General features: G+C 55.5%; 1 protein-coding gene across 2 annotated transcripts; it reads left to right on the forward strand.

Moving 5' to 3' along the window:
* Positions 1–665: 665 nt before the first annotated feature.
* Positions 666–33780, forward strand: MAP2K3 (mitogen-activated protein kinase kinase 3). Of its 2 annotated transcripts, none has more exons than XM_045569415.1 (12): positions 666–746; positions 19680–19746; positions 20132–20180; positions 21186–21299; positions 21568–21687; positions 22845–22961; positions 23776–23827; positions 24921–25048; positions 25571–25648; positions 30910–31049; positions 32078–32123; positions 32709–33780. In XM_045569415.1, the coding sequence occupies exons 1-12, from the start codon at positions 677–679 to the stop codon at positions 32790–32792; spliced, it is 1065 nt and encodes a 354-aa protein (XP_045425371.1). In that variant the 5' UTR covers positions 666–676; the 3' UTR covers positions 32793–33780. The 2 variants fall into 2 exon arrangements, with proteins under 2 accessions (XP_045425371.1, XP_045425373.1); XM_045569417.1 differs by lacking the exon at positions 666–746 and adding an exon at positions 8302–8560.
* The last annotated feature ends 35490 nt before the right edge of the window (positions 33781–69270 follow it).

The following is a 69270-nucleotide window of genomic DNA, read 5'->3' on the forward strand; positions in this document are numbered from 1 at the left end:
GAAATCTCAGTGTCTCACTAGTCACCATGACTGCTGATGCTGGTGCATTTCCTACATTTACACCAAGAAACTCAGACCAGGCTGTGGCCTCTGGCAAACTTTCCTGACAGCCCAGGTAGGGCAGAGACCAGCTGGCAGATGGGAGATCCCACATCCAGCACAAGAGCCCACATTTGGGGCATGGGGCCCCTAAGGAGGGTGCCAACTCAGCACCCTCCATGCCCAGTGAGAGACCCAGAGTCCCCAGCCCCAGGCTGCTTCTTTCCTGCCCCGCATGTCCTCCACTGACAGGGTTCTCACAGCAGCTCCTGCTGCCCTACTGGCCCACCTCTAAGCCATTCACTTTGAAGCCAGGTTGTGTAAGGTGGACTGTGCCCTGCTGGGTAGGGGCAGACTTGCAGATGGCGCATCCTTCCTGCCACAGACTGTTCTTGGCTCTCAAGTCTCCAAGCACAAAAAATAACCTGCAGACTCAGGACAGTATAAATCTATCCTCAGGAAGGCAAAGGAAGCCACTTCCCTAAGCACACAGGGCATCCTGGCTGCCCGCCCAACGGATGTCTGAATCAGTCTGAATCCTGGGCACCAGGGAGAGGAAATGAATTCCCTTCATCAGCGGCCTCAAGAGCTCCCAGCAGCCCTCCTCCACCCAGGGGCAAATTCTCTCCACCCAGGAATGTTTGCAACCCGCGGAATGGCAGTTTCCCAAGATCAACCACTTGACTGTGCTTTCTCCCCTTACACAAGTAAGACCTGTTCCTTGCGGGAAAGGCTGGGGTGGGTGAGCACTGGCGGGTGGCAGGCGAGGGCCCTTCCCGGGGCACCCTGTCCTGAGTCCAGCAACGGGCTGGACCAGAGCTGTGCATCCCAGGGGCACAGCGGATCCGAGGTTTCCCCTGACCAGACGCAGCCTCTTCCCTCCATGGGGATGTGGGGAGCTGCTCGGGGGCGGGGGGGTGGGGGAAATCAGCATTTTCTAGCACTCCTTGTTTAAAAGATTTTGCCGGGGAGCTCTGAAGCTTGACTTCGGGTCCAGCGGGCCCCACGGCCCGATAGTCCCACGGTCCTCTAGGGGCCTGGCCAGCGAGGCTGCCGCTGCGATCTCGGCCCCGCGGCCAGCGGCGGCCCGAGCACCGACCGAGAGCCCGGGGCCGGGGGGCCCAGTCCCGCCCGCCCCAGCAGACCCCGACCTCGGTCCTGCCCGCCCCCGCAGACCCCCACCCGCGGTCCCCCAGCCTGCCTTGCGGCCAGCGCGGCCACGTGAGCGCGCGCGGCCAACCGGACGCTCGCCCGGGCCGCCGGGGGCGTGGCCGGGGCGGCGGGCGGCCGCGTCTGCGGGGGCACTGGTGGGTCGAGAGTTCCCGAATAGTTGAAGGTTCTCTAAAAATATGCCATGTTTGGCCTGGGCTGACCTCGGAACCTCATCTCCTTCGCTCACGCCTCCCCCGTGCCTGTACTGTGACCTGGGCACATCTCCTTTTGAGTTTTCCTTACGATTGATTTACTGTATGTTTTTATTAAAGCAGTGCACGCACATAGTGCTGAATGCCAAACAGCACTGCAAGACTTGTAGCGATGCCACCAAAACAGAGCAGCAGCGCCGCCCCCTGGGCCTGCGCCCGCCCCCCGCAAGCAGAACTGAGCACCTACCCTGTGCGGGCCTGGGCCCAGCCCCGATGACAGGGGCGACCTGAGCAGACCGAGCCCCACAGCTGACATCCTAGTGTCACCTCCTCAGCCCTTTGAACCCGTGCCTCCTTATTTCTCGGTCACATGCCATACTGCTATTTCTTTTTACTTTCTTTTCAACTGTAGACGGTATCCGATGGCTTCCTGCCATAGAAGATGAATGAGGAATAGTTCTCTTAGGAAACCCTATACTTTGTGTCCTGCCAGCTCCCAATCGCATTTCATCACAACTTTTGGATACATCAGTATTCGGTGTTTACAGTATTGTTGTTCCCAGCTGAGCTTGCAGTACATTATGACAACATTTTCTATTTCAGGTTATTTGTTTTCCTGGGAGTTCATAATTACCTGTTCTGTTCTTGCATCAAGCTGGGCACTCGGTAGATCCTTTCAATCTGGAGACTGAGTATCTTCGGCTCTGGGAAGCTGCAAGGCACAGGTGCTCTTCCTACAAACTCCCAACTTACTTTGTTTCCATCCCCCCCTTCTCATCCACCTCCAGATGGACTCGGTGGCCTCCCAGGCTGTGTTTCTGGGGGTCTGTCATGTTGGTGTTCTGGCCTTGGATTGGCCCCTCTTCCTGGAGAATTTAGTTCCAGCTTCCTCCACTTTGACTAGTTGGTTACTTACTATTCATTTTCCAGCTTCAACAATTTTGTAGACTCCTCTTGTCCCTGTCATTGACTTGCCTGTTCACTTTGTCTTTGTGGGTTTGTGACTTATAAATTTTTCATTTTACTGTCATCTTAGTGGGGTTTTGGCACGGATGGGAGAAAAATGTCTCTGTTTAGTCCATGGTTCACTAGAAGTCCCTCTCACCTTCTGTCTCTGGGCACCTACTATGTGCGACAGTCTATTTTAAGCCAGTCCCACCCCTAGTTTCATTTGGCTCTTTCTTGTCACCCCAGTCTGAGTACACCTCCTCTAGGAGGGCCTTCCTGACCACCCATGTGCTTCTCTGCTACATCACCCTGCTTTACTTTTGTTCATAGCTTTTACTGCTATTTGCAGTTATTTTATATATTTATGCTTTCTCAATCTCCCCCAGAAGGTTGCTCCGTGAAGACAGGGACCTGTCTTGCGCCTCGCTGTGTCCTTTGTGCTTCCCACAGTGTCAGGCAAGAACAGATGCTCAGGAAGTATGTGCTGAATGAATGGGTGGGTTTGAGCACAGGGTTTCCATGAGATAAACTTCAGCATTGCTCAAGAAGTAACTGGTAATGTGGTCTGTACTTCCTGGGAATGAAAGACCCTGCCGTGAGAGGGTGAGAGTCCCGTCATAGGATGGATATAAGCCCAGGCTTGGGATAGCTGAAAAGGGACAGAAGCATTGACAGGATGGCCTACATGGTCTGGCTGAGACAAGTCACTGCCTCAAGGTCACTCAACTACTTCCTGGCTGAGATTAGAAAACAGCCCTTTGCAGGCAGATGTACTTTGCAGGGATATGCCCATGTTGTGGTGTCGGCCCCATCCGGAGGTGCTTCTGCCTCTCTTCTCCCCGGTGGTGTGATCTCTTGGGCATGGTGCTTCATCTCTTCATGTTTGCAGTACTTCTCACCTGTAATGTGGTGATAAGACCACCCCTGCAATCTTGGGTTCTAGATAACAAGCACAAGCCTTCTAGTGAAAAGTCCCGGTGCACAGGAAGCTGCTATAATCATGCTCTTGGTTAAAAATTAGGTTTTATCCTTCCTGGCAGTGGGAGCTTGTCATGCTGCTTGAAGCCCAGGGCCTCAGTTTCCTGACCTGTAAAATGAAGGTCTAATCACACCAGCTTCACCCGGCTGCATGTCAAGTCACCAGGGCTGGTGTGAAATAGGTGCCAATAAGTGCCTGGGCAGGAAGTGTCACACCTGAGGACCCCAGGGTCAGAGAAGCACCATGCTGAGACTCCTGGGACCCCTGGACTGGTGCTCGGGGCAGCCACAGGGCTATTGTGCAACCACACAGGGAATCAGGGAGGCCAGACCTGAGGAATCTGTTAGAAGCAAAGAGCTGGCATCTTTCCAGAAAGCAGCGGAGAGAGCTCAAGGGCAGCTTGTTTTGCACAGAAGCAGGGTGCTGCAAACCATTTTAGTGGAAGTGTGAGCAGGAAAACGCAGGGGAAACTGTCTCCATCTGACAGACTGGAGTTCAAACAATAGCTCCGCCCCCAGCAGCCTTGGACATGTTCAGGCTCCTCTCTCAGCATTGGTTTTCTCACCTGTTAAATGGAGATGATAAGAATATGCACCTTGCTGGGGTGTTGTGAGCTTTCCTCCATTCCATGAGTGTTTCCTGAGCACTACTGTGTGCCAGGGACACTGCAGTGATTAAAGCAAGGGCAGTGTTGCCATGCAGCTTGCATCATAGTGAGTCCACATGGGAGCTGTGAAAATGGGTCTTGCTGTTTTGCTAGTGGAGCCATGCCACTTGTGTGAATTCATCCTTTGATACTCAAGAGTGATGAAAGTCTCTTACACATAAAGCAGTTGAGCCTCTCTCAAGGTTTCCTGCTCTGTATATCATGGCTTCAGAACCTGACCCCGCCTGAGGGAAGCTCAGGAAGTACCTGTTGCCTGCGGCCTGGCTTTCCAAGCGCAAATTCTCACTTTTACTGAGTGCCACCTCCAGCCCCTGCTTTGTAGCAGCCTGTGTCCCCAGGGAGAGGCAGACAGGGTCTCAGCCACTGGCAGAGCCAGTGATCTGTGACAGAGCAGCAGGCAGAGGCACTGGGCAGGGGCAGTGTCAGAGGGACTCCCATCTTAGTTTCAGAGCTGGGCCTTGAAGGAGGCGGGGAAGGCGTCAGGTGGGAAGCCAGGGAAGGACCTTCCTGGCTGAGGGAACAGCCTTTACAAAGAAAGGTCTCAGGAGGAAAGCTTGGGCTGGGAGCGGCTGGACTGGGGGATGTCTGGAGCAGCCGCAAGGACCAGGGTGTTGGAAGTTCCCCGCCTAGGGGGCCGTGGCAAGGTGTGGCGTGGCCAGCCCTGTTTTGGAAGTCTCTCTCTGGCTGCAGTGTGAAGGCCTGGGGGCAGGAAGCACAGAGAGGAGGAGGCCAGACCGCTGTCAAAGCAGAGATGGCAGCGGATCCTGCGCTCGCCCGGCACCGCCGTGCCCGGCTTGGTCGCCAGAGGGCGCTGTGGGCTAGCAGGCGGTGGTGCGCACCTGTGGGCACAGATGCGCGTGTGGCTGTGCATGTGAATGTGCCCGTTAGGCCACTCCGCGTGCATGTACACACTTATGCACCCAGTTGTGTTCGTGTGTGCGTGTGTGTTTGGGGTGTGTGGACTTGAACAGATGTGAAGGGGAAACACGGGGTTGAGACTGTGCAAGGATGTGTGAGCAAGCATGTCCGAGAGGTACACAAAGGTGAGAAGAGGCCCCTCACCTCCCACCACTCAGCCACATTGGTTTCCCGGTTACTGCCCTACAAGCTATCTACTTCAGGGCCTTTGCTCATGCTGTTCCCTCTGCCTGGAATGCTCTTCCCCCAGGTACCTCTGCGGCTCCCTCCCTCACCTCCTCCGGTCTCTGTGTACATGACACCTTCCAGGGAGGCTGTTCCTGGCCTTCTCTTTAATATTACAGCTCTCACCTCCAGAACCATTCCTCCCCCCCTCTAACTTTTCCCCACAGCACGTGTCATAATTTAACTTGGGCATTTTGCTTGTCTGGCTTGCCCCCTGGGTCATCACCTCCCCAAGGGCAGGGAGCTGTGTCTGTTGTTCAATGTTTTGCCATCAGTGTTAGGTACACAGTAAGTACTCAAATGAGTATTTGTTGAATGGATGGCTGAATGAACGAACTGCCCCATTCTGGCTTTGGATCATCCCCTCTCTCCAGCCCGCTGTCACCCCAGGTCCTGCCCAGCTCAGCTCACATTCACATCTTGCCTTTGGCTGCACTCCTTCCTGGCCTGAGCCTCAGTTTCCCTGTGTCTGAAGAGAGGGGGATTTGGACTTTTCTCCTAGGAGTCAGGGTAAGAGGCAGCCTCCTGTGACCCATGCCAAATGCCCTTACTGGTTTTCAAGGGGTTATGGAGTTTCCGAGCCAGACTATGCTGCTTAGAGAAGTTGCTCCAACAAGCCAGCAAGAGACAAGGATCTCACGGCTCCCCGGTGGGGCTCATATGCTGTGCCCTCGCCTGGCCCTCATGCCTGGCCCTTTTTATACTCCTAACCCTTTGCCCCTGCTGCTCCTTTCCCAGGATGCTCTTCTTGCTTCTCTGCTTGGCAAGCTGCTATTGGTCCTTAAAGCTCCCGGTCTCAAAGTCTCCTCCTCTGAGAAGCCTTCCCTGATCAACCCAGGTGGAGTCCAGCACACTCCTGAGACTCTTGCTCATGCATCTATTTATAGCAGCCGCATGGCTCGTGTGATTCTTGGGCTGTTTATCAGGCTCCCTGACTAACCCATAAACTCCTCGTATGCGAGGGCCTGACTGAGTCATCTGGCTGCCTAGGGGGCTGGCACGGGACTGGAGTCACTTCACCTATGTCCCAGGCATGCTTTCCTCCTTCCTTCGCTCATTCCTCAAACACTTATTAGGCACCTACTGTGTGCCTGACTCTGGGCTAAGCATTGGGAACGCAGCAGGGAATGAGATGGGCAGGATTCAGCAGGGAATGAGGGATGGAGAGCTGTGTTAAAAACAGTCAGTACCAAAGGCCTCAGTGGCATAAGTGCTGCGCCAAGAATTAAGGCTGTTTGGGGGCTGTGATGGAGAAGGCCTCTGAGGGAAATGCATTTAGGAGGAGTCTGAGGCATGAGAAGGAACCAGCCCCAGAAGGCTTGGCGGGGAGACAGGGCTGTGGGGAAAGATGTTCCAGGCAGAGGGAGCAGCAAGCTGAAGGCTCTGAGGCAGGACCAGTGCCGCCATAGTCAAAGGACAGCACTAAGACCCTTGAGCATACCAATGAGCAGAGTGGGCAAGGGGGATTGTGGGAGTGGTCAGAGTGGTCAGCTGGGGCCAGAACCCAGAAAGCCTGCGGGACCAGGCCTGTGGTTCTGGTAGAGAGGCAGCTGCTGCTGGGGACCCACTTTACAAATGGATAAGTGCAGGTCACCAGGGGTGGTATGGGCGGGATGGAGGTGGTCCACAGTGTTTACAAACTCACATTTCCTCCGCTAGGCACTTCCAAACCTAAGCTCCTGAAACACTGAGGCCTCTTTGTCCCCACTGTAGGTAAGTAAACTGAGGCACAGAGCTGCTCGCTGACTTCTCTGAGGTCATCCAGCTAGTAAGTGGCAGAGTTGGCATTCGAAGCCATACCCGTCTGAGCCCATAACTCATGATTTTCCTTCCCACTGCCTGGAAAGGGTGAGCAAGGACCCAGGAAGAGAATAATGATAATTACAAGGTCTTCCCCTCTTATCTCTTGGGCCCTCCCGTCCACTGTGTGGGTGGGGCCCTGCGGGGATCAGGCCCATTTTACACCCCAGCAAGCAGAGGTCAGCCCTGAGCTCCAAGCGTTTCTAGCAGGTGCTGGAATCTGCTTCCCTCACGTGAGGTCCCTGACGGGGCACACACTCATGCTGCCTGGAGGACAGGGGCTGACCCCTTGACCTCTGCCGGGTGCCTCCTGTCCTCACTAGCCCTGGCTTTCCACTCAGGGTCACCTGATCCCAGCGCCAGACTGGTCAGAGGTTCCTGAAATCTCCCGTGGCTCCTTGTGGGAGCCCGGCAGCACGCGCCTATCCAGCCATTGTGCAGACGGGCTGACTGAGGCACCAGGAAGAGAAGCGAGAACCGAGGCCCAGGAGAGAGCCAGGAGGGGACCTCGGGGCTTGTGGGAGGGAGGAAAATGCAGCGGGATGCCACCTCACTCCCTCGGAGACTCAGTTTCTCCCTGTGCAGGACAGGGGCGGTAACGACCCAGCATGCTTGCTACTTGTCCTGACTTGTTCCCAGACACCGCCAGGTTCACCGCCGAATCCGCCGCGCCCTGGCCCCGTGCCCGGCCCGGGCGGGCGCCCCGCGGGTGCTCGCTGACGCAGGGCACAAATGTGCACACGCCGGGCACGGCGCTGGGCCCTTTACCACACTCAGTGGACACACGCTTACCGAGCGTCCGCCGACGCCCTGTCCCGTCCACACAGCAGGGCTGCCATCGCCGCTCTTTAACAGAGGCGGAAACTGAGGCCCCGGGTGTCACCCATGTGCCCAAGGTCACCCACTACAAAGCTGCCGAGTCCGATCCGAACCCGGTCTCACCGCGGGGGCGCACCTTTAACCCCGCCGCGGCACTCGGCCTGCCCGCCCAGCGAGGCCCCAGCCGGGCCACCGGGGACCTCGGCGGGACTTTTCCAGATGACGCACCGGGACTAGCCCACGCAGCGCACCCGCGGGGGCTGCGGGGCCGGGGACGCGCGCGGCCCGCCCCAGGGCCCGATGGGAGGGGCGGGGCTTGCGTGTTGACAGGCAGCGGGAGGGACGCGGCTGTAGCCGAGGAGGGGCGGAGCCTGGCTGAGCCTGGGTTTCCCGGGCGGCGGACGGGCTTGACAGACCGCGGGCGGGGCCGCATCCTGGGCCAACAGAGGGCGAGGCTTTCGCTTGACAGACAGGGCCAGACCGGCGTCTGATAGGTAGGGGACGGGCCCTGGAGATGGGCGGACCAATCGGCATGCGGGGCGGGGTCGGCGCCGAGCGGCCGGGGCCCCTGCAGCGCTGCCCAGTCTAGCTCCGGCGCCGCCTGTCGCGGGCGCGTCCTGGTCTCTGCACCCGCCGCCGCCTCTGCTCGGTCGCCGTACTCTGGCCGTCTGCCCGCAGCCATGAGCTCGCTCGGCCCCGGTGGAGCCCGCCGTCCTCTAGATTAGTCCCCGCCGCCGCCCCGGACCTGCAGCATGGAATCTCCTGCCTCGAGCCAGCCCGCCGGCATGCCCCAGTCCAAAGGTAGGTGCGCCCGGCCGGAACCTCGGCCTGACCCCCACGCCCAGTCTGGGTCGTGGCTGCGAACCCCGACCTCTGTGTGATTCCACCCCATCCTGTTCCGACCTGGGCAGCTGCTCCCGGTCCCAGAACCTCTCCCTGTTCGGGTCCTGTGTGTGAGCCCAGCCTTTGGGACTGCACCCAGGCCGGGATCTCCCAGGCTGGACCCAGGCTAGGACCTCGTTCTGCTCAGCCCGCTCCAGGTCAAGAACCTCACTCTGACCTCATTTACGTCTTAGGGCTGCAGGCTGGACAGGAACTCTCCCAGTGTTCGGCCCTCGGCTGGCCCCAGGTGGGATTCATGCTCATCCCCACATGGGTCCTTGGGCTGCACCCTTCCAGTCCTGGGCCCCAAGGCTGTATCCAGGCTGGCATATGACTCTGACTCTGTATCTGGGCCCCAGAGGTGCCTCTGTTGGGGACCTTACTGTACCCCATGCGGGTGCCTTGGCTACAGCCCTCTTCACAACTCCCCGTTCTCCTATCCCCCAACTCTCTCCATTCCTGTAGGCCCTACATTGCTCTTTCCCTGGTTGGGCTGCACCCCATCCTACAGCCCTGTCCTCTGGGAACCTCTCTAGGCCTCCCACCCTTCTCTAATGCACAGCCCCCTCTCTACCGGCTCCTCCTTGTCTTGTGTTGCAAGCTTTTCTGTGCACTTGGGGAGCTCACCCCATCTTGTGTCTCAGTGTCTTCAGGGCTGATTGCTCCCAGGCCTGTCCCTGCTGCTTGGGATCTGGGCCAGCCGCCAGGCCACGGTGCTGGCTGTGCAAGGGGCTTGCCTTCATCTTCCCCAAGTTACGGGCCTTCCTGGAAATTTCTGTGAGGTGGCGGAGGCGGCAGCAGGATTTGTCATGCGGAGGGGGGAGGATGAGACTTGGAGGGCAAAGGGGGATTTTTTTTTTTTTTTTTTTTCAGGAAGAGGAAAGGATGTTTTTGTTGTATCGGAGTCTCAGTAGGCTGGGTTGTGTGAGAGATTTCCAAACTGGACATAGCTGTAATGAATGGGCTGCCCCTGGCTCTCTGAACCTGCTGCTGCCTCACCCAGCAAGCCCCTTGATGTTTGTGGTTTCTGCACCTCAGTTTCCTTATTTGTAAAATGAGAGTAATCACACCTACTTCTATGGACATCGAGAGTGTGACATGAGATAGTGAATACTAAAGAGCTTTAAGCAAGTGTGGGTGAGGTGGTGAAGAGCTCAGCATGGCACCTGGCACACAGTAGGTGCTCAGGAAGAGACACTGTATATCCTGTTGTTACCATTTTTCTTGCTGGAAAGGCCTCTGCAGTGCAGGGTCAGGGTCTTGCTTCTGTTGGGACTGCAGCTGCAGAGGGAGCAGGAGAAAGCTAGCAGTGGGCACCTAGCAGGCCCCTAATCAGGCATCAGCCTCCTCCTTCCCTGGAAGGGTGCAGGCAGTGGAAGCCCTTGTAGGGGGCCTGGGGAGGGCATCAGTCCTTTCTGGCCCCTGCTGCTGGTGGCTGCAGTGGCTGGTGGCTGTGGGCTGGAGCCGGGTGGGCAGGGTAATTATGTCTTACATAAGTGGGAGGCCGGATCCCTGACCATTGCCCAACCACTGTGAGTAACTCAGGAGGCACTTGCTGGGGGAGGTGGCTGGGGAGGGACTTGCACTTCGCAGACCTCGTGGAGCTTGGGAACCGGGAAATTGGATACTTCTCCACTCTGGAGAGCTTGGGGAAGGGGTTGGAAGCAATGTCTGGTTTTGGAGGCATTTCAGGGCAATGCCTCATCAAAATAAAAGGTTCAGTTGCAGACTTGTGAAGGGAGGGGGGTCATGGATGTGGTAGGGAAGCGCAGTGGGGTGCTCTGTGGCGCGAGGCCTGCTGTTGTCCTCCTCAGAGAGGGCCAGGGTGAATTTCCAGCTTGCAGATCCAGGTCCCAGATGATGTTGGGTGGGTTGGATGGAGGTTCAGTGGCCTCCTCAAGACCCAGGGACCCTGTAGCTTCTTTGGGGTCTGGGAAGGATGTGGTGGGATCCCCACAGTGCCCCTCCTCAGAATTCCCACTTACCAAGCTTTTCCCCACCTGCCATGCACTCTCTTATTTATTCCTCATAGCCGCATTTGCAGATGAGGAGACTGGGGTTCAGTGGCATTAGGTGCCTTGTGTGAGGCTGCACAGCTGTGACACATGGAGCCAGGGTCGCACCCAGGACTGTGTGTCCCCACAGTGGTCTCCCCAGTGCTCCCCTGTGTCCTACTCCTGTGCTGGATGCTTGAGCTGAGCTGGTGGCATTCCCTCCACCCACCGCCACCCTAGAGGATGGACTGAGGCCTTGTGTGCACAGCCCTTTACAGTTGGCACATTGCATACTCATTGCAGTGTGACCCATTTGACAGATGCAAAAGTGAGGTCAGACAGGGGAGTGACTGGACTGAATCCAGAGGTGGGGATCCTCACCCGTGCCCTCCCATCCTGGGTGCTGGGCACCCAGCATTGAGCTCTTCTCTACCTTCTCCAAGGAATTCGAACAAAGCAGGGAGTGGCTGGCACTTGACCTTACTGGAGCTTTACCTTTGAGCTTCCTGCCTTGCCGCGGGTGCCCTGCCCTGTCCTCTGTGCCACTGGCCTGGGGAATTCTCTGTGGGTACATGAGGCCCCAGGCTCACAACCCTGCTGCTTCCCCCCAGCCTTCCCACCCACATGCCATCTCTGGCTGGGGTCAGAGGTTAAGGGCAGGGGCACGTGTGGTCAGCATGGTCCAGGTCTGAAAGCCACATGTATCCTGTTGCTATTCACAGCGTGGCCCCTGACCCTGCTGCCCTGGGAGTGCTACCTGTGGGGGCATTTCATGGTTAATCTTCACACAGCTCAGACAGTGGTTGGATGGCTCCTGACTGCCCAGGGGGGACCCTGAGGCTGCTGGAATCACAGTTGTGTCCTGGCCCTGCCTGTTGTGGCCACTTCCCCCCACCCCCGACCCCAGCGGCTGTCGGAAAGACTGGAGGGTGACACCTCAGGGACTTCCCCCACCCTGGCGTGACGCACAGGAAACTCTCTATCAGCCAACCCGTGGCTCAGGGCCCGAAGGGAGCAAAGTTCTCAGTTGGCCTGTGCGAGGAGAGGACGGGGCAGTGGAGGCTTCCGGCGGGTGAGTCAGCGGGCACTGGGCGCTGACTCACCCACTGGGCATGCCAGCCGGCTGCTCGCAGCTTAAAGGGGCAATGCCCGTGGGCCTGGTGAGTGGGAGGGGGCTACGTGCACTGGCCCCGCAGGTGGCGCCTGGCCCTGAGCTGGGGCACTGGAGGTGGCTCCTTCCTGGACCTCAGGCCGGGCTGGGACCCCCTGGGCAGGCTCTCCTGGCCTTCCGCACCCCACCTAGGAACTTCCTCTATTAGGCAAGGGGCTCTGCTTCCTCTTACTCACGGAGCAGGAGCAGGTGGCAGTGGCTGTTTACTGCCCTTGGCCCAGGGGACTCCTCAGGCTCAGATGTGTAGCTAGGGACTCCGGGAGGGCAAGGAGCAGAGACAGTGCAAGGTCAGCCTGGGTGGGACTGGCCCAGGCTCCTGGAAGGCAGTGGTGTGCAGGAGTTAAGGGCTCAGGTTCTGCAGCCTAACTGCCTGGGTTCAAATCTCAGCTTAGTCTCTCTCTTTTTTTTTTTTTTGAGAGAGTCTGTCTCACTCTGTTGCCTGGGTAGAGTGCAGTGGTGTCATTGTAGCTCACAGCAACCTCAAACTTCTGGGCTCAAGCAATCCTCCTGCCTCAGCCTCCTGAGTAGATGGGTTGGTCCCATTTTTTGAAGTCACATCAGACAAGTTGCGTCTGGTCCATTCTCTGCACTGTGTAAATGATTTCAGTCCCTTGGGCATGTCCTAGCTTTCAGAAGAGAAGCCTTAGTTTCCTGACCTGCCAAATGGGAATGGGGACCCTGCCTGTCTAGATGCAGACACGCTCATTCCACACTTGCTAAGTGTTGGGTACTGGTCCCAGCAGACTATCCTCTGTCCAAAAGAACCCAACCAGCAAACACCTTGGCAAGGGTGAATGGAACCTGGGCTCTAGTGGGATGGGCCTCGGTTTGAATTCTGGCTCCAGTGTTTTCTTACCTGGGCAAGTCACATGCCCTCTCTGACCCTCAGTCTCCTCTTCTGTAAGTGGCAGTAAACATCCCTCCCTTGCAGGGTAGTGGTAAAGATTGGAGATAGTGGTTGTCAAAGGAATGGCATCTGTTATTATTTTATCATTGTTATGGTTGTGGCTGTTATTTGTTGGTAGGTGAACAAACAGGTCCTCAACTTGTAGGCTCTGTGACGTGAGGCTGTAGGGTCCTTTAATGCTGGCCAGAATTTACCAGGCATTAGGACCCCTTACGCTTCTGGTCCCCAGACTGGAGCTGGGGGCCACCCGTTGCCTCCTGGGTCTTCCTGCATAGGGTGAGTAGGGAACTGAGAACTGGGGTGCCTGACTTTGCAGGTCTGCTCCGCCCCCCAGCCTGGACACACAGCCTGACTTGGATGAACGAGGAGAAGCGTGGGACAGGGAATCAGGGCCAGCCTCCCAGGCCAGCCCCTCACCTGGTAGAACCTTGTCAGTGCCAGGCAGGGCGCTGGCTGTGGGGAGCGAGGTATGCAGCGGCCTCTCATGTGGAGCTTCACCCAGGGAGCAGGAAGAGGGCCTGGGGTCATGGTTCTGGGGCTCGGGCCTGAGTCAGGGGCGTCAGTGGGTGGCAGGGCCGAGCTGAGGGGCGCTGCTGGGTGCAGGGCAAGGCTGGACACAGGGCCTTGGGGCCAGTGTCTCGGGAGGGCCCCAAGGAAGAACCTGGGTCGCAGCGTGCAGGATGTGGCAGAGAGCCCCACCAGCCACAAGGGGGTAGAAAGGCCCACCCAGGCCCACCGCGCCCCCTTGCCCGGGGCTCCCAGTGTTGCCCACATAAGTCAGGCCTGCTTGCCCAGCCTCCTCTGTAGATGCCACCTCCCAGCAGTGGCCCTGGAAACCCCAGAAAGCTTCACGTCAAGGGCGTGAGGTCCCGACAGGGCCAGACAGAGGCAGCAGCAGCTTTCTGGGCCCTCTGCGGCTCACAGACAGCAAGCTGGGCCACAGCTGACTCCAGAGAGGATCACCAGGCTTTCCGCCCTCAGCCCTAGCCCCAGGCACAGCTCCCTATCACCCTTTCCCTGCCTTGGGGCTCCTCTCTGGGGGTCATGGCTCAGCTGGCATTGCAGGGGCCGCCGTGGCTTCTCTGGGGAGGCTGTGTCCAGCTGACCCTCTCCCAGCCAGTCCCTGTCCCGGGCATTGCCCTCTGCCGTCTGGGCCCATGGCCGGGCCCGTATCCGGCTCTGCTGACACCTCCTGGCCAAGCCCCATCTGGGCAGGTGGGCCTTCCATCTCCTTCCTTTTTAAAAAAAATTGTAAATATATCCACAGACCCCAAAAGGATATGTAGAATGTACTTCCATATTTTAAAAAACAGAAGCAAAATAAGTTCAGGGTGGCGCAGTCAGACCCACAGAAATCAAACATTACTGTGGCCCCAAAGCCCCTGGGATTGCATCTCCCTCTTTTCTCCTGCAACAAAATCATTCTTGTGTTTTGTAATTTTTACAAATTGAGCTTTAATGGACACGAGGTATATTTAACTCACTGTTCTGCGGAATCCCTAGGCCGGCATCCACATCGTGGTCCACGTGGCAGCCCTGGCATGTGGTGGGGCTGAGGCTGGAGCCAGCCAGCAAAGTTCAGGCACATCTGTTCCACCCATAAGCTGTGTGGCCTCAGTTTCCTCACCTGTGTGGGAGGGAGGTACTAGGATTTACACTGCAGGGTTGTCACAAAGATTCAATTCGTTAATATATGGAAGTGCTAGTGTAGGGCTGGCTCAGAATTGGTGCGTGGCACTGTTTGCTGCGGCTGTGTTAAGTGCATGTGCCCCCCTGCCCCTGAGCTGTGCAGTGCTCAGCCTGTGTGGCTGTACCGACAGCCCGGACTTTCCTCGTCTGCATCACTGTGCTAATGCACCAGCTTTGAAGACTTGTCCTAAGGTTCGCATGCGCCCGTGGGTGTGAACTGGCAGGCCAGGCTCCTTGGGGCAGGGCTGCAAAGGGCCTTGGATGTCAGCGGAGGGGTTTGGGCGTGATCAGGAGGCATGAAGGGAGCCGAGGAGCACACTGCCCAGCTGGTGAGGAGGGCTGCCTTGGTGCTGGGGGTCGGCTGCTGCCGAAGCGTGCACAGGAGGCTGTCTGGGTTAGCTTTGGGGGTGGGGCTGAAGACTGTCCCCTGCCCCATTGTCTTTTTGTGTGTCTGAGACCTGGCTTGGCCTTCTGGTCAACCCACAGCTTTCTGCTGCTGGCACAGCCCACCGCATCCCAGGTGGTCTGGGGCAGACCCCTAAGTGGTTCTGTCAGACCCTTTTTGGACAAGCCTGCAGGGACTGCCAGACCCAGCTCTGCCCTGCCCCGTGTGACCTCCCTAGCCTCAGTGTCCTCTGAAGGAAGGGATGGATTGCTCCCACCCCTCAGGGCTGCTGTTGAGGGTGAGAAGCAGTGAGACTGGGCAGTGCTGAACTTGAACCTGAGCTGTGCACTAGCATTTGTATCACCAAGAACCCCTTTGAGATATCTCTCCTTGACCTCATGCTTTGTGAGACTGTTTAATAGTAATGATGATACTAAAAGCAGAAATGGAATCTGTTAAGCAGAGGTGCTCTCTCGTTGTGCTCGGGCAGCAGTGTGGGCTGCCCGCAGGGCTGGGTGACCTGGGATGGCCTGGCTGGCCTCCTGCTGGCCCCAGGTAGGGAGCTGTGGGAGCCCTGCCCGCCAGCCCAGCACGAGGAGTGTCCCACTCTCCTGAGGCTCTGGGAAGGCTGAGCATCGCTCGTGGGCCCCGGCCCTGTCATGGGGGCCAACCCACAGAGGGACCTTGGTCGTGGCACACAGTTCCTTACCTGATGGGTCCAGGACTTCTCCAGGAGAAGCACCTGAAATACCCAAAAGTTGGAGTGGGGACAGTAAACTAGGAGCAGGCATCGATTTTGTCATGGGAAGCCATGTGATGCCCCTGAGTGGGTTGGAGCTTGGGGGCTCCCTTTGTGAGCAGAGGCTTGGCCGGGGCTGCAGGGAGGGGTCTTCCCCAGCCCCCGTGGGCAGCCCTGAGGGGAAGCACAGTCCAGTCTGTTTGGAGTCTCCCTAGGCCCGGGGTGGATGGCCCTGCCTTAAGGCTGTGTCTGTCGCCATTTGTACATCGAAGCCAGACAGACCTGCCTTCACGTCTGCTCCCCTCCAGGCGCTCACTGTACGACCTCCGCAAGTCACCCTCCTCCGACCTGTGTGATGCAACAGACCCTGCCCTGAAAACCCTTCCCAGGTGGAGCTGTGGAGAGGGTGGGCAGAGGGGTCATCTGCAGGCGGCCTGGCCTTATCTCTGGAGCTGCAGGCTGCAGGCCAGTCTAGTCTCCGGTGTCAGGCACTGCTGAGGTGTGGCACTGATAAGCAGAGGTCATCTGTTATCCCCATTTCAGTGGGGCCCTGACACCCGGAGGTTAGGTCACTTGCCCGAGGGTCTGCAGCCAGGAAGAGGCAGGTTGTAGCTGAGCCAGGCCTTTGGCTCTGGCTGTGGAGTGAGACTGCAGATGCGCCACTCTTGATATGGACAGCAGGGAAGCCAGCAGGCCACACGGAGAGCCGGTCACCAGGGGCCTGGCTGTGTGGTCAGGGGGCCTCTGAATGGGCAAAAGGCAGGGCTGGTCCCAGCGGGGAAGAGTGTCCTAGGCAGAGGGAACGGCACGTGCCGAGGCCCTGAGGTGGGAAGGAGGCTCACCGAAGCAGTGGTGGGGGCGAGTGGGAGGAGATGGGTGCAGGGCCACTGCCCCTGGCAGGAGCTGTGTCCCTGTCCGGGCGTGCCTCTCCTCGTCAGCCTGTTTCCTCATTCCCTGCCTGGGGGCTACTGTGAGGCCGGAGCAGGCCCGCGGGCTCACCGTGGCACTGGGAGCCGAGGTGGCAGGCTTTTTGTAGGTTGCCTGTGGTGGCCCGAGAGCCTCTGTTTGTTGTGGTGACAGGCAGGCTGCACCTGGGCAGCCCTGGGCTGCCTGGCCATCTGGGCTGAGCCCTGGCGTCTGTGGTGGCCAGTGACAGCACAGGCAGCCTGAGGCCTGTTTCTGGGCTGTCTTCGTGGCGGCCTTGCCCGCCCTCTCTGGCAGCTGGTGTGGCTGCCCCACAGAGCTCGTGTCCCTCCTGACACAGGCCTGGAGTCCCCGACAGGCAGGTGGGTATGGAGGCCAGGCCACCTGCTCCCCAGGCCTGGAGGAGGACAGTCCTCACCCCCCAGCCCAGCGCAGGCACAAAAGTGCCCTTGACAGATGGGGAAACTGAGGCCTGGTGACGGGGGGAGGAGCATCATTTCATGTCCCCAAATCCCAGGGCATGAGACAGGTGGCAGGCTGGAGCCAGAGGAAGGTGAGGGTGGGTCACGAGCAGAGATGGGGGTGCTGCTGTGAACCCCCAGCAGGAAAGGGCCGGGTCTGCACGGGCTGAGAGCAAGGACCCAGGACTCCACAGTTTCAATTTTTGACATAAAACATTTTATGTTCTGGTTACAAAAAGCCCCAAGTCAAGAGTAAAAGATACCTGCATTTCTCATTACTTAGGATGGATTTTTTCGCCCCTGCGGAGAGGCAGGTGATAACCCTGGTGTCCATTTATGGGCCACAATAGGGCCACCACCTGCTCGCGAAGCCCTGTGTACCTGGGGGCCACGGCCCTGGGTTCAGGCCAATCTAGCCCCTCACCTGGCTGGATCCCTGACATCTCTGATCCTTGCTTTTCCCGCCTGTAAGATGATGGCTGCGCATTCTTCAGAGGGCAGCTCTGAAGTACTGAGTGCTGGGCATCTGGCCATACTCCCTCAGCTGGCCTGAAAGGTGTGGACACTGGGGCCCCTGGCCTATCTGAGGGGTGGGGTTGAGGGAGGGACTGCCTCAGGACGATGGCCTGCCCAGTGCTGTGGGGAGGGGAGAGGGCAAGACCTCCGCAGAGGAGGAGAGAAACGGGCACCAGGCATCAGCCTCCAGGGACAGCAGATCACGCCAGAGCTGGCCTGGAGGGCAGCCTGGGGCAGAATCCCGGCCTGCTCCACCTCAGGGCCTGGGTGTCTTCATCTTCAGTGTGGTGTGAGCCCCATCCCCCTGCACACAGCCATGCGGCCCCTGGATGGTGCCTGCTGCAGGTGCCGGCTGCAGGTGCATGTTGCGGGTGCCAGCTGCAGATGCCAGCTGCAGGTGCTGGCTGGCCCCTGCTGGACTCTTTCTCACTTCTCACTCCTGTTGGCCAGGTAGGCAGGGCTGGGGGGGACACTTCACAGATGGGGAAATTGGGGCCCAGGGAGGTACTGAGATGTACCCAGTAGGCAGGGTTGAGTGAGACAATGCCCCAGGGGCCAGCTCTGGGCCTGGCTCTGTCCTGCTGTGCCCCCTGCAGGGCTGTGGGCTACCTCTCCCTTCCCTATGAGGTGGATCCCTCAAGTACCCCCACCTCTTACAGCCTGGCCTGGAGGGGGTGAGCTCGCAGCACAGGCATGACAGAGGCTAGTGCCCTTGGTGGTGGAATTGTCAAGGGGATGCTGACAGTGTTGGGTGTGGCTGTGGGCGTGGGGTGCCTCAGTTTCCCCATCTGCACCATGTGGATGGAACAGCTCTGCCCTCAGGGCCCATGCTGAGGGTTGAGCAAGCTGACCCTGAGCAAGGCTGGACATGGTGGCAACGTGGGAGCACCGTGGGGCCATGAGCTCGCTGCTGTTGCCCGCACTTTGACCACAGCGAGCGGCTGCCCAGTGCCCTCACCTCACAGACGGGGATGCCATCCTATGTGTCCCAGAAAGTAGGTGGGCCGTGGGAGCAGCATGCCTGGGTTCACATGCCAGCCCTGCTTCCTGCTCACTGTGGGGCCTTGGCCCTGATTGCTTCTCTTTGGGCTCAATTTCGTAATCTGAGCAATGGGGCACTAGGGGCCTCTGGAGCAGGCAGGATGGTGGAGGAGGGAAGGAAGTTGCCCACCCTGTCCTGGGCCCCAGGCTTCATGCCTTACTCTCTTCATCATATTTTTCCTGTACTTTTCTTCCCATAAGAGCCCTTTTTGGGGTCGGTGCCCCTGTTGCGCAGATAGGGAAGCTGAGGCCGAGGGGGTAGGGGCTTGCCTGCACGGACACAGTGGCCCATGCAGGCCTGTGGGAGCCGTGCCGGGGGCATGGCCTGGGACCTGGGCAGTGGAGACCCCAGGCCAGGCTGGCACAACGCCCCCCAAGGCCCAGCCAGGGCCCCCGCCCACAACGCTGCAAGCGTGGGCATCTGTGCTGCAGGGTGACAGACAGGGAAATTCAGGCTCAGAGAGGGATGGGCCACAAAGCTGGGACCTGGAGGGAACTCGTCTGCCTCAGGCGCCCGGCCAGGTCAGCACAGCAGGTTGGGGCAGGGACCAGCAGTACCCACAGCTGGGCTCCAGCACGGGCAGTCGCCGTCCCGCAGCCCGGGGTCTAGGTGTCGGCGGGCGAGCTCCTTCCGAGGGCTGTGTGGGGAGGTGCGTCCCGGGCCTCCCCCCGGCGTGTCGGCGGCCGTCTTCTCCCTGCGTCTCGGCACCTCCTCTTCCCTCTCAGCGTGTCTCTGTGTTCCAGTTTCTCCTTTTCTAAGGACACCAGTCATACTGGATTAGAGCTCACCCTACTGACTTCATTTTAATTTAACTACTCCTGTAAAGACCCCATCTCCAAGTAAGGTCACACTCTGAGGTAACGGGGTCTACATAGGAATTTTGGGGAGACACATTTCAGCCCATAACAGAAACTTAGGGCACAGGACTTCTGCATGGGTTAGGCGTGCCAGGGCCTGGTGCCCACCTCAGCCGCCCAGCCCTGGCCCTGCCTCCAAGGCTGTGCTGCCCGGGCCGCCATCCCCATCTGCGGATGACCCGGCCTCCCCTGACGGGGCTGGGGCATGTGTGGTGACAGGCACACGGAGGGGTCAGGCGACTCGAGGGTGAAGGCCAGCTGGCAGGGGTGCTCGGCTCTCCAGGTGTGGGGACGGTGCTGTTCCGGGACCAGCCTGAGCGCAGGGCTGACGCCTTGCCTTCTCTCCCCTTTAGGAAAATCCAAGAGGAAGAAGGACTTACGCATATCTTGCGTGTCCAAGCCACCTGTGCCCAACCCCACGTGAGTGTGCCTCAGTTTCTCCCCCAGCACAGCGTGGAAAAGCTTCCTGAATGGTGGGTGGTGGGGGAGACAGCAGGGGAGCAAGAGGAAGGTGGGGCTGGTCTGCTCTGCCCCTCGTCTTGCCCCGGGCAGCACCCTCTGGGAGCCAGGCTGGGCGGCTGGCCCTGGGGCATGCAAGTGTCGCCCGACTGCTGTGTGACCCCGTGCCCGCCTCTGCCCACGGCCACCCAGCAGCGAGCCTCGCCTGGCTCCCGGCAGATGCTTGGGCACCTGACGAGCCTCCCCCGGCCAGGACGCACCTGGTGCCCGTGCAGGCCCGCCTGCTCCTTCTGGGGGGGGGGTTGTGTGGCTCTCTCTGAGGCTCATGGGTCTGCTTCCTCCACAGACCCCCCCGGAACCTGGACTCCCGGACTTTCATCACCATCGGAGACAGAGTAGGTGCCAGCCATCCCCCGGCGGGGCCTCTCGCTGCGTCTGACAATGGGATGAGCTGACCCCGCGGGGCGTTGTGGGGACGTGACTGTGGGTGCAGAGAGGGTGGGCCTCTGCAGAAGAGCTTCGCGCTCCGCGTTGCTGCCGCAGTGGCCACGGGCCGTCTGCGCTTGTACCCTCCTGCCTAGACAGGCCAGTTGGCCTGCCTCACGGGGCCGTGGTGAGCTCTGAGCCAGCCCAGAGGTTTCTGACCTCAGCTAGGGCCACGGGCCCTGCACTTGTCCCCTGTGGGATAGTGTGTTGAACATGCAGACTCCTGGGCCCACTTAGACCCCAGGACCAGACCCTCAGGGCCAGCGCCTGGGGCTCTGCATTTCACACACACCTGTGCCTTGGGAGGGCCCCAGCCATCCAGAATCCTGGCTCGGGGCATCCCGAGGCCCTCCCGGCAGAGACCCCAGCTCCCAAGGTCTGGCTTTGAGCCTCTCCATCCCAGGCTCGTGTCCCTCCGGGCACTCTTACCGCCTGCCACCCAGTTCATCTGCTTAGTTCTTTTCTGTGTCTCTCAGAGCAGAGGGAAACCCCTGAGGGCAAGACTTTGTTTTCTTGATGTGTCGCCAGTGCCTGAAACATATAGTAGGTGCTCAGTAAGCAGCAGTTGAAAAAAACGACTCCGTTTAACCAGCTGGTGGTGGGGAGGGAAGAGGGTGCCTCTTGAGCGCCCCATGCTGGAAGGGGCATTTCACAGGCCATCTCATTTACATCTCACAATAGCCCTTGGGTGTTGGTGCTGTGCCTGTTTTAGAGAGAGCATCGTGAGGCTCAGAGAGGTTAATGACTTGCCCAGGGTCACACAGCAGTGAGTGGCTGGTACGAGTTTTGAGCCCAGATATGACCAACTTCATCCTCTTCTCCTTCTCCTGCGCTAGCTGTCTCCACTAGACGAGGGCTGGCGACCTGTTCCTGGCTTGGCAGCCACTGACTGTCTGTCTTTTCTGTCCCCCAAGAACTTTGAGGTGGAGGCCGATGACCTGGTGACCATCTCGGAATTGGGCCGGGGAGCCTATGGGGTGGTGGAGAAGGTGCGGCACGCCCAGAGCGGCACCATCATGGCCGTGAAGGTGAGCAGGGCCTGCCCTGCCCCCCCCACCCTGCCAGGGAGCACCTAGGGCCTGGAGGCAGCTGGGAGGGCTGCCTGGAGGCAGTGTGGGGCTGAGCCTACAGGTCGACTTCCTGGCGGGTGGGCCCTGTCCCTCTGTGTGTCTGGTGGCAAGGCCAAGCTTTTCAGGGCAGGCTGGGCTGTGGGCTCCTGAGCTCCAGGCCCTCGTGTCACCGTGAGGGGTGCTCGCCACTGCCACGGTGGCCCTGAACCACAGCCCTTGCCTGCAGCGGATCCGGGCCACTGTGAACTCGCAGGAGCAGAAGCGGCTGCTCATGGACCTGGACATCAACATGCGCACGGTTGACTGCTTCTACACCGTCACCTTCTATGGGGCTCTCTTCAGAGAGGTGCGGCCGGCAGGGGGGTGTGCGGGGCTGGTAGGCTGGGAGCTCCCCGCAACCTGTCTGTCAGCCGGCAGCCCACCGTCATTCAGCCCCTCCTGTTGCCAGGTGCTGGGGACATGGAGGAGTGAGACGAAGCCCCTCCCTGCTGCCCGAGGGCAGCACAGCCAGGCTCCTGGGAGCACCCCTGCGTCCTGGCTGTTGCCACCCTGCTCCGGGCCTTGGTTTCCTTGTGTATAAAACGGGGCCAGTGATTGTATGTGCCTCCTGCAGTTGATGAGGTTAAATGATGTGGCCTGGGGCCTGGTGTTCAGCCAGGGCTGCACTCGGTCCTGCCCGAGTGAGCATCTGTCCCTTGGCAGCCAGCCAGGCAGGGGAGTGGGGGCTCCAAGCAGGAGTGGCCATGGAGGTGTGAGATTCTGGATCTCTGGGGTAGGAGGGGGGTGAGAGAGGAATCTAGAGCTGGAAGGATGGAGCTGCCTTCCGCTGAGTCGGGAGGTGGCGGGAAGGGCTGGTGGGGGTGAGTGGCGGGCCAGGAGCCCAGGCTGGATGCCCAGGGCTGTGCTGGAGATTTGCCCCCTCGAGGAGCTGTGGTGGTCTGTGGGCATCTGAGTTCAGTGCTGGGTGAGGTCAGGGCTCCTCTGCCCCAGCCTCGCTCACTGAGCACCCTCTGCGTGCCAGGTCTTAGTTGACAGGTGCCCAGGCCCTGTGGCATCACCTCTAGGCCCCTTGTCCTGCCTTCCCAGCAGGAAGACCCACAGGTGTCTGCTGGGAGGAGGGAGCATGTCCTCGCAGGCAGGGAACCATCTGCTGGGGTCAGCTGGCATGAGACCATCTGTCGGGGGCAGTGGGGCTGGCTCACGGAGCGGGGCTGGCTCCAGCACATCCTGAAAGCCCCTGATGGAGGAGCCCAGTCAGGCGTTTGTGTTAGTCCTTCCTCCCTGGAAATGCCACAGAATTCAGGGTCAGATAGAGCCTGCGGAGGCTGGCGTGTGCCCTGGTGGTGTGGCAGGGCCGGAGGGTGGAGGGAAGCAGGCAGGCGGGGGAGCTGGGCGCTCACGGACGGTGGGCAGAGTGGGTGGACACACGGCCGGGGCTGACACTGGGAAGGCCAAGTGGCCATGGGGAGGGGCACCTGGCCAGGCTTTGGATGCCACCTGCAGGGAGATGTCTGGATCTGCATGGAGCTCATGGACACATCCCTGGACAAATTCTACCGGAAGGTGCTGGATAGAAACATGACGATTCCAGAGGACATCCTGGGGAAGATTGCTGTGTCTGTAAGTGGCCAGGCCTGGGAGGGCTGTGGTTCCAGGTGTGCTGGAGGCCCAGCCCTGCCCAGGAGGCACAGAGCCCATGTGATGATGGCCTCTTGGGTAGAGCTGGGCCCCCGTGTGGCCTCTGAGTCACTGCTCCCCAGAGTCCACCTCCTTCACCCCAGACCAGAGCCTCCTTGCTGAGGAGACCCCAGAGCCTGGGGCTCCTGGAGCCCCACAGGTTTGGCAGATCCAGGGCTTCAGGCCTTAGAGTGCTACTCTCTAGTTCAGGCCACTTTTAAAGAGGAACTTAGTATTTACCGTGGGCCTCATGCTAAGCATGCCCTGGGGCAGCTCACAGAGGCACAAGCTAAGTCAGTGGAAAGATTAGCATCCGTAGTGTTTGCTTTTTGAGTCTAACTGGTTCTAGAGAATGGCCTGTAACACTGGGCTTGAGCATCCCAGCAGCCAAAGGAAGAAGGAAAGTGGAATCAGTGATATGGGTGGTTCTCAATCCTGCTTGCATCCGGAAACGTGTAAAACATACCCATGCCTTGGGCTCCGCACTGAGCTTCCTGAGGAGGTGGCTCCAGGCAGGTAGGCGGCTGCAGCAGGGCAGCCGCTCCAAGGGAGGGGGCGGGGCGGCGCCAAAGGGCTGGGTTTTACCCAGGAAGAGCCTGGAGCCGGGAGGGAGAGAGGAGGCAGGAGGCCGCGTGTGTCTGCACACAGCCTGGCGTGCGGACGGGCTGGGCATGTGTGGTGGGAGCAGGGGGTCTTGCTGCTCTGTCCTGGTTGACGTGACCAGGAATAACCACAGTCCTGTTTCTCTCCTCACCAGATTGTGAGGGCCCTGGAGCACCTGCACAGCAAGCTGTCGGTGATCCACAGAGGTCAGTCCTCGGTCGGCCCACTTGGGGTGGGCCCTGCCAGCGGGAGGGGCTCTCTGGGCAGGGTGGTTGGCTGTCTCCCCATTTCCAAGATGAGCAAAGTGAGGCTCAGGGAAGTGATAGGTTATGACATGCCCCGTGCAGTCCAGGCCACTTTCTACCTGCCTTCGTGGCCACCTCCTCTCTGTTTGCTGGTTCTGGGAGCAGGGGCTGGGTCGACCTCTGTCCTGAGGAAGACTGGCTGGTTTTGTTTTGGCGTATGGTATACAAACCATGAAATGCGTGGAGTCGAGTACGCTCCACGAGTCCGATAGTCGTAACCCTGGAACCACCTCCCTGCCAAGACGCAGGACACTTCCCCTGTCCCCCCGTGTCCCAGCCCAGGAGGCAGCCACTAGCCTGGTGCTCCCACAGTGGGTTGGTCTCCTTGGTCTCTCCCTTGGCCTGGCGGCTCCAGGCTCATCGGGTTGTGTGCGGTCGTGGTTCGTTCTTCCCTGCTGAGTCCACTTCCCTCACTTCTTTTAAAAAAAACGAGTTAGGCTGAGTCCCCATGACCACTCTGTGCCATCCCAGCCCCCGCCCAGGTCACTGCAGTTGGCAGCTGGCATGGAACGTTCCGGCCCTTTTTCTGCGCCAGTCGGCCTTTATACTTGTCCCCATAGAGAGCGAGTGGCTGCTGCATGTCATGTGTGGTTTCCCAGGAGAGTCCTCGCTGGGCTCGCCTTCTGCCGGGCGTCTGCGGGGAGGCTCCCTGTGCCCACACGAAGATCCCACCCTGCCGCCTGCCTGTGGCCCCTTAACCCGGACGCGCCGTCTCCTCGTTGGACCTCGGGTCCAGAGCGGGTGGTGGGCACAGACGCTGCTCCCTTGGCGGCAGGGGCCGGGCATGTCCTGGCTGTGCCCGCAGCTGGGCGGCCGTGGGCTGGTGCGGCAGCTCTCACTCTCCCGTTCTCTTGTCCAGTCCTTGGGGCTCGGGGGGACCTACACGGTGGGCACGAGAGGGGTACATGGGGGTGGCAGCTCGGAGTGGGGGTGCGGTGCCACCTCCGTCGGGACCTCACCAGCATGGGCTGAGAGAAGCACGTCCCGCCCGCAGACGTCAAGCCCTCCAACGTCCTCATCAACAAGGAAGGCCACGTGAAGATGTGTGACTTTGGCATCAGTGGCTACTTGGTGGACTCCGTGGCCAAGACGATGGACGCTGGCTGCAAGCCCTACATGGCTGTGAGTGGTCCCCGCGCCCACCCCAGGCTCAGGAGAGGACAGGGCCTGCGGAAACTGCCCAGCCCCGGCCCCAGCCTCCCCGGCCGTGCCCGCCGTCCATTAGGCATGGCCCCTCCCAACTGCATTTCCTGACACAACGGGGCAACCCGTGCCGGCTGCCCTCACGGCCCCTCCTGTGGCCAACCCAGCCCACGGTGCCCCTTTGGGATGGTCACTCTGTGGACAGGCCCTACGGAGGAGACTCGAGGTCTGTACAGGCCCCACTGCAGCCCCGTTGTCATGGAGATGAGGGCACTTGGGCCCTCCCCCCACAAGGTAGTCACGAGGCAAGGATTGGGCCTTTGAAGCATGACCTTGGCCCTCACCTGCCTCAGTTTCCTCCTCTGTCATGCAGCAGGTGGGACAAGACGAGCATCAGTTTTGGGATGGGGAGGCAAGGGCTGGCTGGGGGAGCCTCAGGTGGCCCCCACCTGGCCCCTCGCCCTGGCGTGGGTGTTCACACCTCCCTGGTCCGTCTTGCAGCCTGAGAGAATCAATCCAGAGCTGAACCAGAAGGGCTACAATGTCAAGTCTGACGTCTGGAGTCTCGGCATCACCATGGTACCACCTGGGGTTGGGTGGGGCTGGGTGGGGCCACGTCTGGCAGGCTCATCAAATAGTTTAGGTCCTGGAGAGAAGTGTTGGCTTCAAAATCTGAGAAGAAAATGTGCCATCAAAAATCATTTACTGGCCTGGCACAGTGGCTCACACCTCTCATCACAGCCCTTTGGGAGGCCAAGGCAGGAGGATTGTTTGGGCCAGGAGCTGGAGACCAGCCTGAGCAACATAGTAAGACCCTGTCTTTACAGAAAATAGAAAAATTAGCTGGGCATGGTGGCAAGCACCTGTAGTTCCAGCTACTTGGGAGGCTGAGGCAGGAGGATCGTTTGAGCCCAGGAGTTTGAGGTTGCTGTGAGCTATGATGACACTGCTGTGCTCTGGCCCAGGTGACAGACCAAGACGTTGTCTCAAAAAAAAATGATCATCTATTTATATGGTCTCGCCTGTGGATAGCCATAGCACTCCAGCCTGGGCAACATAGCAAGACCCCGAGACCCCTGTCTCTAAAAAGAAGAACAAATTACTGTCTATTAGGGGAATGTCTGTGAGTGACATTATCCCCTCCCTAATGGTTAGGTTTACTCATCATGAAAGTTCTTGACATTTTGTGGTAAGTCAGCCGCTAGACTTTTGCCCAGAGCTCTTGGTGTCTGTCACAGCCAATCCCAAATTAAATGAGCTCCTAGTATGCAAATAATTCAACAGCAAAATGGTAAAAATCTTTCCAAAAACTTTTCACAGCCAGAAGTGTGTTGCTGTGGGGTCCGGTGCATTACCTTGGGCATGGTAGGGTGGGTGGGCAGGACTTCTCAGTCCTGGGCCTTGGAGGCTGAAACCCCCCTGGCTGGGGTAGGGTGGGGTAGGGACAGGCCCAGCTGAAGTCCAGGTGGTGGGATGGGCCCGAGGACCTCTTGTTCTTTCTAGAACAGCATAGCAGGACCCCCACCCTTTCTTGTGTCTGTGGGTCGAGGTTTGTTTATTTATTTGTGTTTTGCATTGGAGCTTCCTTTTTAGGAAGCCTCCTCTGGTGCCTGTGTGGAGAGTGGGTTGAAGGGATAGGGAAACTGCTAGGATGTGTCCCCCAGCCAGTGCTAGAGACAAGGGCGCACGGATAGATAACGGCCCTCTCAGTGGCCGCACCCACGTGTGACATGGCCGGCCCGGGTGGGCTCCAGCCCCACTCCCCACCCCACCACTAGCGGGTAGTGTCTTGGGTGTCAGCACCCCCTGCCCAGGGCAGGGCCTGGCCTAGGGGAATGCTTGCCTGCCCCCGTCCCTTCAGCCATTGGGTGTTGGGGGGACGGGGCAGTCAGACAAGGCCAGTCAGTAAGAGACATGGTGAAAAGGGGTGTTGGGGAGTTTTCCAACACCAACAACCCATTTTTAGGTTCTCCAACCCATTTTTAGGGCACCCAACCAGATGCCCTGCAATTCAGTTCATTTTGTGCACTAATTAATTACCTGGAGTTAGCACAGACCCCACAGTTCAGGGCTCGGTCCCACAGGGCTGCCCCCGCCCCACCACCTACCAATGTCGCGGGTGGGTCAGAAGTCCTGGACCTCCCATGCTACTGACCGACCTGATGTAAACTAGGGGTCCCCACAACCCCCCCTAAGGTTTGATAATTGGCTAGAACAGCTCACAACACTCAGGAAAACACTTTGTGTTTACTGGTTTATCATAAAGGATGTAACTAACTCCAGCACAGCTGAATGGAAGAGATGCTCGGGGGTCAGGGGGTGGAGCTTCTGTGCCTTCCCTGGGCCCACCACGCTGCACACCTCCACCTGTGCACCCTGCACGCGCTTGGAGCTCAGGCAGAGCTTTTACAGGGCTTCCTCTCCAGGCCCCTCCGAGATTGGCCAATGAGGCTGAGTTCCCACCTTCTGACCACTGGGGCTTTTTGGTGGCCAGCCCCATCCTGAGGCTAAGTCACCCCAAGTCACCTCATTAGCATGAATTCTGGTGTCTCCCAAGGGGTCCTTCATGGATAACAAAAGACGCTGTGTGGCTCAGGAAATTCCAAGGGTTTTAGGAACTTTTTTACTATGCCTCTAGGGTAGAGAAGAGTCAGATAGGTGGGGGTGGCTCTGGGGACAGGTAGAAGGGCCACTGTTCCAGATGTGAGGTGTGAGGCCTACTGGCCTGCGAGGAGGGCTCCCTGTGGGGGTCTGAGGGCAGAGCAGCCCGGCAAAGGGAGGGCAGGAGCAAAGGCTGGAGGTGTGTGTGGCTGGGGGTCCAGACCAGAGGAGAGCTGGGGTGGAGTATGGGGTCAATATAGGTATTTTGGATCTTACTGACACTGCTGTTACACATCATTATCATAACGTGTAATGGTTATAACTTTATTAACTGTGTATCTGTAGACAATGACTAGGGAAGAATCAAAATCATAATAATTTTGTCAGAGAGCTGGAATTAGGTGATACCTTCAATTTTCCTTAATACTGGTGACATACCATTTTTCAATGAACGCTTTTTTCTTTTTGAAGTGGAGGTGAAGTCTGAAGGCAGGTAGCATACTTGCAGATAAGAGTTTTCCAACTCCTGATTTAGAAAGTAAACAGAACAATTCTTGCTGTATTTACAGACTATACAGGGCTGGTTGGTTGTTAGAGACCCCCCCTTGTGACCACCTCACACCTAACACACACCCCTGTTCCCCTCTCTCCCTTTTCTCCCTGCATTCCTTCCTTCTGTCCATCCATCATCATTATTGGGGACCCACCAAGACCTGTGACCCTCTGTTGTCTCTGGTGGAACTTGGGCAAGTGTGTACTAAGCACACATTTCAGTTATCAAATACTGGGTAGCAACATCACCCTGGAACCTAGTGACCTAAACCAAAAGCAGTTCATTGCTTCTCAGGTTTCTGCCATCTGGGCTGGGCTCAGCCAGGTGGTTCTTGTGCTGCACCTGGCACCGGCTGGGCTCACAGCTGGCCTGGGCTAGAAGGTCCAAGAAGGCCATACAACTGTGGGGCTCCTCTCCGTGGCCTCTGCATGTGACTCCCTCCCACTGGGCTGCTCACTGGGCTTCCTCACAGTGTGGTGGTGTCAGTATAATTTTTTGTATGTTTTGCATTGGAGCTTCTGTTTTAGAAAGCCTTTCGTGGTGGCTGGCTTCCTTCCGAAAGGGAAGTCCTGTCGAGTGATAGGCCTGGAACTGGCATAGCATTGCTTCTGCCTCCTGGCATCAGTCAGAGCCAGTCAGAAGGGCAGCCAGGTTCAAGGGGAGGGCCTCCTCACGGGAGGACTGGCAAGCACACACAGGGAGAAGTAGTGGTGGCCACTTTGCAGACGAGCTGCTGTGGTGCAGGTTAGGTTCCCCTGCACAGGTTACACGAGTAGTGGAAACCGGCGTGAAAATACGGATGCAAAGCTGGGCGTGGGGCACGGCCATGCTAGTTCTGTGTGATGACACCTCTCCTCCCCACTGCCAGTGCCAACACTGTGCGTCTCCTTGTAGACTTGTGTGTTGCTTCTTTTTGAAAAAACATACATATTTTTTATTTTGGCATTTTCGCTTAGTATTATTACATGGTGTTCATATTTCTCTGAATTATAATAAACCCTTGTAGGCATCCCTTCCAAAGATTCCATAACCGTCTGCCACTGTGTGCTCACCTAGCCCCCCTGATGTGGGATGTCTCACTTGATTGTGATTTTTTCTTTCCATCTGAAGTCTTCGGCCATCCTGGGGGAGCGACCGGTGAAACACGGTCAGGCACGTCCCTCCAGGAGGCGCTCTGGCCCTAGCACCCCCATCCTTGTGGGCAGCCCCTGGGAGCTGTCTGTGGCACTTGGCTTATTCCTACTTACTGCACACAATATAGGACATCAGCGGGAATTACCCAGAGCAGGCCTGGTCATGCTTGGGAAGGTTCTTGCCCCGTGGTGGGGCTGGTCCCTGGTGCAGGACATCTAGGCTGCTCTTAAGGATTTCCCACGACAGATAATGGCGTGCGGCACATCTTTGTGTCCAGAGGCTGTTTTTGTTTTTCATTTTTTGACCTCTTTAGAAAAAAAAAATCAGAAAAAGGAGTACCAGGTTGAGGGTTTGGAATTTTTCTGTTTTTCTTGTCATAAACTCTGGTAGCCGGTCCTTTTCATGCAGCTCCTATGGGGTCGTCATTTCTGCATGTTGGAGTCAGTGAAGGGTCTAAGAGAAGCACCCTGAGTCGGTGGGTTTTGTCCTGTGGACACCACGCCCTGCACTGAGTGTGTCCTCTGTCTGTGGGCACATTTGTGTCTTGGCTCCAAGGGCCTTAGCCTAATGGGAAGGTCCTTTCTTCGCACGGTAATTAGTGATCTGTTTGGGGGCCAGTTGCCAACACGAAGCATGTGTTTGAGCTAAGGTCTCTTCCGCTCATTATGGTGATTACAGCCTGTCAGCGAGGGGCCTTGCGCCGGAACCCCAGAATTCTCTGCTATTCCAGGCGGGAGCCTCGGCTGACCTGATTTGCTTTTTCCATCCAGCAGTCAAAATCGGCCCAGACTGGCTGTGAGCCAGTGTCTTCCACAGCTGACTTCCCACACCCTGCAGGCGGGCACGGGGTAGCAGCCTCGGGTGGGTGCAGAGCCGGGTCTGCCCGATGTCACGCGTGGGCACAGCGATGGGGTGGAGGACGGCCGTGGGCGTGGCGCCGGGGGCCGCACAGAGGAGGAGGCCCGACGCGCTGCAGTGGGGGGGAAGCGGCCTCGTGGGCTCCTGTTCCTCCCACAGCCTTGGGGAGAGGCGTGTGCGAGAACTGGTTTCTGTTCCCTCCTCTGTAAAAGCCACAGCCCACGTGCATGGCAGCAGACGTTTACGTCCGGGTTGGGGAAACGGCAGGGAGGGGAGGCTAGTGATGGCCAGCGACCTGAAGACCTGCCTAATTGAGCTGCTTTGCCAACTGCTGCCTTGCGGGAAGGCGGCCCATGGCTGCCAGCTCCCGAGATTTTTCCAGATCTGCTGCAGCCTGTGCTGTTATGTAAAGTCTACTGAATTCAGGTTGCTTGGAAGCCTTGTGGTGGTCAGCACAGTCCCAGCCCGGGCTGGGTCAGAGCAGCTGAGTGCTGGCACCCGTGGATCTCATGGTCGGTCTGCCAGGGTGGGTCGGGGAGGTCAGCTGCGGCCACCCCTCGGCCTGCCTCTTGGCCTGGCTCTAGGTGCCAGGATGGGCAGGACGCCCCTCACCCTGGCTCCTGGGTGCAGAGTGTGGGTCCGTTTGGTGGCTGGCGGCCTGCTCAGCCCACTGTTGCTGCTGTCCCCACTGCAGATCGAGATGGCCATCCTACGGTTCCCTTATGAATCCTGGGGGACCCCATTCCAGCAGCTGAAGCAGGTGGTGGAGGAGCCGTCCCCCCAGCTCCCAGCTGACCACTTCTCCCCTGAGTTTGTGGACTTCACTGCGCAGTGGTGAGTTTCTGACGCCTCCGAGCCCCAGTCAGCACCCCTCCCTGCCCTGGCCAGATCTCAGCCCCTTCCTGGGCCTCATTCCCTTCTCCTTCAGCAAATAAACGCTGAACAACATGGCATTAAAATATGCAAGGCAGAATATGAAGAAAATTTGACAAAACTGTGGACTTCATGAGAGATTTTAATACTATCCTTCCAGAAATGGACAGGTAGATAAAAAAAAAAATGTGGAGGATTTGAACAGATAAGAGGCAAGTTAGCTTTTACTGGTGTCTAGAACTTTGTACCAAATTAAAGAATGCTCATGGGAGCCCTATAAAAATTACTCACGTTTGAAGTTACAGAGGAAACGAGGAAAAAGGCAAAGTCATACAGACCCTGTGCTTTGGCCATAGTTAAGTAGAACAAGAAATAAATAACTAAAAAGGAAAAAGCTATGTAGAAATTAAAAGCAAATTCTTCTAAATAACTCTTTAGGTACACGAGGGATTTAAAAAATAAAATTACAAATTATTTAGAAGCGAAAAACAATGAGAACATAACGTATCAGTATCTGTGTGTTGTGGTCAAAGAGATACTGAGAGAAAAATTTGTAGCCTTTGTTTCTTTTATTAGAAAATAAGAAAAACTAAAAACAGATGAGCTCAGCAAACAGAGTCACTGGTCCGCTGACCCCTTTTAGTGCCCCCCCCCCCAGGACTCATGGTAAGGAGTCCCTGCTTCCGACTGAGGATACCAATACGTGGTGGTTAGGGGCCACGTTTCGGTAGCGTGTTTGTGTTGGTATCATGGAAAGTCCCTGGACCACTATGGAGACAAGAAAACTAAGACCCTAAGAGCCAGAGAAACTGCTGCTCCCTCCACCCTGGGAGACCCCGGGTGGGTCCTGCCCCATCTTCCCTGAGCCCTGGGAGCACGTGTGCCCTGCTGTCTAATCTGGGGCAAGCCCAGCCCGCCTGGCCAGCCTGGAGAGGCTGGGCCCACTTCCTCCGCGCCAGCCTGGCCTCAGCTGCTCTGTTCTGTCCTAGCCTGAGGAAGAACCCTGCGGAGCGCATGAGCTACCTGGAGCTGATGGTGAGTGCGGCTGGCAAGGTGCTTGCCCTGCTCTTGCCCGGCTGGGCAGCGGCTGGGTGGCGCTCTCCGGGGCGAGGGCTGCATCCCAGCCCGTGGTTACCTTGCTTAGGACCTCTGTCACTCATTCACTCACGTACCTGGTCCCTTCTCCTTGCTCCACACCAGGCACTGGGAAGGTGCACGGGCAGTGCTGTGGCAAGGTGGGAGAGAGTGGCTGAGCATGGCATAGGGAAGGCTGAATGGAGAAGGCGCCATTTGGATTGAGCCTGGAGGGATGGATCAGGGTGATCTGCTGCTGGAGGACAGGGTGGAGAGGGCATTCCAGGTGGAAGGTCGGGCTTGGGCAGAGGCCAGGCTCATGTGGGAAAAGGGACGTTGGTGTGGCTGGAGGGTGACTATAGGAGGGCCAAGGAGGAGCCTGTGCGCCATCTCTGACAGTCATGGAGGGCTTCCTAGGAGTGGAAATATAGAAGGATAAGGAGGAGTTTTCCAGGCAGGAGCAGCATTTGGGGGCTTGGGCTGGCTGGGGAGGGGGACACCTCTCCTTCCCTCATCCTACAGCGGCTGCCTTCTGTCGTCCCCCAGGAGCACCCCTTCTTCACCTTGCACAAAACCAAGGAGACGGACATTGCTGCCTTCGTGAAGGAGATCTTGGGAGAGGACTTGTAGGGGCTGGCCCTTGGACCTCTCCTGGCCCTGGGAGTCCACAGCCCCTCTTCAGGGGCAGTGCTTGCCCACACCCATAAGCTACTGCCATCCTGGCTCTGGGCGCCAGGGAAGAATCGAAGGGGCTGCTCCCGCCTGGCTCTGCAATAAGCCGTTTGTCCCAAGTGCCAAAGACCCAGACTGTTGGGGGCTCGGATCCCACCAGTGCCTCTGCCTTGATGCCCCGAGGACCCCAAGTCTCCAGCTGCTGAGACCCTGGACTTAGGGGGCCTGGATGCCTCCTGCCAGATGCTGCTGCCCTCACAGAGAAGCAGCTGGTGCCCCTGTGGACAGGCTGCTGCCTTGCCCAGCCTGGATGCCACCCAAGCTGTACATTTTTTTTTTTTAGCTCTCAACTGAATAGACTTTGCACACTTTGGCCCAGAGTGGCCACACCTCTGTCCTGGCTTTGGTGCAGGGGACACAGTAGGGGGGGTGAGCCATGTGAATCCCCCCGAGACTCCCACAAGGGAGATGCCGTGAGCCACCCAGGCCTCCCCCCAGCACTGGCAAACAGGGCCTCTAAGGGTCACCTAGTCCTGCCCGACTCTAGGGGCGTTGTTTCAACTTTTCTTTGTTTTTGTTTTTTGTAATTTATCCTCTGGTTTTTTCTCTTTCGCTTTGTGGGTCTAGCTGGTTTTTCTTGCGTGGTTTGGAGCTGATCACTTCCCCCACCACGGCCCCAGCAGGCTGAGATTTGCCCTCTGCTCGGGCTGGGTCCAGGGGGTGGGCCCAAGGTCTCTGCTTGGAGAGGTCCTGGGGGCCTTCCAGGCTCGCTGTCCTTGGGGACCAGCTCGACAGGGGCTATGGATTTGCTTTGGTGGTGTTTTAAAAACAAACAAAAAAAGAAAATATATTTTTTTGAAGAAAGGACTGCCCGTCCTGGGTCCTTTCCCTGGTGGGTTGGGGCAGTTTCCTGGTTGCTGTTTTAATTAAAAAAAAAAAAAAAGTGGGACACAAGGTTGTGTGAGACTGTGTGTGACAGCGCAAGCCCCAGTCTTCCTTGGGCAAAGCCTGTGGCCCCTAGAAGCACCCCTTGGCTCTCTCCAGGGCCAGGGCCATGTGCTCAGGGTAGGGGGCGCCAGTGGCCCCCAGGGCCTGCAGTTGACAGGGCCTTTTACATCTGAGGACGCTGAGGCTCCCAGAGGGCTGTGACCAGGTAACACTCTGTGACCGTACAGGCACCAGACCCTGTGGACGCTGAACAGAGCACACAGGCCCAGTTCCCTGGTGGCAGCCACCTGCCCCACTGTCCTAGAAGAGTGATAGCCCGGGGCTGGACATGGCCACCACATTGAGGGTGTTACGTGACCCCCACCCCCATTTGCAGGTGAAAGAACAGGCCCAGAGAGTTGAGGTAACTTGCCCAAAGCCACACAGCTTATAAGATGGGGCAACTGAGGCTCAAGGACAGGTGGTAGCCCCCTGGAGAAGGCTCTGAGGGGAGTGGCGGCAGCTCGATGAAGGTCCCCTTGCCAAGGTCCAGTCTGGCACCGTGACCTTGAGGTGTGGCCCAGGGCAGAAACCCTCCATCAGACGTGGGCAGAAGGGAATTTGCTCATGTGAGTGGGAGTGTCTGGCTTCAGGCGCCACTGGGTTCGGGAGCTCGGCTCGTGCCCTGAAAGACTGTGTCCACCTTAGCTCAGTTTCATGCTCCCCACATGGGGACACGTCGGGACCCAGGGGCTCCCACCAGCCCAGCAACCTGGCCCGGAGCTCCCCCCAGAGTCCTGGGGCTGGGAGTGGGACGGGTCACAGGCTCATGTGGCCAGCGAGGGTCAGGTCCAGCAGGAGTCGGCCCACCGCACCCATGTGGGACAGCAGGGCCTCCCCGGGCCTCCAGGGAGAATTAGGGTGTGTTCCCAGGAGGAGGGCGCCAGTCTCCAGGGGTCTTCCTCTCCCACCCTCCATCCAGCACTCTGCCCACGCTCCAGCGCTGTCTGGGACAGGCCTCTGCTGGTTCGGCCTCCCCTGGCACAGGGCTCAACAATTTCGGGGAGCTTTGTCTCCCTCCCTCAGGGCGTTTGTGCTGACTGTACCCTCTGCCTAGAACGGCCCCTCCGCGTCTTCCTGTGGCTGGCTCCCCCTGGCCATTCTGGGTCTCCCATACCGCCTCCTAAGGGAGGTCTTCCAGGACCTCGCCTGCGCCAATCTGTCCAATTACCTTGCGTTATCTGCACAGATCTGTCACTGTTGTGTCCCCGCGCCAGAATACTGCCAACACCTGGGGAGCGCTCAGTCGGCCTTCGTTGGGCGCTTACCCTAAAGCATGAATGAGGGACGGAGGGCGGCTCCCACAGCCCTGCGAGTAGGCGCGCGCGCCCGTGCGAGTGCGCAGGTGCGCGCAGGACCGGACCCGAGTCCCAGGGCCGCGGCCGCCAGGGGGCGACAGAGCGCGCGCCCGAGGGGTCCCGGCGGGGCTGGGGTCCCGCTCGCAGGGGCTCTCCGCTCTGCGGGGCACCGGGCAGCTGCCGAGCACGTCTGCAAAGCGCTTTACAGGCTCCAGACCCCAGACGGGGCCACGAGGCGTCGGAGTTTGCCCGCCGCTGGCCCGTAAGACGCGCTACGCTGCGCGGTCCCTGTGTGTCGCTGCGGACGCGGCCGTTTCGGGCTCCGCTGTCGCCGACGGCCCTTCAGCGCGTGCAGCGGGTGCAGGCCGGCGCTCGCGCTGCTCGGGCCGGGCGGGAGGGTCGCTGGAGCCGCGCCCCGCTCGGTCGGGTGTTTGCAGGGCCACCTTCCGCAAGCGGGAGCCACCAGGTCGCCCAAACAGGGGTGGAGCGGCGGGGTCGGAAACTCCCGTGCTGGTCGGCAGCGGGGTCGCGCCTGTGAGCAGCGCCCCCGCACTCCAGCCTGGCCAAAACAGCGAAGCCGGTGTGCAGATCCCTGGGACATTTACAAAGCACGGGCCAGTCCCAGGCCCTCGACAGTTCACGCAGCCCATGACCTCAGCGGAAGCCCCCTCCCGGGGATCAGGCATGGGCCGGACCCCTTCGCTGAGGCCAGATGTCCCCACTCCCATCAGGCAGCAGGGTCCTGGCTGGTGCCTCCCCCAGGCCTGAGAGATGGCAGAGGCATGTGGCCTTTCTGTTTCAGTTGCAGCCCCGGGAGCCTCTTCATTGGCGCATTAAAAATGCAGCGGCCTGGCCTGTTCGGAGCAGGGAGGCTGCCTCTGAGGGCGGTTTGGCAGGTCCCTTCCGGAGGCCGGGGCAGGCAGCCTCCCATGTCAGATCCAGCCCAGTCTCTGCCTGCTGCGGCTCCCACCACCCCTCCCCGTTGGAGCTCCTGATGGCTCTCGGTGCCCCACACCAGGCAGCCCTCCCGCGCCCCTGCTCTGCGGCCACGCGTGTCGCACACCAGGCTGGGCCTGCGGGGTGTTGCAGTAGCTGTCCCTTGCGCAGAACGCTCTTCGCCAAGGTGTTCACCTGCTCAGGGTGTCTTCAGAGAGCCCTCCCTGGTGTACTTCCTCCATATTTATTGATGTGCTTTGCTGTCCACTGACGGGGCGGGTCTGTCTTGCTCAGAGCCTGGCTCAGATGGGGTCGGACAGTGACAGAGGAATCAGGGCAGCTGCAGGAAAGTTGTCCCCCAGCCCCAAAGCTGAGCCCTGGAACCAGGCAGCAGAGCCCAGAGAGCCAGGCCCTGCCAGAACTGTGCCAAGGTTTGGCCGGGGGCAGTGCTGCAGCTCTGTTCATGGGGAGCAGTCCTGGGAGGGCTCTGCAGGAGCCGCCCAGCGCCCCCTGTGCTGACTGAGGACTCTGCCCCGGACACATGGGAAGGCCGGTCGGCAGGCACCACCAAAGCCCAGAACTGAGTGCCCAAGCTGGGGTGTCCCCTGCATGGGTTGCCTGGCCCTGCTCTGAGGGCGGGGTCCAGCAAGGCCTGTCCCTCACCTGGCAGCTGGGATGCCAGCATGGCAGGCCCCTCCCCTCCAGTCTTTAACCTGCTGGTTAACTCTGGCCCAGGGAAGGGGTCAGCCAGCGGCTCTGCTGTGGTTTGAACATGCCCTTCAAAGTCTATGTGTTGGAAACTTGATCCCCAGTGTTGATGGGGAGCTAATGAGAGGTGACCAGGTCCTGGGGGCTCTGCCCCGGTGATGGAGGAATGCAGTTATTTCAAGCAGTGGGTCGCTGTGGCAGGGACTCCACACCCCGCTTTGCTCCCTGTCCCTTCCTCCTCCTCATGGGATAACACAACAAGGCCCTTGACAGATGCGGCTCCTTGATCTTGGACTTTCCAGCCTCCAGAACCACGAGAAATAAATTTCTTTTGTTGAATTTGGAGATACCTCAAAGAGTTAAAAATAGAAATACCGTTCGATCCAGCAATAGCGCTATTAGGCATCTACCCAAAAGAGCAAAAGATATTCTTTTTTTTTTCTGAGACAGAGTCTCACTGTGTTGCCTGGCTAGAGTGCCATGGCATCAGCCTAGCTCACAGCAACCTCAAACTCCTGGGCTTAAGCAATCCTCCTGCCTCAGCCTCCCAAGTAGCTGGGACTACAGGCATGTGCCACCATGCCCGGCTAATTTTTTCTATATATATTTTAGTTGTCCATATAATTTCTTTCTAGTTTTAGTAGAGATGGGGTCTTATTCTTGCTCAGGCTGGCCTTGAACTCCTGACCTCGAGCTATCCACCTGCCTCGGCCTCCCAGAGTGCTAGGATTACAGGCGTGAGCCACCACGCCCAGCCAAGACATTCTATAATAAAGACATCTGCACCCGAATGTTTATGGCAGCACAATTCGTTATTGCAAGGATGTGGAAACAACCCAAGTGCCCATCAATTCATGAGTGGATTATTAAAATTTGGTATATGTATACAATGGAGTATTACTCAATTATAAGAAACGATAGTGATCTAGCACCTCTTATATTTTCCTGGATTGAGCTTGAGCCCATTATCCGCAGTGAGGTATCACAAGATCAGAGGAATAGTCTACACATATACTCGCCGTCAAATTGGTACTAACTGATCAACACTATGGTGCTCACATGGTAGTAATATCCTCCAGGGATTAGGAGGGTGGGGTGGTAAACTCACAACTAATGGACACGGTGAGCATTGTAGAGGGGAAGGGCGTGCCTCTAATCCTCGCTTGGGTGAGGCAAAGACATAAAATGTAACCAAAACGTTTGTACCACCATAATATCCTGAAATAAGAAAAAAATTTCTTTTGTTTAAATTACCCAGTCTGTGGTGTTCTGTTACAGCCTCACGAAGCGGGCTGAGACCGCCACCGCCAGCTTTACCTCAGCCTGTTATCTCGACTTCCTTGGGGGCAGAGACTGTGGCTGGACAAGCAGGGCCAGCCAGAGTCATCTCATCTCCCAGCAGGGACTTGGCATCTGACCAAGCCTGCAGCCCCTCACCAGCCACACCCCCACCAGGGCTTTCAGCCTCTGCTTGCATACCTCCCCTGATGGAGAGCTCACTTCCATACAGATGAGCTTCCTGGAGGGATCTGAGATCCATCTTCTTGTCCCTGTTCTACTTCCCAAGGTCTGTGACGTGAGGGCCCCATGTGTAAACTCGGGCTCTGTCTAAATGCTCATTCCTTTGCTGCTTGTGAAAGCTGTTGTGGATCCTTTTGGAAACCAGGTGGGTGGGTTTATATATATATCAGCTATACTATGTTTATCAGAGTGTGTTTATCTTCACGCCCAGGGCAGCCAGGTTCTCCTGGAGGTTACAAAGGCTCAGTGAGGCCCTGGCCCCGCCCGAAGCCACCAGAGAGTAAGGCAGAGCCAGGGGAGCCCAGAAACCCAGGTGTCCTGCCCCCACTCCCTGCCCCTGGCCGAGGCTCTGCCCCACCCCAGTGAGCCACCTGCCAAGCCAGGTTTAGCTGCAGCCACCCCCTCTGTCCTTGCAGAAGCTGTGGGCTGCTCTATTCCTGTTCTGGGCCAGCCTTGTGGGGGACTTGGACTGGGGAGGCCTGGAGAGGCAGCAGCAGCTGCAGTCTCTGGTCGGGGATAGGAGCGTTGCTCCGTGTGCCAGCCTAGGAGATCCTTCCCTTCCTTGGCTTCCAAACCCTCCAAGGCTCCCTATTACCCACAATGTCCAGGGCGGAGGAGGCACAGCAGGGCCTCGTCTGGGTGGTTGTCTGCAGAGCTTGGCACATGATGGGTGTTATCTGAGCACCTACTATGTGCCAGGCAGTGTTCTGGAACTGCAGCTATGGCAGGGCAAAGACAGACCTGGGCGCACGCAGTGAGGGCATCAGGTACTGTGGACGCAAACTCTCCAACGCGGAGACCAGCACGTCCACCTTCCCCCATTAACACTCCCATTATCGCTCCCTAAGGAGAAACAGCTAGTTAAATTTAAATTAATTAGCTAAATCATTGAAGCTTAATTACAATTAAGTGATTAAATTTGAGTAATTAAATTATTTAAACTTGGATTTAAGAGCCCCTGAGGTGGGCAGGGACTTGGCGCCCTCTGGAGGAGGGGATGCACGGCAGGTCCCCGGCCTGCCGGCCACAGCAGAGAGGCTGGGCCAGCCCCAGGGGGTTCGAGCTGTGGTTTGGTCTCTGACGGCGTTAGCAACAGTAGCAACAGGACCACTCCGCCTGCCTGGCAGATGCCTTTTGCTGCCACAGCCCTGCTCCTCGCCTCCTCACCCCCCGTCCCCAGCTCTTGGGTCAGACAGCCTTGAGCCTGACGCTGTCACCCCAGGTTATGTGACCTTGACGATGTCACAGCACCTCTCTGAGACTTGGTTTCCTCACTTGCAGACTGGGGCTCCTAACAGTGATCTTGTAGGACTGGGGGTGCTCTCAGTGCAGCCCCGCAGAACAAGGAGGCCCACCACGGCCCGGTACAGAGCAGGTGCTCAGCCAACGAACCTGCCCCTCTGGTCCCTGCCCCCACGGCCCCCTCCTGGGCTAGGTCCAAGTTCAATCTTCTTCCCACAGTCACCTTTAAACCACAACATCTCCCCTGTGGGTCTCCCAAGGGTGCATGTCCATGGCCAAGCTGGGCTTGCCCTTAAACCTTGGTCTCGGTGGCTGGAGGTGTCTGTCCTGGGACTGTAAGATTGCATGCTCTGGTCTGGCAGGCAGGCACAGACCTTAGGGTCCTGGAGCCCCTGACTGAAGCCAGGGCAGAGACGGCCAGGTACCCAGACCCTCTGTAGGGGCCCACTTGGTCCCCTCTATCTGTGGGTGACCTTCAGTGAGTCATCACGTCCCTAGGGGCCCAGTCTGGTCAATTGTAAAGTGGAGCAGGCGGTGCTGCCCTGCCGCCTTCATGGGGCTTTCATGGAGTGTCCGTGGGGGAAGAGCCTGCGGGAGGCCAGGGTGGGGAAGGGCCTCCCAGAAGGGCAGGGCCAGGTCACCCCTGCACTGCTCCCTCCTGTCACCCTCTCATTCTGGCCTTCCTGCAGGGATGGCCTTCAAAACTCTTGATTGTGAGCAATAGAAAGTGACTCTGTCCCCCACAGGGGAAGAGGGGATTTCTTGGCTCAGCCTCAGGCTTACAGAGTGGACGGCAGAGCTTTCAGGGACAGGGGCTACAGGCCCTGGGCGTTCAGAGCAATCTGGCCAGCACTGTGCTGTGCCCTGGCCTTCGATATCCACCGCACACTCCCAGGCAAACCAATCGGGCCCTGCAGCTTCTGCAGTAGGAAGGGGACAGTGCCCTCCCGGGGCTCTACACAGGGGCCTCATTCCCAAATAAGGAGGGGTTTGGATGCTGGACAGCCACGCCACTGTGGCCAACATGTTCACTAAACCCCGCCTTTTCACTGGTGAACTCCTGTTTATCCCTCAAAACTCAGTTCCACTGGCTCTGCCTTCATGAGATCTCTCCTGCCCCCACCAGGAAAGGGTACCCACCTGCAGCAGGTGCTACAGGGACTGCCCCTGCCCAGGGAGCCCTCACCCCTTCTGGGCGTGGCTGCCCAACCCCCAGGACCTTTCTCTGGGGCAAGGCTGCTTGCACGGGTGTGAGGCCAGCCAGCCTGAGGCGTCCCTCAAGCAGGGGCAGGAGACACTGAGGTGCATGTCCTGTGCTGTTCTCAGGGCCTCCCTAGGCGGGCGGAGCGCCAGTGCCCCCAGGGGTCACATGGGATAACATGCCCTTTACTGGATCCTGCCCTTCTCCGTCGCACGCACGTCTCCACTTCTCTGGGAGAATGTCCCGGGATTTGCTTGCACCCAAATCCTTCTCAGTGTCTGAGAGTGTAGTCGGAGAACCTGATGAAACAGCACCTCTGAGAATTACTGCAGGGAGTCCAGGAGCCGGCTATGAAACGCTCAGTAAATGACACCCAATGTTCTTGCGGGGATCCCTGCTGCCCGCACACAAGCTCTCCTGACTCCCTGCAGAGTCTGGGGTCTGCTTCCTCAGGTTCTCTCACACCTTTAGACTTTTCTGTAGCATTGCTCTTCCCTTCTCTCACCCACCCCAGCTCCTCCGTGTTAGCTGTGTGGTGTTGGGCAAGCCACCGCACCTCTCTGATTCTCCACGTTCTCAGCTCCATGTGCTGGGATCAGCTGCCTTCTCAGAGCGAACGCCAGCAGGGTTTAATGGGCAACTGAATCCCGGGTCACATGGTGTCTGCCAGAAATCTCTGGGAGGCAGGGGATGAAGGGCAGCGGGTTGGGGTGCCCCTGAGGGTGCCAGGGATGAAGGCTGGTGGGGTGGGGGTGCTGCATTCTTGGTTGAAGTTCCCAGGGGAGTGTTTGTGGGGCTTTCAGTTGTTCATTTTGTTGGGCCAAGGTGTGAGGAGGGGGGGCAGAGGTGGGTGGGCTGGGTTCAGCTGAAAGGTGGGTGCAGCTGAAAGCCCAGCGGGGCCGTGTTTCAGTCCCATGGTGGTCCGTGGCTGCAGGGAAGGCTGGGGAATGTAGTCTCCGTACAGGCAGCCAAGAGCCCACCTGGACGCCAGGGTGTCTGAGGCGGCAGGAGAGGGAACAGAAGTAGGAGAGATCTGTCAATTCCCACCACAGGTAGGGAGGACAAAATGCTACTTTAAAGCGGGAACAAGATTCTTCTTTTAGAAAGAATGGGCTTTGTTTAAGAAAATATACTGAGGCTGGGCACCATGGCTCACGCCTGTAATCCTAGCACTCTGGGAGGCCGAGGCAGGAGGATCTATTGAGCCCAGGAGTTCGAGACCAGCCTGAGCAAGAGTGAGACCTCATCTCTACAAAGAATTTAAAAAATTAGCCCAGTGTGGTGGTGCATGCCTGTAGTCTCAGCTACTCGGGAGGCCGAGGCAGGAGGATCGCCTGAGCCCAGGAGTTTGAGGTTGCTGTGAGCTAGGCTGACACCACGGTACTCTAGCCCAGGCAACAGAGTGAGATTCTGTCTCAAAAAAAAAAAAAAAATTATATAGAGAGAAAGAGAGAGAAAGAGAGAGAGAGATTGGATTCTGAGGGCCTGTAAAAAAGGCTCTTGCCAGGGAGGGCTCGAACGGCGCAGGGGAGATGCAGGACGCTAGGAATTTTTCTGAAGGTGTCTGGTGGTCCAGGGCATCTGGGGGCAAGGAGTCCGGGGAGGAAGGGACAAGAAGTGTTCAGGGAGGGATGCCTGTGGTGAGGACATCCTTCTCCAGGTTTGAGGGAAAGTCTAACACACAGTAGCCTGGGAGGGTGTTGAAAGATGGAGGCAAAGGAGCCAGTGTAGACAGAGCCCTCACCAGGCGGGCAGAGGGACGAGTTGCAAAAGGCAAAGCCAACTTGAGGATGTGACAGACATGGGGCACTGGAGCAGGGTGGGGGTGTTGGGGGCAGGATGCAAGGGATCCGTGAGCTTCCTGAGAATTTCTGGAGGAGTACTGAGGAGGCCAAATCTCCCCCACGATTTAGTTAATTCTAAATATTAGTGAGGTGTCCCGTGAGGGTGGTAACTGGATTCCGTTCATTTTCCATGTATATTTGCAAAACTGGAATCGTGTCAGATGTAGAGATGTACATCCTCGGCTCACACAACGCTGAGTGTGAAGTGTTCTGTTCAATTGCAACCATTTCTGACGGCCGCTTCCATCATGATGTGTCACGCTTCCGCGAGACAACCCCTTGTCGTTGGACTTGGCTTCTGACTCCAAGTTTTCACTCCAGTAAATAACCCTGATGTGGACATCCTTCCACAGACAGCTTTGCTGGCATTTCAGATTTGAGACGATGTCCGTGGGCGTGATTCCCAGGAGAGAAGTGGGGTAAGGGGGAAATACACTCACCTGTAAGGGCCGTGGTTTCTGCAGCCGAGCGGCTTCCTGGCTTGCTCGTGCCAATTTCCTTGTCCACCTGCAGAGCCTGGGAGAAACCTTCCCCAGCAAGAAGGGTGGGTAGTTTGGTCTCATCTTTCTTTCTCATATTTTTAAAGTACTGTAGAATATATTAAGCAATTTAGAAAGAAAACTTACCTATAATCCCATCTGCCAGTGTTATTTATGGCTAACATTTTGATTCATATCCTTCTAGGATTTTTTCTACAGTTACATTTTTTATTGTGTGGAAATTTACATACCCAAGCCTTTTATTATGAAAGTTTCAGACATATACAGACGCAGAGACAGCAGTAAAAGGAACTTTCAGGAAGCCGCCACCTGGCTTCAGCAGTGACCAGCACACTTGGTCAGGTCTCTGCCCCGCCCTCACCCTCTTCCCCTCCCAGATTGTTTAGACATTCATTCTGTTCATCCCAGGCACTGCATGATTTAATCCATAAATATTCCTGAGTGTTTTTCTGGAAGATTAGGACTTAAAAAAAACAATAACAATATCATTATTTAGTATTTACACATGTAACAATAATTCCTTAATGTCAGCAAATACCCAGTCTCTGTTCAAATTTCCAATTGTCTCATAGAGTTAGAATTAACAAAAGAATGGCTAGAATTAGGATCTGAATAAGACCCCACATCTCGGTTGACTGATGTCACTCCTCTGTGTCTTTTATCTAGTGATTGCTCCCTCGTGTCTTCTTCCCTATAATGTATGAAGAACATTGAAGAAACTGGGTTGTTAGATTGTAGAGTTTCCCATAGTCTCCGCATTTCCTGTAAATTGGTAGCTGGGACTAGAGACTTGATCAGATTCAGCCTGGACTCTTTTTATTTCTTGACAGGAGCACTGGGTCCAGAGTGCTGTGTTCCTGTCAGGAGGCAGCAGCATCTGCTGGCTCTTGGCGGCGTTAGCGGCTGCTGATGTTCAGTGCCTGGATTCACTAACTTGTTAGTGATTACAAATAAATTTAAAATAAATTAGTGGTTTCAAAATGGTAATATTCTAATTGTATTGTTCCTTCATTTATTAGCTGAAATGTTTCTACAGAGAGAAACTTCCCCTCGGCCGGGCTCCTGCTACCTGGCTGCCTGGTGGTGGCAGGTTTGTAAGCAGGGCAGGTGCGTGCTTGCCCTGGCTCCTCTGATGGTTCTCCACATTAAGTTGTTCTTTCAGTGGTGATGAAATAGGGATTAAAAAAATAACTATGGGTTCATGAATTCAGTGATATTTTATTTGTTTTAATCGATCATGCTGATTGCCCTATTGGAGCTTGAATTGTCCCGTCTTTCTCACCGGCTCCTGAGTCCTTTGGATCCGACCCTAGTGGTCTTTGTGAATGCACCTGCCATCTGGTTTGGCAAGGTATTGTGGATTCACCTCGTATACTTCCTGCTCTAGACATGTAGTCAGCCATTTCTCCAAGGAGACCCAGGTCCTTTTAGTGAGAAATAGTATTTAGAAACTAGAATCTGGGTGCTAAAGGTGTATAGTGCTACTGCAGTCATTATTTCTACATCATTAATCATTAATCCATACTGACACTTCTGATTCAGATTGGGCACTTGCAGGGCTCTTACTTCCATCATTTATCTGTGTCTCCTTTTTCTAGCCAAGAGTCTGGTTCTCAGTGATACTGGATTAATAGAGTTGGAAAACCATTTGCTTGAGCTCATTGTACACACACAATGATGTCAGAATAATGCCAACACCACAACCAACAATATAATGATTGAAACAGTTTAAGATGATTTTCTCTGGATTTCTTTTTGTCTTTAGGGCATATTGCACTAGAGATGTATAGTCAGATTATGGTATTTTGATGTTCCTTGGAATAGTTCCTTTCTATGCAGTTGTAAAACCTGGATACATAGTTAGGTTCATTTCTTTCCTTTTGCTTTCAACGTTTAGGAAATTTGTAAAAATTTTGTTTATAATTATGTAACATAATACTTGCATGGTTCTAAAATTAAATCTACAAAACACATTATGTCCAGAGAAATCTAGCTTCCATCCCTGTATGTTCCACCCTTTCCACTTTCCCATATAGAACCATTAAAAATATATATATGGTTTATCCTTCACGGCAGTTGTAAAACATGGCCATGAATCCTTGGACATTCATCCTATTGACAGCTGTGCTCTACGTCCCTCCCCTTGAGTCTGGGGTGTAACTGTTTCAGCCAACAGAGTGTGGCAGGAGTAATGCCCAGGGGCTTCCAGGCTGGGCTGTGAAATGCCGTACAGCCGCCTCCAGGAGCACTCATGCGTGGAGCCTCCTGAGGCAACACGTGAAGTCCGACCATTCAGAGTTAAAAAGGCCACAGGTAGGCACGCAGGGCCACAGTCCCAGCTGAGCCCAGCCTTTGAGCCGTCCTCGTCAAACACCAGTCATGTGAGTGCAGTCATGTGCCATCCAGATCAGCCCATCTTCCAATGAGTGGCCTTCATCAGTGGCACGTGGGAAAGAAAGGCCACCCACCGCCCGCCTGAATTCCGACTCACAGAATCGTTTATCTAATAAAACGATTGTTCAGGCCAGCCACTAGGCGGTTTGTTATGCTGCAACAATCAGAACAGCCTTTCTTTTCATTTTTGGTACGAGCTGGTTCACGCATGTGTGTGGGCCCCCCTGTCGCTAGATAAACGGCAGCACGCGATCGTCACTGCCTCTGCCGCAGGCTCCCCTGCGCAGCATGTTCTGGCCGCACTCCACGGGGACTGAAAGCGTAAAGTCGGACTCGACTTTGTTAGCCCATCTAAAAATATTTTTTGTATTAATTGGTAAATTAAGACCATATGTTTAGCCTCAGTTATGTAGTATTGTTTTATGTTGCATTTATACCTATGTAAGTCTTGAATCAAGTGTTTTTTAGTATGGTTTTTATCTTTATCTATCTCTTTTATGTTTTTTGGTACTTAGGAAGGGTCATATTTTTGTTCAGATGGTTCCCTTTATGCACAGGATACTTTCAGTCCCTCCTTTTTGTCTATTGGTTCCCAACCATGAGCAATATGGAAACTTGCTGGTATCGTCTCCCCTTCCCTTTTTCTGCCATAGCATCTGATTTGAATTAATATCCTTTTACTCCCAGATAGTAGCTCTACGGCAATCAGCAAGCCTATTCTACTTTATATATGCTCTTCCTATTTTCCCCAAATATCTGAGAGCTGTACTGTATCATACTATGCTTTATTTCTTACCACCATTTTTGGTCCTAATTGTATAAGTAACTGTGTGTTTCGTGTGTTTGGTTCTCGCCACCGGCCCTTCCAGGCGTGCTTCCTTGGGCCCTTTTGGTTGCTTGAAGCTTGTTTTGTAATAGGGTCCTCAGAAGGTGCTCACGGGAGCAATATTCTCAGAGTTTTTGCATGCGGATAATAGTTTGTTTATGGCCCTTATATTTGAACATCAATTTGGCGAGAGATATATCCTTCTTGGATCATACTTTACTCACAGAAATATTGTAGATATTTATACTAGTCCCTTGGCTTCTGGCATGAAGTGTCAAAGTAGGTAAGTCTGATGACAATCTGATTTTTCTGGTAAGTGACTTAATCTTTTCCCAAATTCTCAGTGGCATCTATAGAACATGTCATAGGGCTGGGCACGGTGGCTCATGCCTGTAATCCTAGCACTCTGGGAGGCCGAGGCGGGTGGATCGCTCGAGGTCAGGAGTTCAAGACCAGCCTGAGCAAGAGCGAGACCCTGTCTCTACTAAACATAGAAAGAAATTATCTGGCCAACTAAAAATATATATAGAAAAAAATTAGCCAGGCATGGTGGCACATGCCTGTAGTCCCAGCTACTCGGGAGGCTGAGGCAGTAGGATCGCTTAAGCCCAGGAGTTTGAGGTTGCTGTGAGCTAGGCTGATGCCATGGCACTCTAGCCCGGGTAACAGAGCAAGACTCTGTCTCAAAAAAAAAAAAAAAAAAAAAGAACATGTCATAGGATGTCATTCTCTGTTGGATGTTCTGGGTCAGTTTTTTCAGGTATACGGTGTTGTTTCAAGTTTTTATTTATTTCATGTTAGATCGTTTGCCTGTCATCTGTGTAGTCATTATCTTTCAATCCTAGGTATGTCTTTTTTTCAGAAATTTTCAACATTTTATCTTCTTTTTTTTAAATTTTATTTTCTAATTCTCTGAAGGCATTACCTGTTCCATTTATTTGCTCTTGTGTTCCTTCTAGTTTTGTCTTCATTCTGAAACAAGAGCTTTTCTTTTACTCCTAATTATTTCCTTTGTTCTAGCACAGCATTTTTGAAGTCTTTCAATTTTCATCTGTTATTCTTTTGCATCTTTTATTACTTCCTTGATTTCTGTTGGCTCATTTCTAAGCGAGTGTTTACGTCTGGGGCGAGTGTTTGGGGCACGTGTCGCCGGGGCGCCTTCGAGACCTCGGTGTTCGTTCGCTGCGCGCGCTTTTCTTACAACACCTTTGTGTGGGGTTTAACCACGATCGCCATCCATTGCTCATCTTTATAGGAAACGAGCTTTCTGAACTTTCAAGAGGAGGGATGGCCAGGATCACTTTTCTAGCTTTATGGCCCTGTAGTTGCCTCTTCTGTTGTTTTCACGAACTGTTAAGAACTAGGGTCTCATATTCTGCTCCCCTCTTCCTTTCTACCCAGCCCCTCCCGGCCTCCCTCCCTCCCTCCTTTCCTTCCTTTCTAGTCTTGGATTCCCATCGTCTCTGTTCTGCCCAGTTTGGATTCTACGCTCAGCCAATTCTTCTCAGTGTGGGCCCCGCCCAGGAGGCGAGTTTGGTTTATTAGCATGGAGAGTTCGTTCCAACCTACCGTGGACCCCTTGCAATTACCCGCGCAGGGGTGTGTAGGAAGGCCCCCTAGTTCCAGCAAGGCGTGTCCCTTCCAGCCTGAAGCGGATAAGACCTGGCGGGCCTCCTCCATCTGTTTTTCTCACTGCTGTGGTGATCTTGGAAGACAGAGCTGCATCCAAGAGAGAGGGAGCCTGGACCCCTGAGCCCCTGATCCCCCACCATCCGAATCAGGTATGTGTGAGCACAAAGGAAACTTTTGCAGTATGAGCCATTGAGATTTGGGGGTCTCTGTCGAAGCAGCTTGCCCTCTTCTGACTTGTACAGAGAGAGAAATGCTGCCGTCACAAACTCTGAACTAGGTGGCCCTGGCTTAGCTCCACACTGACAGATGGCCAGGAAACTGGTACTAGTGACTGGAAAGACAGAGACACATGTGTGCAGAGGCAAGCCACACGGTAAGCTGGCTCCTGTGACAGTGTGGAAGGCAAACCAAGTGAATCCTGAACTTTCAGTTCTTCCTCTAGAAGAACTGGGAAAGACGATGTTCGTAACGTTTGATCACTACTATTGGCTACATTTGGCAAGGACTGTAAGAAAGAAATCAGCTCAGAAAAGAATTAAAAGGTCACAATTTTAGAGGCTGGGAACTTAAAAAAAATTGAAAGGAGTTGGAATAAGTCAGAAATTCAGGACAAAGCAGGGCTGAAAAACTCAGTTACTTCTAGATTCCTAATAGTAAGAGATGATATTAGTATTTAAAAAGCCTTTGAACCATAAACCCAGCATATGCCCCTCGCTGCATGAAGGTGTCTCGGGACACATATTAGATTAAGGGAGCAGCCTTTCACCTGCTGTTCCAGGTAGCCTTGGCCACTAAGTGGAGAGAAGGAGGCCCACAGGCGGTGAGGCAAAGGCATGCAAGAATTACCTCCTGTAAGGGAGGTTGGTGCAGTAACTGGCGCATAGTTACACTTGTTCTGCATGACAGTCTATTGGCACATGGCTCAGACTGGACGCAACTGAATCAGAATCCCACTCGAGTTTTAAAGCGAATGTAATTCTAATGAAATCCCATGCCTGGCCTACAAAGGCCTCTGCTGACCTGAGACCTAAAATGGGATTAAATTACATTAAGGCCTTCCGCCTTCTAGGAGTTAGAAAGTAGATGAGAAAGTAGGAAATCTCACTGCTGATATGTCCAGGAAGGAAAAGGAAACAGGCAGAAAGAGAACACCCCCAAGGGCAGAGTGAGGGGCCCCAGGGGACACTGGACCAGGGAGTTTCGCCCGGAGAGAAGTGCCAGCGCCCAAGGAAAGGACCTGTCTCCCCTCCAGGTGGGGGCTGCCCACAGTTTGCCTGGTGGGTTCATAGACTTGCCACGAATTTTGAAATGTCTAGGCAGGTTCCAGATAGAAATGATTCTGTGGCCATCCGTGGGGAGTGTATGGTTTGTGTGGAGAGCGGCAGATAGCTCATTGTTCAGAAGGCTTTGGACAGAGGGCTCTCACAGCACAGTGACCCCTGCACACCACCCAGAGAACTGCATCTGAGCTGGAGGCGATGGCTGGATGGGACAGGTTTTTCCCTTAAGGGAGGGATGTGCTCTATGTGTAGGAAAAAGGGAACAAAGGTACATTTGGTGACTACCAGGGAATACTATGGCAGAGATAACTAGCATTCACTGAATGTCTGTGGACCGCTTCTTTTCTTAGCCCCCCTTGCTGTGGAGTTGGGGGGGCATGTGACTCCTTCTGACCAACAGACTGTCAGCAGAAGGGACCTGTTTTGATTTTAGTGGAGACAGTTTAGAGCTGGTGCACTTCCTCACAGCCCTTCTCTCTTGTGGTGTTACCCAAAGTTCGGTACTTGTCCCCGAGGCCAAGGGAAGAATGAGGACGGGTGGTTTGAAGAAAAGGAAAGAGAAGTTTACTAATTTGCTGCCAAATGAGGAGGATGGCAGACTCTCATCTTAAAGAACCATAGTCCTCTCTTTAAGCAGAAATTCAGTGTTTTTAAAGGGGTTTTTTAGCTTCTGACTATTGCTGTTTAACTATAGAATCTCCTGTGAAGATGATCTTGTGGCAATTCCGTTGAGACATCTCCTGTGGTTTAAGATACTAGAAAACAAAGAACAAAGAACACTCTCCCACCCCCCCATCACTGGCCTCGGGCAGGAACGCAAAAAGGGTGAAGGGTTTTAAAGAGACAACTGGTAAAACATTGTGCACTTTTCCAGACCACTCTACTTCTGTTACAGTGGCAACTGTGGAAATCACCTGTTGAGATGGTGGAGCGGCCAGATGGAAGCTGCTTGGACGCCAGTGTCACTGTGCAGAGGGAGCTGCCTTGGACAGTCCCCCAATTTATTTTAGACTGGGACCTGATTAGGAAGGGAACCTCGGTTTGGTTAAGCCATCAGGATTGAGGGGTTTTGTTACTACAGCCTGTCTTAGCCTTCCCTGACCAACACAGGTATGTAGTTACTTTTACACAAAATTGAGACCCTACCAACTCTGTTATTTTATAACATGCTTTAAAAAACTGTTTAAAAAAATCAGCTTAATGGAGGTATAATTTATAGCCTTTGTTAACTGAAAAAAATAACGAGGTTTATAATTTGGGAAAGGAGAGCTTTACTCCCCATTGCAGCCCACAGTGGCCATTCCTGCAGGCTGGGACACAGGGCTCCAGCCACAAGCCAGGAACAACAGGAACAGGGTTTCATACTGAGCCAGGTGGCCAGATATACATATTTCCCAGCTCTAGGAGGAGTCGTGAATATTTACGCAGAGAGAATCACATGCCTGCGCAGTGGGGCTTTCTGTCCTTTTACAGGGTCCATGCTTAACCATGGCCACCCTCTATGTAAAAAAGGTGAAATAGGGATACGAAAACTCTCTCCGTGCTTGCTCTGTAGACTGTTAAAACCACTTCATGGTTGGTGGTCTTTCGTCAGGAAAGAACGCTGCTCTGGCCCTTAGGAAGTCGAGCAGGGAGGTACAATGACACAGGTCTGACCTTCCCTCCTGTGGTGGCTGGGAACTCAGTTCAGGGTTTCCCTGGGGGCGCCTTGGCTGGAGGGCTCCACTCAGTTAGGGGTGGGGGCCTTAGGATTTTATTTTTAGTTCACAACTTACAGGTTTATAGACTAATAGTTTATAGATTTATGAGTAGAATTTATAAACAAAGTCTACCAGTTTAGTAAATGTAGACAGCCGTGTAACCACCACCATGCTCAGGATACAGAACACTTCATCTCCCCCAGAAGTTCGCTCTTCCCCATTTGCAGTCGACCCGCATTCCCACTCTCACCCCCCACAAACACGGATTTGTTTTCTGTCACTATGGTGTTGCCTATTCCAGAATGCCATGGAAGTAGAGTCCTGCGTACACGGCCTTTGGTGTCTGGCTTCATCCTCTTAGCACTATGCTTTGAGACTGGTCCAAAGCCTGTCCCTCTGCGGTGCTGAGTTGGAGCGTGCAGTGTGGACGTGCCGCGCTCTGCGTAGGGCGCACTCGCCACGTGGTGCACACTGGGGTTGTTTCCGGTTTTTGGCTGTTGTGAATAAAGACACTACGAACACTTGTGTGCAAGTTTGTGTGGTCACATGTTTTCATTTCTCTTGGGCAAATATCTAAGCATAGAATTTTGGGGTTATGTGATAAATATATACTTGACTTTAGAAGAAACTGCCAAAATGTTTTCTGGAGTGAGTGCACCACTTTTATTCCAATCAGCCGTCTATCAGTGTATCGCTGCTTTTTAATAAAACTAGTGCAGCATCGATATTTCCCTAAGTAAGGAGACATTTTTTCTGGAACATGCTTTCAATGGTTTTGATAGTTCAAACCACCCCATATTGTTTAAAATTTAGGTAACTTCCATTTTTTTCCTGATTACAGTTATGATTGTGAAGGATGTCTTGTGCATGAATTTTAGTGTACATCTCCGGCTATTTCCTAAGGCAAAATTCCTAAAAGTGGGATTACTAGGTTAAAGAGTGAGCTTTTCTTTTGTGTATTTGTGTGTGTGTGTGTCTATATATCCCTCCTTCTTAACCCACTGTACAGACCTGCGTTAGGACCAGAGTGGGACGGGGGGTGTCATCCTTTTCCTGTCTGATTTGTGTGACCTCCTCAAACAGCCTTAATCTTTTCTGTGTTGTATTTTCACTTTTTTGTGTTGCCCTTCTAATTCTGCTTAGGGTGTTTTTTAATCCATAGATGTTTTACACTGTTTTGTCATTAAACATGTCAATTTGTTCTTTTGTGACTTCTTGACTTTGGTGTCTTGCTTGGAAAAAGCTTCCTCAGCTGAAGATTATAAGAAGTTACCTAGATTGCCTTAATTTCTAAGTCTTCAATCTTTACATCCAGTATTTTATGTATTATTTATTTATTCTTCTTTTCTTGAAAACCTAGATCCAATGTATTTGTTTTTAACTGTAAAATATTTGAGCCATACCAAAGAGTACATGGCAGATATTCAAGTTTAGCAGGTAATAATAAAAATGCTCACCCTCAAAAATATTCAGGGAGAAAAAGAAATCATAGACAAATACAGTGTTTGCTTTATTTCTTTCTTTTATGCAGAGGTTAAAACAAGCAAAATTAAACTATATATTGCTCAAGAATATTCCTGCAGAACTGTAAAAGAAACCAAGGGAGCTTCTCTTGAGGGGAGAGGCCAGAGCGAGGCCAGGCAGGGACACGGGGCTTCCAAGGGACACGATGCTGCAGTGGGTGGGGCTCCCCTGGGGCTCACCGTCGCACCCTGGTTCCGACGGCACAGTCGCTTGACATGCTCTTCCGCATGTGTGTGTTCCTCTGTGGATACAGGGAAAACCAAACCGCAGTGCTGTTCCTATCCTCTCACTCAACGGTCAAGACAGAAGACTTCTGTGGCCAGATGTGGGGGGATTTCTTCCCACCGGCAAGCAATCAAGGAGGGACAGCTCAGCGGTAGAGCATTGGACTGCAGAACGCAGTCACCTCTGTAGCGGACACCAGCTGGGTGTCCTCCACTCCGCTTCTGACACTGCCTAGCTGGAAATAGGGACAGATCCCACCGATTCAGCTCAGTCCTCAAAACTGCACTCCACTTCCACTTCTGATGTCCGTTGCAAGCCCCAGGTGCCTCTGAGCCACTGGCTGTAAATCAGGGATCCCACCACGCTCCCTTGGGTTTGATTAGTTTGCTAGGACAGCTCACGGAACGCAGGGAAACACTAACATTTGTGGCTTATTATAAAGGATGTCACAAAGGACACAGATGAAGAGATGCATAGGGCAGGTATGAGGGACGGGCATGGAGCTTCCGTGCCCTCCCAGAACACCACTACCCAAAATTCCATGTGTGCAGCCATCCAGAATCTCCCTAAAGCCTGTCCTTTGGGGTTTTTATGGCATGATCATTGGCCATTGGTGATTGATTTAACCTTCAGTCCTTCTCCTCCCCTACCCCCACCCCTGCCAGGTTGAGGGGAGGGGCTGAGAGTCCCAACTCTCCAATCCTGCCTTGGTCTTGGTGACCAGCCCCATCCTAAAGCTGCCTAGGGGCTGCCAGCCACCAGGCAACCAGTAGCACCCGAATAGACCACTTTGGAGACTCCAGGGATTTTAGGGGTTGTATGCCAGGAAATGAGGTCAAAAACCAAATATATATTTCATAATATCGCAGTTCCATACGTCACTTTTAAAAAACTTTAATTGTGTAAACTATGCATAACGCAAAATTTACTAACTTAACCATTTCTCAGTGTAGAGTTCAATACGTTCACGTTTTTGTGCAGCCATCCCCACCATCTATCTTTAGAACTTTTCCACCTGAATTAAGCACTAACTCACCACTTCCCCTGACAACCTCCATTCTGCATTGTTTGTCTGTGAGTCTGACCGCTCCATGTACCTTCTGTCAGTGGAGTCATATGTGTTTGTCTTTCTGAGACTGACTCATTTCATTTAGCATACAGTCCTCAAGGTTCATCCACGTTGGAGCACGTGTCAGCATTTCCTTCCTTTTACAAGCTGAATAATATTCCACTGTATGTATAAACCACATTTTATCCACTCATCTGTCACTGGACTCCCTGTAGAATGTGTGTGTGTGCGTGTGCGTGTGTGTGTGTCTGTCCAAAGAAGGCTGAGTCTGATCCACATAGAGTTTTTTTTTTTTGAGACAGAGTCTCACTTTGTTGCCCGGGCTAGAGTGCCGTGGGGTCAGCCTAGCTCACAGCAACCTCAAACTCCTGGGCTCAAGCGATCCTCCTGCCTCAGCCTCCTGAGTAGCTGGGACTACACGCAAGTGCCACCATGCCCAGCTAATTTTTTCTATATATTTTTTTAGTTGTCCATATAATTTCTTTCTATTTTTAGTAGAGACAGGGTCTCGCTCTTGCTCAGGCTGGTCTCAAACTCCTGACCTCGAGTGATCCACCCGCCTCGGCCTCCCAAAGTGCTGGGATTACAGGCGTGAGCCACTGCGCCTGGCACCACGTAGAATTTTAAAGAAAAAAAAATTTAACCCCTTGTTTCTCCATCTGACTCTTTAATTTACCAGGAGGGTGTGTGGTGTGTGGTGTGTGGTGTGAGGTAGCGCCAGGCAGCCTGCCTCGAATTCCTGCACTTCTGAGAGCTGGGAGAAATTCACTCCATCCCATAAGCTTTTGTACAATCCCATTGTGTGCAGGGCACAGTGGGGGTGCTAAGACAAGGCATCTATTCTTGTATTTGCCAAATATGAACTGCACTTCCCAGATGTGTTGCTAGGGCCTGGGGTGCAGCTCCATGGAGACAGATGTAGACGCTGCCCTCACTGGTGCCGGGGCTGGAACACAGGGATAAGTCTACGTCAGAGGAGAGAGTGGTCACTTCCGGATCTGTGGGGGTGTGTAGAGAAGGTTTTGCGTGGACGGTGTCTTTGGTCTGGGTCCCCAAACATGGACAGGCTTTAGCCATAGATGAGAAGGGGGCATTGCACTAAGGGGACCAGCTTACTCAAAGGCCCAAGAGCTGAACATGGGTATCCTTTCGAGGTTTATCAGTAAGAGAGTGTTCAGTTGCAGGCGGCAGAATTCCTCAACTACAGTGGCTTAATAATAAAGACATTTGATTGTCTTACAGAAAGCAAGCTTCGGAGGCAGTTATTCCTACAGCTTAGTGGAGCCCCAGGCTCCTTCCAGCCCTATCTGTGTGTGTCGGCTTTCGGCCTTATAGTTTCGAGGTGGCTGCCTCAGCTCCAGCCATTGCATCCTTTCATGGCCTTCAGAGGCTGGAGGCAAGGGGGGCAGCCAACATGTTAAGAGTCTGCTCCTCCCACGTCCATCTCTTTGTACCAGGGGGTCCATCTCCCCCAGCCTCCCCTGATGTATCATTGCTGGAAGGTCAGGAGGCAGCTACAGACCCACCACTGGCCATGGGGACTGGGATGCCTTGACTGGTTTGAAGTGGTCAGGATTCATCCTCCAGAACTGAGCTGCCCGGGAGAACTCTGCAGCGATGGAAATGTTCTAGGTCTGTGCTGTGCGGTGTGGCAGCCACCAGCCACTGGGGGCTCTGGAGCTCTTGAAGTGTGGCTAGTACGGCCGAGGAACCAAATTTTTATTGCAGGTCATTTTAATTAATTTAAGTTTAAACACGTGGCTGGAGGCTGCTGTGATGGCCAGGCTGCTCTGGAGGCTGGGCCCTTTGCCTCTGGCTGGCCGAGGTCTGGTTCTGTCCACGGGGAGAGGGAGGATGTCTGCTGGGGACGTAACCAGGGCGACTGCCCCAGGCAGAGCTGCAAGCAGATGAGGGGCCAGGTGTGTGGGGTGGGGAGCGAGGCATTAAAGGAGGGCCGGGTGGCCTCCCGCACCTCCAGATCCTTCCCCACTCCCCCTGCGAGGTGGCCAGTGCTGGGCTCACAGCCCCGTGACCTTCAGCACCGCCCTGAGCACTGCAGAAAGCTCAGCCCCTCCCCAAAGTCTCCCACGACGCTCTGGCTCTGATTTCTGCCCACATCCCCCTTCAGGGCTCCCCAGCTGGGGCCCTCCTATTGCAGAGCGCCAAGGAACTGACTCGCAGCAAGTTCCTAGTGTCCTGAATCACACTGTCCTGCCGATCTCCCCACGCACGGGAGGGTCAAGGCTGGATGCTTACAGACGCAGGTCGGGGCTGATGGGATGAGGGCGCGGTCAGCCTGCTTCACAGGTGAGGGAGGTGGGCTTGTCCCTCTAGCTGGAAGGTAGCCCCAAGCCCGCATGGCCTCCTCTGCAGCCCACAGGCCCCAGCCCACAGCTCGGGGCAAGTCGGGGAAACAGGGTCTGGTGCATTGTTAACCTTGCTGGCCATGCACTGGGCGGTCAGTGAGGGCGGACACTGGGCGGAGGCCCTGCCGGGCTGGCACTCACTTGGTGTGCCCGTGGTCCCACAAGGGAGCCAGAGGGGGCCAAAGAGCCATGGCTCGAGGGCGGGAAACTGAGGCTCAGAGGGTGGTGACATGGCCAGGGTCACACAGAGTGCTAAGGGCCGAGTGGGAAGTTGAAGGAGCAGTAGACACCAGCACCCCTCCTGCTTTGAGGAGAGCATTTGGGCTCTGGGGTGAGGACTGGGTTTGAATCTTGGCTCTGCCTCTTAACAGCCATGCAACATTGGGCCAGTTGCTTTACCGCTCTGTGCCTCAGTTTCCTCATCTACAAAACAGGTATCATAGCACTGCCTCATGGGGCAGGTGTGAGCCCCTCATCCGCTCATGGCAAATGCTCAAAAACAACGACTCACATTGGCGCTGCCAGCTCTGGTGTAAGCACTTTCTGTACCAACCCACAGGGAATCTCCACGGTTACTGCCTGAGCAGCTGCCGCCGTCTTCATCTTATGTTTGGGAAACCAAGGCACAGAAAGGTAAATTACTGGCGCCGGGGCTCACACATGGGATGGTCCAGAGCACAGATCTGAGCCCAGGAGGCTTCCTCGGCGAGGCTGGCCACTAACGCCCTGACTGGCATCGCTGGCACCCGCGTCCCTGGGATGCTGACTCATCTCTGGCTCCCATTCTCTGCCGAGGCCCGGGCCCCTCACCCCTAACCCCTCATGGCGTCGGTCTCCACCTCTCTGCCTGGGAGACTTCCACTCCCGCCTGCAGTCCCAGGAGGTTCTGAGCGGTTGAGTTCATTTGTCCAGCTGTTCATATGAGCGGACTCTGTTCTGTGAGCACGACCTGGCCTGTGGGACTCAGTCTGGTGGGGCTGACGGACATCGGGGAAACTTGTGTCACAATGGCAGTCCCAAGAGGCGCTCGTGGGGAGTGGTGAGGGAGGGCGTCCTGTATCAGGCTGAGTGGCCTGAGAAGGCTCTCAAAGGAGGTGGATTCTACCTGGAACCAGGGGACAGACAGCAGGGACAAAAAAGAAATTACGTTTGAGGGCTGCATATGAGTTGGACACGGTGTAGCAAGGAAAGAGGGAACGGTGCGTGGGCAGGAGGAACGGCAGTTGCAGAGGCGTGGCATGCAGCCTGGCATGGCTGGGGCTGCGGGAGCGCAAGGGCAGCTGAGCTGGCCCTGAGCTGCCTCTGCCCCTCCCCTCCGCCACCCTCCAGTGCACAGCTGGCCTCCCTGGCAGAGGAGAAGCCTCCCTCCTTGCAGCCCCGTCCTGGGGAGGAGGCTGATGCCGGCTGACCCTTCTACTCTCTCTCCGGTGGGGCCAGGCCACCAGCTCGATCAACGAGCAGCCAGTGCAAAAATGTCAGTAGCAATTAGACAGCACCCTTGGCATGAGCTTTATCTGCAACAGTACGTCTTTATTAATGATGCTTTTAATGGTGCAACAGAAAGTGCTGGCAGAAACTGTCAGGGCCATCCGTCCCCTGGGTGTGCATTTTTCATTCATTGCTGCAGCCCCAGCTGGGGATGAGGCCTTGTACTTTGCCTGCTGACACCTCAGTCTCCTCCCCTGTAAAATGTGAATATGCTGTGTATCAATTAAGTCTTGCACCATAACAAACATCCCCTAAACTCAGGGCTTCAAAACAACTTTATTTAGCTCACAATTCTTTGGGTTGGAGATTTGGCTTGGGCTCAGCTGCTCCTGCTGTCTGACCTCAGCTGGGACGTCTGGGCCTTGCTCTCTAAGAGGCCTGTCACTGTCCAACAGGCTAGCCCAGGCTAGCTCGCATGGTGGCAGAACAGTCCCCAGCACAAGAATGAAAGCTACAAGGACCCGGGATGCTAGTCTTAGAACTGGTGCGGCATCACCTCTGCCTTGTCTTACTGGCACTGCAGTCGCATGACTCAAGAGAGGGGAGATAGAGTCCTCATCTAATGGAAGTTGCTGCAAACAATTTGCAGTGGTATTTGCAGTTCACACATGGTGAAAGGAACCTTGCATTCTGTCAGTGGGCGCGTTCTGAGCTCCCCTGATATGCCAGGCCTTGTGCTGGGCGTTGCCAGGGCCACACGGGAAAACCTGATTTGCTTTTTCTCTCCAGGAGCCTCTGATTTGATGGGGGGGCAGATGCAGTCAGACAGGGGCACGTTCAAGGTGCTAGAAGTCAACGGAAGATATGGCCTAACAGAGAAATGAGGTCACAGAGGAGGGATTGGGGAATTAACTCCAAAGGGCTTTGTAAAGTGTCCTGTGGCTTCAAGGGACAGGAGCTACCATTGATTCTGCACTGACCCTTCACCAGATGTGTTTGTGGTGGCCTTGTCGGCTCTGTGTCACTAGCTGGGCAAGGTCACATACCCGCCAGGTCAACTAGCTTTGACCCTGATGATTCAGTAGGTATCACATTCCCAGGTGAGCCAATGATGCTTAGGCCTCCACACGTAGGCGTGTGTGCAGGGGAGCCTGGGGGTGGTGGCCAAATACAGGCAGTAAGGGGGTCTCCAGAAGACACATCCGGTCCCTGGCCAGGGCCTGCTTCATGGGAGCCACCTGCTTCCAGCCCCTGCTCTGCCCTGGCCTTGCTGCCAAGCTCTCCGGCCGGTCTAGGAACCTTCCTCTCTCTTCTGACATGTTTGTCGTGTGTCAGTCTTGCTGAGAAGGGAACAAGAGAGGTGCATCCCTCAGCCACTCCTTGTCACCCGGTGAGTAAGGTCTCCACATTTCCCAGGCTGGGGCCTGCCCCAGGCAGCCACAGATGGGCTGCGGGCACCTTCTGGACAGCAGGGCTGACGAGAGCAGCAGCCGCAGTAACAGCAACAGCTCCGTTCGCTGAGCCCTGCCCTGGGTTCGCCTCCTTTACTCCACGTGACAGCCCAAGGTAGGGGTTATTACGCCTGTCGTGCAGATGAGGAAACTGAGGCTCAGAAAGGTGAAGTGGCTTGCCCAAGGTCACACATGCGTCATGTGGCCCCACTGTCTTGGAGATGGGGAACTGGAGCACAGAGAAGCAATGCAACTGCCCAAGATCACACAGCTGGTGAGGAGCAGAGCCAGGAAGCAGTCGCAAGCAGTCAGGACTCTGGAGAGTCCTGGCTGTCAGCTACCATGCCAGCAATGTTCTAGGTTCCAGGGCCCGTGTGGGGAGCCAGGCTCAGAGGGGTCCACCCAGCTATTTTTCCCCTTTGGGATGGTCAATTTCCCAAATCTTTGCTTCCTTGGGGTCCCTTCTGACCCAGCCGGAGGACAGAGGAAAAGCCCCACAGAGGGAGGTCTGGCAGGTGGGAGGCCAGGGAAGGATGGAGGAGAGGCCCATGGGGCCCAGTTCTGTCCACTCTGAGAGCCGCGTGCTCCTGCAGCTGCCCACAGGCCCTGGGACCCCCGTCCTCCAGTCTGGGGTCTTAGAAAGTGCTCATTTTGTGACAGCAGCAGCAACAATAACTGCTCAATTGTCATTTCCTGAGCACTTACTAAGTACCAGGCACTTGCCTAAGAGCTCAGTCCTGGGAGGCAGGAGCTATGACTGCTCCCATTTCCCAGAGGAGAAAACAGGCACAGAGAAGGTTAAGAACTCACCTCCTCAGCTAGCAAGTGGAAGGGCCCGAGGTTAGACTCTGGACTCTGGGCCCTTCACTGCTGGGGAAACTGAGGCCTGGGAGAGGAAAGGACTCACCCTGGATTCCCAGTGCTTGAACAGAAGAGCCAGGATCAAACACACAGGCACCGTGGACAACAGACATGGGGAGGCCCCGTGCCCTGCACATACTCCTTCAGCTCCCTGGGCCCCAGTTTCTCCATCTGTAAAATGGGGCTGCTGATAGCACCTGCCTCACGGAATCAGTTTGAAGGTTAAATGAGCAAATACATACAAAGCATTTGGGACGGTGCCCAGCACGTGATAGGTGCTCAGTAAAGCTGGCTGTCACCATTGTGTTAGTCACTCACAGACATGGTGCTGGCATGGCAAGTCTCGCGGCAAGCCAAGGGGCGGCTGGCACACTCTTCCCAGTTTGCAGATGAGTCCATCGAGGCCTGGAGGCTGAGGAGAGAACCTGGGGTCCCTGAGCCGGGCGAGGGAGTGGGTGTGGGAGGTGGTGCCCTGCAGAGCCCGTGGGGGTGAGGCCAGGCCACCTCAGCTCTGCCAGAGAGGATAGCCAAGCCACGTCAGTCAGGCCAGTGGGACGAACTGCCCTGCGTCCACCCACCGGCCCACGCAGGCCACGTGCATGTCTGAGCGTCCCCTCACTGAGCTCCCTGGCCTGGTCACCCGCTATGTGGGCCTCAGCCAGGGCTGGCTGTCCTGGCGGGGATGAGAGGTGTGCCTCGGACCCCTGGCGGTGCTCCCTTGGTGGCTTTCCAGCGGGGACTCTCTGTTTAGGGCAAGGGGCCCCTTCACGTTTCACTGACCAAAAAGCTAACAGTGATGACAACACTCACATGTCCCTATGCCGTGCAGTCACTCCCAATGCTTCACAGCCTGTCCTCCCGCAAGCAGACGGGGCAGGGAGCAGCACCAGCCCATTCTGCAGGTGGGAAAACTGCCCTGGGAGGCGCAGCTCCACAGCTGGCGAGCAGCCTGACCGCCACCCGGTGAGGGGACACTACATCACTGTGAGTTCATTGCTGGGGAAGCCGAGGTGCAGAGAGGTTCTGTGTCTTGTCCAGGGCCGCCCAGGCAAGCTGTCCAGCTGCTGAGGCTGCGGAAGTCGCCACGGCACCGTCAACCTCTCACGGCCTCCCCTACCCCTGCCCACACCTGTTGGACCCCATTCCCTTCCACTTTCTCCACCAGCTCACCTGGGCCACCTCAGCCTTCACCCTAGCCCCAGGCCATTGTGGGCCACCTCTGAGGGGACAGTGACTTTCCCAGGCCTCAATGTGCCCATCTAAGAAATGGCCTCACAGCCCCGTTTAGGGAGGCAGGGGTCTCCAGGTGGGCTCAGGTGCTGTCCCAGGCTCCCAATGCCACCCTCCCCACCCCTGCCACATCCTTCTGGGGCTGGTGTTGGAAGTGCTGACGGGGCTGCCAGGTGCTGTAGGGACCTGGTGCAGCCTCTCCTGCTGGCCTTGGGAGTGCCCTTGGGCCTGGGGGGCCCTTCCTGTCCTAGGGGTCCTCATCTCGCCTGCTGTCCTCCCACGGGCCAGCGTCTCCAGAACCCGAGCTAGGGATTCAGGGTGCACCTTGCTGCCCCCCCTCCCTGCCTCGGGCCCTTCTCCTCCCTTTGAACTGCCTTGCTGTGGAGGGAGCTATTCATAGCCAAGATGATGCAAAATTTATAAAGTGTGGCTGGCAGGGCTGAGTCCGCCCCCAGCGCATGGCCACGCTGCACCCCCTGCACCCTGGGCGGTTCTTCTGCGTGAGAGTGTGTGAGTGCACGGGACAGTGTGTGATTATATGTGTGAAAGTGTGGGAGAGTGTGTGGGACACTGTGATTGTGTGTGAGAGAGTGTGAGAATGTGTGAGAGTGTGTGTGAGAGAGTGAATGAGAATGTGCGAGTGTGAGAGCGTGTGTGGGTGTGTGTGAGAGTGAATGAGAATGTGCGAGTGTGAGAGTGTGTGTGGGGGGGTGTGAGAGAGTGTGAGAATGTGTGAGAGGGTCTGTGTGTGAGAGAGTGAATGAGAATGTGCGAGTGTGAGAGTGTGTGTGTGAGAGTGAATGAGAATGTGCGAGTGTGAGAGAGTGTGTGTGTGTGTGTGTGAGTGAATGAGAATGTGCGAGTGTGAGAGTGTGTGTGTGTGTGTGAGAGTGAATGAGAATGTGCGAGTGTGAGAGCGTGTGTGGGTGTGTGTGAGAGTGAATGAGAATGTGCGAGTGTGAGAGTGTGTGTGTGTGAGAGTGAATGAGAATGTGCGAGTGTGAGAGTGTGTGTGTGTGTGTGTGAGAGTGAATGAGAATGTGCGAGTGTGAGAGTGTGTGTGTGTGTGTGAGAGTGAATGAGAATGTGGGAGTGTGAGAGCGTGTGTGGGTGTGTGTGAGAGTGAATGAGAATGTGCGAGTGTGAGAGTGTGTGTGTGGGGGGTGTGAGAGAGTGTGAGAATGTGTGAGAGGGTCTGTGTGTGAGAGAGTGAATGAGAATGTGCGAGTGTGAGAGTGTGTGTGTGAGAGTGAATGAGAATGTGCGAGTGTGAGAGAGTGTGTGTGTGTGAGAGAGTGAATGAGAATGTGCGAGTGTGAGAGTGTGTGTGTGAGAGTGAATGAGAATGTGCGAGTGTGAGAGAGTGTGTGTGTGTGTGTGAGAGTGAATGAGAATGTGCGAGTGTGAGAGTGTGTGTGTGTGTGTGTGAGAGTGAATGAGAATGTGCGAGTGTGAGAGTGTGTGTGTGTGTGTGTGAGAGTGAATGAGAATGTGCGAGTGTGAGAGTGTGTGTGTGTGTGTGTGTGAGAGTGAATGAGAATGTGCGAGTGTGAGAGTGTGGGTGTGTGTGTGAGAGTGAATGAGAATGTGCGAGTGTGAGAGTGTGTGTGTGGGTGTGTGTGAGAGTGAATGAGAATGTGCGAGTGTGAGAGTGTGTGTGTGTGTGTGAGAGTGAATGAGAATCTGCGAGTGTGAGAGTGTGTGTGTGGGTGTGTGTGAGAGTGAATGAGAATGTGCGAGTGTGAGAGTGTGTGTGTGGGTGTGTGTGAGAGAGTGAATGAGAATGTGCGAGTGTGAGAGTGTGTGTGTGTGTGTGAGAGAGTGAATGAGAATGTGCGAGTGTGAGAGCGTGTGTGGGTGTGTGTGAGTGAATGAGAATGTGCGAGTGTGAGAGCGTGTGTGGGTGTGTGTGAGTGAATGAGAATGTGCGAGTGTGAGAGTGTGTGTGTGTGAGAGAGTGAATGAGAATGTGCGAGTGTGAGAGCGTGTGTGGGTGTGTGTGAGTGAATGAGAATGTGCGAGTGTGAGAGTGTGTGTGTGTGTGAGAGTGAATGAGAATGTGCGAGTGTGAGAGTGTGTGTGTGGGTGTGTGTGAGAGAGTGAATGAGAATGTGCGAGTGTGAGAGTGTGTGTGTGTGTGTGTGAGAGAGTGAATGAGAATGTGCGAGTGTGAGAGAGTGTGTGTGGGTGTGTGTGAGAGTGAATGAGAATGTGCGAGTGTGAGAGAGTGTGTGTGGGTGTGTGTGAGAGTGAATGAGAATGTGCGAGTGTGAGAGTGTGTGTGGGTGTGTGAGAGTGAATGAGAATGTGCGAGTGTGAGAGTGTGTGTGTGTGTGTGAGAGTGAATGAGAATGTGCGAGTGTGAGAGAGTGTGTGTGGGTGTGTGTGAGAGTGAATGAGAATGTGCGAGTGTGAGAGTGTGTGTGTGTGTGTGTGAGAGTGAATGAGAATGTGCGAGTGTGAGAGTGTGTGTGTGTGTGTGTGTGTGAGAGTGAATGAGAATGTGCGAGTGTGAGAGTGTGTGTGTGTGTGAGAGTGAATGAGAATGTGCGAGTGTGAGAGTGTGTGTGGGTGTGTGAGAGTGAATGAGAATGTGCGAGTGTGAGAGTGTGGGTGTGTGTGTGAGAGTGAATGAGAATGTGCGAGTGTGAGAGTGTGTGTGTGTGAGAGAGTGAATGAGAATGTGCGAGTGTGAGAGAGTGTGTGTGGGTGTGTGTGAGAGTGAATGAGAATGTGCGAGTGTGAGAGTGTGTGTGTGTGTGTGAGAGTGAATGAGAATGTGCGAGTGTGAGAGTGTGTGTGTGTGAGAGTGAATGAGAATGTGCGAGTGTGAGAGTGTGGGTGTGTGTGTGAGAGTGAATGAGAATGTGCGAGTGTGAGAGAGTGTGTGTGGGTGTGTGTGAGAGTGAATGAGAATGTGCGAGTGTGAGAGTGTGTGTGTGTGTGTGAGAGTGAATGAGAATGTGCGAGTGTGAGAGTGTGGGTGTGTGTGTGAGAGTGAATGAGAATGTGCGAGTGTGAGAGTGTGTGTGTGTGTGAGAGTGAATGAGAATGTGCGAGTGTGAGAGAGTGTGTGTGGGTGTGTGTGAGAGAGTGAATGAGAATGTGCGAGTGTGAGAGTGTGTGTGTGTGTGTGAGAGTGAATGAGAATGTGCGAGTGTGAGAGTGTGGGTGTGTGTGTGAGAGTGAATGAGAATGTGCGAGTGTGAGAGAGTGTGTGTGGGTGTGTGTGAGAGTGAATGAGAATGTGCGAGTGTGAGAGTGTGTGTGTGTGTGTGAGAGTGAATGAGAATGTGCGAGTGTGAGAGTGTGGGTGTGTGTGTGAGAGTGAATGAGAATGTGCGAGTGTGAGAGTGTGTGTGTGTGTGTGAGAGTGAATGAGAATGTGCGAGTGTGAGAGAGTGTGTGTGGGTGTGTGAGAGTGAATGAGAATGTGCGAGTGTGAGAGTGTGTGTGGGTGTGTGAGAGTGAATGAGAACGTGCAAGTGTGAGAGTGTGTGTGTGGGTGTGTGTGAGAGAGTGAATGAGAATGTGCGAGTGTGAGAGTGTGGGTGTGTGTGTGAGAGTGAATGAGAATGTGCGAGTGTGAGAGTGTGTGTGTGTGTGAGAGAGTGAATGAGAATGTGCGAGTGTGAGAGAGTGTGTGTGGGTGTGTGTGAGAGTGAATGAGAATGTGCGAGTGTGAGAGAGTGTGTGTGGGTGTGTGTGAGAGTGAATGAGAATGTGCGAGTGTGAGAGTGTGGGTGTGTGTGTGAGAGTGAATGAGAATGTGCGAGTGTGAGAGTGTGTGGGTGTGTGAGAGTGAATGAGAATGTGCGAGTGTGAGAGTGTGTGTGTGGGTGTGTGTGAGAGAGTGAATGAGAATGTGCGAGTGTGAGAGTGTGTGTGTGTGTGTGTGAGAGTGAATGAGAATGTGCGAGTGTGAGAGAGTGTGTGTGGGTGTGTGTGAGAGTGAATGAGAATGTGCGAGTGTGAGAGTGTGTGTGGGTGGGTGTGAGAGTGAATGAGAATGTGCGAGTGTGAGAGTGTGTGTGGGGTGTGTGTGAGATTGAATGAGAATGTGCGAGTGTGAGAGTGTGTGTGTGTGTGAGAGAGTGAATGAGAATGTGCGAGTGTGAGAGAGTGTGTGTGGGTGTGTGTGAGAGTGAATGAGAATGTGAGAGTGTGAGAGAGTGTGTGGAGAATGAATGAGAATGTGTGAATGTGTGTGAGTGTGCATGAGTGTGTATGTGAGAGAATGTGTGTGTGCAAGTATGAGTATGTGAGAGAATGTGTGAGTGTGTGTGAGAGAGAACATGTGAGTGTGTGAGAGTATAAAAGTGTGTGTGTGTGAGAAAGAACATGTGAGTGTGAGAGAATGTGTGTCTGAAAGAACGTGTGAGAGAACATGTGAGTGTGTGAGTGTGTGAAAATGTGAGACTGTGTGTGTGAGTGTGTGAGAGCGTGTGAACATGTGAGAGTGTATGAGTGTGTGAGAGTGTGTGTGTGAGCATGAGGGTGCATGAGAGAACATGTGAGTGTGCGAGAGCGTGTGAGTATGTGAGCGTGTGAGAGTGTGTGTGTGAGTGTGTGAGAGTGTGTGAGTGTGTGTAAGCGTGTGAGAGCATGTGAGAGCATGTGAGTGTGTGAGAGTGTGTGAGGGTGTGGGAGAGAACATGTGAGTGTGCGAGAGCGTGTGAGAGTGTGTGAGCGTGTGTGTGTGAGCGTGTGAGAGTGTGTGTGAGAGCGTGTGAGCGTGTGAGGGCGTGTGAGCGTGTGAGAGTGTGTGAGTGTGTGTGTGTGAGCGTGTGTGAGAGTGTGAGTGTGTGTGAGTGTGTGAGAGTGTGTGTGTGTGAGCGTGTGAGAGCGTGTGAGCGTGTGAGAGCGTGTGAGGGTGTGAGAGCGTGTGTGTGTGAGTGTGTGAGAGCATGTGAGCGTGTGAGAGCGTGTGAGTGTGTGTGTGAGTGTGTGAGAGCATGTGAGCGTGTGAGAGCGTGTGAGGGCGTGGGAGAGAACATGTGAGTGTGCGAGAGCGTGTGAGGGTGTGTGTGTGTGTGAGTGTGTGAGCGTGTGAGGGCGTGTGAGGGCGTGGGAGAGAACATGTGAGTGTGCGAGAGCGTGTCAGGGTGAGCCTCTGCGGCGCCTCTCCCTCCCGCTGCCCCCGCCCCTTTTCTGCTGGCGGGTCCTCTGGCTTTGCACCCGCGGGGGCCGGGGCTCCTCCTGGCCCCACAGCCCCCTCAGACGGGGCCCGACTCAGGGCGGCGGCCCGGCTGCCTGTGCACGTCCCAGCCAGCCGCGGGCGGGGCCCCTGCCTTCCCTCGCTGCGGCCACGCTTTGCTGTAAGAAGCGGACGCCACAGGGACGCACACTTCCAGAGCCCGCAACGCGAGCCAGGTGCTGTTCTCACGGACCCATTCCATCTTCATGATACCCTATGGGGTAGTTGTGATTATTACCCACACTTTACAGATGGGTAAACTGAGGCACAGAGAGGACAGCTGGGGCAAGTAGGGCCTGAGGGTGGAGGCCTGGGAAGTGAAGGAGCTGGGATTTGAACCCTTGTCTGTTGGCTTAATCCCCGCTGCTCCCCGCAGGCACCATCCCGCCTCCCTCTCCGTCGTCCTGTCGCCTCCCCTGGAGGTTCCGGGTACAGAAAGTTTCTGTAAGCTTCCTGGAGGCCTGGCCTCCCTCCCCTCCCCGGACGGTGGGTGAGGCCCAGCGGGGAGAAAAGAGCTGGCGCCGCCTGTCTCGGGCTCTGCTCTTGGCCACTGTGCAGGCCGCGGCTGCAGACGTGGCCTGGGACGGCTGGGCAGCCCCGCCGGCCCCGGGCAGCCTGGTGAGAGGCGCGGCCCTGCTGGGGCGGCCGGGCAGCAACGCGGGGGCACCGCGCCGCCCCTCCTGGAGCGCCTGCCGCGCCTGCCGCCCGGGTGGGCGCCCCTCATCCGCAGGCGCTCTGGTCTGGCCCAGGCCTGGCCTCTGGCCGCGTCGATGCGGATGTGTCTGCTGTGTCCCTGCTGTGCCCCTGCTGGGTTTTTTTCCCTTTTTATTGAGGTAAACTTCACATAAGGTCAAATCGCCCTTTTCACAGTGTACAAACTCAGTGGCATTTATCACAGTCACGATGTTGTGCAGCCACCACCCGCCCGAGTCTGAGAAGAAGGCGCAGTGGAAAAGGAGGAGCAGTCGGCCCGTGTTTCCCTCCCTGTGCCCACGGAAACCTCTAATCTGCTGTCTGTCCCTGTGGATCTGCCAGTTCCGGACGTCTCCTATGACTGGACTCAGGGGGCTTTGCCCTTCTCTCACTCAGCACAGCGTTCTCAAGCTTCCACACTGGAGCGTGGGTCAGGACTGGATTCCCGTGAGTGAGTGACATTCCACCGTGTGGCAATACCACGTGTCGATAACTCACTCCCCCGCTGAGGGACCCTGAAATGTTGCCCCCTCGACTGTTGTGAACAGTGCTGTGTCAACGTTCACGCACACGTTTTGTTTGAACACCTACCTCGATTCTTCTGGGCAGAGACCTAGGAGCGGGATTGCTGGGTCATGCTCCCCGGTGCTCTGGGGATCTGTTTCTTGGGGGCTGAGGCCCTGACACACTCCTCCTGACACACTCCTGCCTGCACGCTCGGAGGGAGCCCCCACTCCCCTCTCCGATCTGCCCCTCTGACTTCCCGTGTTCTGTAGTCCTGGGTCCTTGATGTCCCCTTGGCCACACCCCTTGGCTAAAGCACTCATTCTACAGATGCTGACTGAGTGTCTGTGCCGGCTAGGCAGGCTCTGTGCATCCAGGGCTGCCGGGCCAGCAGCCCTGCCCTCGCAATGAGCTGATGTTCTCACTGCGAGACACACGACGCTAACATGACAGGGGGAGGTAAGTGCTAGGAAGAAAAATAAAGCAGGGAATAAAATGGGAAGGAAAAGGTCAGAGGGGGCCTCTTGGGAAGAGAACGTGTGAGCAGACACCTGAAGGAAGTACGGAGTGACCCGAGAGCTTTCCAGGCGGGGGAGCAGCATGTGCCAAGGCCCTGCGGGTGGCATGTGCTTGGTGAGTTTGAGGACGTTGCCTAAGAACCGGCAGGCGTCCCAGACCTGGTCCAGCCGCAGACACGTTCAGCTTGGCCTCACGAGTTAGCTCTCAGGGTAGTTTACAGATTTTGAACCAGCAACCAACATTTCAAAATCTGAGATTTTTCCCACCGAAAGCCCAGATGTCCCGATCTCTTCAGTTAAGAAATTAGAGCTGGGACAACACTGGGCCTTGTTCTCGAAGATCTCCTGGGGTCAAATGGCATCCCCCCGACCCTCAGTCCCTCCCACTTGCTTCGTCCTTGTCCACCCTCTTGCTCGAGTCCTGTGGGGACCTGGGTTTGTGGCCCTGGCAAGGGGCTCTGGGGGAAGGAGGCACAAACGGTGCAGTTGTCATGTCATCACAGCTTTCTGCTTCTTTATATTCTGCCTGGTGGACAAATTGGTGATTGAAACACTGCTGCCCACAAAGGAGGCAGGACTGAAAGGTCACGTGGCGCCTTCAACGACATTCTCCTGTCACCCGTTATTGGCAGTTCACAGGAGATTTTCCATCTCTGGCAAGTCGGGGGTGGGCAGGCCTGTGTCCACCATCCGTCACTGTGCCTGTGCCACCCCTAACTGTGACATTTCGGGCAGACCACTTTGTCACTTGGTCAAGGTACTACACTTCTCTGTGCCTCGGTTTCCTAGTCTGGAAAATAGGGGGAAATAAGCACTGACCTGTCCAGCTCAAGACAGAAACAAGCGGTCAAAGGCCTTGATGTGTCAGAGCTAAAAATCTTGTTTATTTTCAATTTTAGAGCCAGAGAGAAAGGTTTTGGGCCATGTCAGCCTTCAGGTTTAAGTAGAACCCAAGCTGGCTTTCAGAGCCTCTGAGATCTTGGCTCAAATGTACCCCGGCTGCTTCCCTTCCTCCTTCCTTTCCTACCTGGGGCTCCCAGACACCTGGCTGCCGTTCACCATTCATTCATTGTGCGACACCTGCTTTGGAGCACCTGACGTACACCAGGCCCCCGCTGGGATGAGCCTTGGGCATGGAGTGTGGCCCCAGGGCAGGCCCACCGCATTCCTCTGTGCCTCCGGCCGGACGATGGCCGCTTCGGGCTGATGCTGATTCCCAGATTCCATCTCAGCCCTGCTTAGGTTTCGGAGCCTTACCCACCCAGTAACCAATTCCCCAGATGCATCTCCTCTGCCGGAGA

The sequence above is a fragment of the Lemur catta genome, chromosome 15 (genome assembly GCF_020740605.2).
Source record: "Lemur catta isolate mLemCat1 chromosome 15, mLemCat1.pri, whole genome shotgun sequence".
NCBI classification, from domain to species: Eukaryota; Metazoa; Chordata; class Mammalia; order Primates; family Lemuridae; genus Lemur; species Lemur catta.

What these genes read in the sequence shown, in the direction of transcription:
- MAP2K3 (XM_045569415.1), top strand. Translation starts at nt 677, where the DNA reads ATGTTTGCAACCCGCGGAATGGCAGTTTCCCAAGATCAACCACTTGAC. An exon ending in ATGGGGCTCTCTTCAGAGAG is followed by an intron (nt 21,688 to 22,844) that starts GTGCGGCCGGCA and finishes TGCCACCTGCAG; the next exon opens with GGAGATGTCTGGATCTGCAT. An exon ending in GTGGACTTCACTGCGCAGTG is followed by an intron (nt 31,050 to 32,077) that starts GTGAGTTTCTGA and finishes GTTCTGTCCTAG; the next exon opens with CCTGAGGAAGAACCCTGCGG.